This window comes from Hemitrygon akajei, unplaced genomic scaffold (genome assembly GCF_048418815.1).
Source record: "Hemitrygon akajei unplaced genomic scaffold, sHemAka1.3 Scf000048, whole genome shotgun sequence".
NCBI classification, from domain to species: Eukaryota; Metazoa; Chordata; class Chondrichthyes; order Myliobatiformes; family Dasyatidae; genus Hemitrygon; species Hemitrygon akajei.
In genome coordinates, this window is record NW_027331934.1 from 5,314,337 (window position 1) to 5,386,425 (window position 72,089).

Below are 72,089 nucleotides of genomic sequence, written 5' to 3' on the forward strand. Positions count from 1 at the left end.
TTATTTCTGGCTACAGCAGACTATGAGAGAAATGGTTAGTGTCCCATACTGATGCCACGCCACACCCAGACTGATGGAAGTACCCTTACCCCGCTGGGGAACATCCCGCAGTTGTATTCGGTAACCGAGTCACAAAGCACAGAATCATGTAGAAGTCTGGCTCTGAAACAGGCTGCTCTGCTCATCCGCCAGTGCGGAACTGATCCTCTCCCTAGTCCCGTGGACATTGCACCTGGACCATGCCGTCCATTCATGTCGGATCCAATTTCCTCTTCAATGTTGAAATCGGTCCTGCATCCGCCATTTCCGTTGGAAGCCCGTTCCACACTCTCGCTGCCTCAAGAAGATGTCCCGCCGCATATTGCCCGGATATATTTCACCTTTCACCGGTCGCTCACTACTCTCGTCAAACCTCAGTGAAATACGCCTGCTTATGTTTACGCTATCCATACACTTCATAAACTGGAACTTCTCTTCCAAAACGTTCCCTCTTCCTCCAACGCTTGAGGGAACCCGAACCTGTTCCTAAACGACTTAATCTTTAGCTCTAACTCCGGCCCTCCAGTCCCGGCATCATCCATCTAACTTCTCTATGTGCATTGATGTCGTCCATGCGAGTACGTGTCTAGAACAGACATTCAATACTCGATATAGGACATTGCCAACGCCTTATACAACTTCAACACAGCATCACAGCTCCTGTACACATTACTTTGATGTTTGAAATCAAATGTGTCAGCAGTTCTCTTTACGACCCGATCTGCCTGTGAAGTCACTTTCAGGGAATTATGAATCGGTCTTCCCAGGTCTCTCTGTTATACCACACTACTCAATGCCCTACTTTTTACTGCGTAAGACCTACCACGGTTTGTCTCTCCACCCCCCCCCCAAACTGATACACCACACATTTACCTGTATTCAAGACCATTAGCTGCTCTTGCTGTTTACTGCTCATCCAATATTTGTATCATTTTCAAATCTGCAGATTCAGTTTATCATCTCATGTGTCAGATCACTGATACATATGACACACAACAATGGACCCAGTGCAACACCTGCGGTACACCAGTAACTACAGGACCAGTTAGAGAGGCCACCATCTCCCACCACTCTCTGGATTCTGCGTCGAAGACAGGGGTTCCCATTGTTTTTATTGCATGGAGTTCTTTCACCATCGTGCCGGTCGCTCATAGATTCAGTCACCGGAGTTTCTGAGCTTTCTCAAGGCCAGATCAAGAGTCGCCAAATTCAGAGGTTAATTCCAAGTTGCTTTTTTGAATATAATATGTTGTTTTGCCAAATCATCCCTTAAGACTGACTAGAATTGCACAAAAATGCGGTAATTATTTCTACCTACAGCAGACTATGAGAGAAATGGTCAGTGGTCCCATATTGATGCCTCGCCACACCCGGCCTGACGGGAGTACCCTTACCCCACTGGGGAACATCCCGCAGTGGCATTTGGTCACAGAGTCATCGAGCAGTACGGCACTGAAACAGGCTCTTCTGCTCATCCTCCAGCGCCGAACTGATCCTCTCCCTAGTCCCGTGGACATTGCACCTGGACCATGCCGTCCATAACTCTCCCGTTCATGTCGGATTCGATTTCCTCTGAATATTGAAATCGGTCCCGCATCCGCCATTTGCTTTGGAGGCCCGTTCCACACTCTCGCTGCCGCAAGAAGATGTCCCGCCGCATATTGCCCTGATATATTTCACCGTTCACCCGTAGCTCACCACTCTAGTCAAACCTCAGTGGAAAATGCCTGCTTGTATTTACGCTATCTATACCCTTCATAAATTGGAACATCTCTTAAAAACCTTACCTCTCACTCCGACGCTTGGAGGAATACGAACCTCTTCCTGACCTACTCAAACTTTCCCTCCAACTCCCCTCCTCATGTCCCCGCATCATCCTTCTAATTTTTCTATGCACTCCGTCAAGATTATTGATATCGTTCATGTAGGTTGGTGACCAGAACACATACAATACCCGATATTAGGCATTACCAACGTCTTATACAGCTTCCGCATAGCATCACAACCCCTGAACTCGCTGCTTCGATGTCTGAAGGCCGATGTGCCTATAGTTCTCTTTACAACCCTATCTGCCTGCGACGCCACCTTCGAGGGATTGTGGATTAGTCTTCCCAGGTCTCTCTTTTATACTGCAGTACTCAATGCCCTCCCTTTTACAGTGTAAGCCGTCCTCCCAAAGTGATACACCACACACTTACCTGTATTCAAGACCATCAGCCACTCTCGCTGTCTACCACTCATCCAATTTTGCGATCATTCTCAAATCTGCAGTGTGAATTTATCAGACTGTCGGTCAGATTGTTGATCTATATAACACACAACAATGGACCCAGAGCAGCACCTGCGGTACACCAGTAACTACAGGCCTCCAGTTAGAGAGGCCACTACCTACTACCACACTCTGGATTCTGTCTCTAGGACAGGGTTTCCAATATTTTTATTGCATGGAGCCCTACGATTAACAGAGGGGTCATTGGATACAAGAAAGGGAACCCCTGTTGTAAGCCAATGTTGCATCAAATTTACTACCGCTTCCACAGTGCCAAAAGACTGAACACTCCGGACCAACCTCTCAGGCCGGAATTGACAAAGGCTTTTTCTAAAATCTAGGCGGACATACACCACCGCCATTCCTTCATCAGCTTTCCTGGTCAGCTCCGCGAAAAACCTTGTAAGATTGGTGAGGCATGACTTAACACGCAGAGACCTATTGAGACCCGGTCTAACCAAATATTTACATCTTTGATCTCGTTGAATATTTGCTAATAATGTACCCACTTCTGACGCCGCGTTCAAGGACTTAGTCCCAGAAACTTTCTTAAGTAACAGAATTCATTTGCAACCATCCAGTTCTCAGACACCTGACCCGTGACAGACCTCTGCAGACGCAAATGCGGTGGAACCAACACGCCGGCAGATTGTGAGAATGTAAGTATGTTGAAATTTGATTTTGAGTTTTACAATAATGAACCGTAAGACGAGGGAAAGCGCACCAATCATCATAGAGGGATCAGATGTAGAAAGAGTGAGCAGCTTTAAGTTCCTGGGTGCCAAGATATTTGAGGATCAAACCTGGTCCCAGCATATTGATGTAGTCATTAAAAAGGCAAGACAGCGGCTGTAGTTTATTAGGAGTTTGCAGCGATTTGGCATGACAGGCTGCATCACTGTCTGGTGTGGAGGGGCTTCTGCACAGGACCGTAAGAAGCTGCAGAAGGTTGTAAATCTAGTCAGCTCCATCTTGTGTACTAGCCTACAAAGTATCCAGGACATCTTTAGGGAGCGGTGTCTCAGAAAGGCAGCGTCCATTATTAAAGACCTCCAGCACCCAGGACATGCCCTTTTCTCACTGTTGCCTTCAGGGAGGAGATACAGAAGCCTGAAGGCGCACACTCAGCGATTCAGGAACAGCTTCTTCCCCTCTGCCATCAGATTCCTAAATGGACTTTGAAAGCTTTGGACACTACCTCACCTTTTAATATACAACATTTCTGTTCTGTTTTTTAACAAATTTTTGATGATCCTTTCACTTGTTTATTTATTATGTTTAAATTTATTTATTATTTTTATTATTATCTCTGCTAGATTATGTATTGCATTGAACTGCTGCTGTTAAGTTAACAGATTTCACGTCACATGCCGGTGATAATAAACCTAATTCTGATTTTGGTTTGCTAATCTGGGCTTGGACTGCGCTATAAATCTCCGCATTGAGTGCAGTATTGATCCGGTGGCATGGCGGCCCGGTATGGGAACACCAATGCCACAGAACGGAAACACCTGCACAAGGTAGTGGATGCGTCCCATCCCATCACAGGAAAAGCCCCACACACCCGACAGGTGAAAACACAGGAAACTAGCGATACATCTACAGCGTGTGACGTCACAAGGAAGCGGAAGGCATAATCAGGAGCGCCCACCTTCCAGGTGATTCTCTTCTACCCCGGCTTCCATCGGAAAGAGACACAAGACCAGGTTTAGGAACAGTTCGTCTCTCCGACCATCAGGCACCTGAAACAACACGGATTACTTCACTCACCGCAAAACTGAACAGATTCCACAACCAAGGACACACTTTCAATGGCTCTGAAAGTCATGTTCTCGTAATATTGATGTGATGTATTCATCTATCAAGTTATCAATTTTTCTGTCTGTCTAACTCTCTATTTACCTATCTATCTATTATCTATCTATCTATCTATCTATCTATCTATCTATCTATCTATCTATCTATCTATCTATCTATCTATCTATCTATCTATCTATCTATCTATCAATCTATCTTTTATTCATTCATTCACTCATTAATTTACTTACTTACTTACGGTTTTGCATTATTATTGACTCCCTCCGTTGGCCAGTGTGAACCATGGATGATGCGACCGGGATGTCTCCCTGATACACAAGCCGATATGCAAAGCCATTGCAACAGGACACGCAGAGCACGTTGTTGCCCCGTAGCTGTTGCTCCGAACTTTGCCTCGTAGTTTGCCACCGAAGCTTTCCCCAGGACTGGGTTTCGCCGTAGGTTCGAGAACAGAATTTTCCATCTACGTGATGAGTGCCAACCCCCGCTGACAAGCCCCATCCGTCCGAAGCCATGGTGAGCCGCCTTGGCTCCTCATCCTGTCAATAGAAATGGTTCCGCCGGGCTTAGTAGTTAATCCTCATGTGTACGTCAGGAGCTGGAATTGTTCAGACGGGGTAGACAACCCAGAGGTTGTTTGAGAAACACGCCATTGAGACAATTTTTGTGTAGATGGAGTTAATCAGCATTACCAACCCCGTCTATCACAAGCATAATGAAGCTTTTCATTCTGATTTCTATTTTAATTCTTTTTCAGCTCAAGGTGGTCAAACTTGCGGTATTTGCATCGCAGTGGGCACTTATTTTCTTAATTGCGGGGAGTTTTAGGAGTATTCTAGAATTGTTTATTATTATGGCAGTATGGAGATTTGCATAAATATTGCTGTGAAGGTCTAATTGCTTAAAAATAATGCATAGAGTCTTTAGGATGAGACCAGTGGTGAGTATTACTATTGGACAATGTATACCAGACAATGTCTGTTCGGGATGGTCTAAGCTGATCTGGCGGTGGATTGGAACCGGGGTGATCGTGCTGAGGATGAGGGAGTTGTTTCAGAAACAGAGCCAGTGTATAGTCAGACTCTGAGTGAAGAGAGGCTCACAATGGGACAAAAATGCCGTCACCAGGATGCTGCAATGTTAAAGGCGGACAAAATTGAAAAGGGTGAATGCAGAACTCAAGGTGTTGTACTTGGAAACGCACAGTATATGGAATAATGTAGATGAACTTGTAGCAGAGTTACAAATCGGCGGTTAAGAAGTTGTGGGCATCACTGAATCGTGGCGGAAAGAAGATTTTAGCTGGGAGCTTAATGTCCAAGGATCCACATTGTATTTGAGGGACCAGCAGATATACAGAGGGGTTGGTGGGTTCTGTTGGTTAAACAAAATGAAATCAAATCATAAGAAATGGGTGACATAGGATCGAAAAGTGTTGAATCGTTGTGGGTAGAAGTAACAGACTGCAAAGGTAATAAAGACCCTAATGGGAGTTATGTACAGACCTCCAAACCAGAGTAAAGATGTGGTCTGCAAATGACAACGGGAGATAGAAAATCCATGCCAAACGGGCAATGTTCCGATCATCATGAGCGATTTCAATATACAGGTAGATTGGGAAAATAAGGTTGGTGCCAGATCGAAACAGGGGGAACTTCTGGAATTCCTTCGACATCCCTTTTCGACCAGCGCTGGTTGAGCCCACTGCGGGATCAGCTGTTCTCGATTCGGTGTTGTGCAATGAACTGAAGTTGATTGTAGAACTTAAGGTAAAGGAACGCTTCGGGATAAGTGATCATAACATGATAGAATTCACCCTGCAGTTTTGTCTTATGGTCTTATATCCCGATCATTTTCAACAGCATTTCAATTTTATCTTCTAAGTCAGCACATTGCCGGTGGTTTTCATTTTGATTTATGGAAGTTGTGTGTGCCTGGAATGGCTATAAGTTGTTGTCGCTTCTTTATCTGGACGGGCATCATGTATCGGCCCTGTCTGTAATGATGGACCGGTCTTAATATAACTGTAGGACTCCGAATCTCAAACTGGATCAGGTTCTCTCTGTAGTAACGTACGCTGCAATTAATGAGTTAGCATTTTAAAGCAAGAACTTGGTGAATGACGCTTGCCACCTGATTTCACCTGTATCAGTAATCAAACTGAGTTAATCTGCTGCAGGATCCTGTGCTGCGATTGATTGTTTCTGCTTTCTCGTGACATTGTCGTCTTGAATTTGTTGTTCTTTTCTTCTGTATTTTATATTGGTTCAGAGTTCAACACCTTGTGTTGCCCCGTTCCTGGGAAAAGGACTCCAACTCTGAGCCAAACCTTCGCCGTTTCCTTGTCGACATCGACTCTGTTCAGATCGTGGGGATGTCCTCCACAGAGGGTCACGTTCTTCCATTGGTTAACGCTTTCTTCCAAAGTGATAATTTTGTTATTTTTTTCTATTTTGTACTTTCATTGAAGTTTAATGTTGCGGGCTCCATATCAGAATTCCACATGCTCGCGTTGATTGCTAAATCCTGTCTTCCTTGATGAAAAGTTATCTTTCGAAGTTTCATCTGACTGGTGTGTAAACTTATTACGTCTGTTATTCCTCTTCCGCCTCTGTCCAAGGTACCTGTTCTAAGGTGTATGTAGTGTTTTCTAAAAATTTCATTTCAATTGTTATTTTTCTTTATCAGTTTTCCAGATCTGTTTCGAAAAACAAACATAATGTATTTGCAGCAAACCTGTGTGTTGCCTTTGTAATATTTTCACTGTTGAGCTCTTTCTGGCTCATTTTCTTAAGCCCTGAAATGATTTATTTCCATTTGGCACACCATGATCTAATTTGCTTGCGGTTCGCTATCCCAGGTTTCATTTGTTTCATCTGTTTCATTTCGATCCATCGGGAGTATCGGACCTTGCTGCTCTACTCTTCTTTGTGGTGGCGTGTTGGGGAGGCAGCATTAAGAAGAGGGACGCCTCACGTCTTAATAAGCTGGTAAGGAAGACGGGCTCTGTCGTGGGCAAAGTAATGGAGAGTTTAACATCGGTAGCTGAGCGAAGGGCGCTGAGTAGGCTACGGTCAATTATGGAAAACCCTGAACATCCTCTACATAGCACCATCCAGAGACAGAGAAGCAGTTTCAGCGACAGGTTACTATCGATGCAATGCTCCTCAGACAGGATGAAGAGGTCAATACTCCCCAATGCCATTAGGCTTTACAATTCAACCGCCAGGACTTAAGAACTTTTTTTAAAGCTATTATTAATGCTTTTTGAGATAGTGATTTAGATGTATATCATATTTTTACTGAGTTAAGTATTGTATGTAATTAGTTTTGCTACAACAAGTGTATGGGACATTGGAAAAAAGGTTGAATTTCCCCATGGGATGAATAAAGTATCTATCTATCTATCTATCTATCTATCTATCTATCTATCTATCTATCTATCTATCTATCTATCTATCTATCTATCTATCTATCTATCTATCTATCTATCTACTCGCTCTATTGCACCTTTCATTGTGTCTAATGTTCTGCGGTTGTCCAGTCCAAATTACATGTGTCTCTAGTGTGGGGCAGAATTAAATGATTTTCGGTAGTCAACATAACCACTTGAAAGCTTTCATATTCATTTGGGCTTGATTTAGAATTTCAGAATCTATTATCAGTTATCTTTTCATATTTTCACACCCTCACGGCACACTTTTTGCTCTTCTGTAAGTATATTGTGATTATCTAAGTGAGTGTCGAATAGCTGTGGGATGTATGATGCTACAATTTTATATCCTGTCTTTAAACAGGTAAATTATTGTCAATGGTATTACTGCTGCTGCACGTTTTGTTTTCCTTTTGCTCTCAGCTCCGGCTGCTAAAGACAGACAGACAGTCAGACTTTATTGATCCCGAGGGAAATTGCGTTCCGTTACAGCCGCACCAACCAAGAATAGTGTAGAAATATAGCAATATTAAACCACAAATAAATAAATAATAATAAGTTAATCATGCCCAGTGGAAATAAGTTCAGGACCAGCCTATTGGCTCAGGGTGTCTGACACTCTGAGGGAGGAGTTGTAAAGTTTGTTGGCCACAGGCAGGAATGACTTCCTATGACGCTCGGTGTTGCATATCGGTGGAATGAGTCTGTCTGAATGTACTCCTGTACTCCTGTGCCTAACCAGTACATTATGGAGTGGATGGGCATCATTGTCCAAGATGGCATGCAACTTGGACAGCAACCTCTTTTCAGACACCACCATCAGAGAGTCCAGTTCAACCCCCACAACATCACTGGCCTTACGAATGAGTTTGTTGATTCTGTTGGTGTCTGCTGCCCTCAGCCTGCTGCCCCAGCACACAACCGCAAACATGATAGCACTGGTCACCACATCAGACACTCCCTCCCATCCCATTACATCCCCTCTCTTCCCATCCCATGTTCCCCTCCCTCCACGTCCCATCACTTGCCCTCCCTCCCTGTCCCATCACTCGCATTCTCTTCCTGCCGTTTCACTCCTCCTCACACCGGCTTTATCTTCTCCATGTCGGCCTCCAGTTTGTGACAGGGACTTGCGCCCCTCGCATTTTCGTCCCCTATTGAGTCAGTGACTTCGCCACGCTCACCGTCTCATCAGTCCACTCCTCGTCCCATCACTCCTCTTCCTCTCAAACCCCTCACCCCTCCTCCCCAAAACCCACATGTATATGTGTATGTGTGTATATCTGAGATAGATATATTAGTTTATTCAATGACATAATCATTAGAATTAAAACATATGTACAATACCCAAGACGATAGAAAACACAAATTAAAATACTTTTATTACAATCAATAACACTCTCGATCCCGGGATTGTATCCATGGGCACCGCATGTTCCTTCGCCATAGATTCTGTGTGTGACAGTGGCTATTGTAAGTCAGTGTCTCACTCCATCCCTGGCGGCCACATTAACCAAGGATTCGCCCATTTTAAATCAGCGCGTCCCTCCTTCTCTTGTGCTCACTTCTTCCAAAGCCGTCACTCCCTCCCCAGCGGCCATTTCCAGTGAAGCGTCGGCCGTTTGAAGTCAACGTGATCTTCACTCCTTCTCTGCCGCTCACTTTAACCAAGGTGTCGCTCCCTCGGTCCCGTTTCAACCCGGCCGAACGGGGTCTCCTTCAGTCACCACATCTCTCCCTCCTTGGTCCCGTTTCAACCCGGCCGAACGGGGTCTCCTTCAGTCACCACATCTCTCCCTCCTTGGTCCCGTTTCAACCCGGCCGAACGGGGTCTCCTTCAGTCACCACATCTCTCCCTCCTTGGTCCCGTTTCAACCCGGCCGAACGGGGTCTCCTTCAGTCACCACGTCTCTCCCTCCTTGGTCCCGTTTCAACCCGGCCGAACGGGGTCTCCTTCAGTCACCACATCTCTCCCTCCTTGGGCCCATTTCAACCCGGCCGAGCGGGGTCTCCTTCAGACACCACATCTCTCCCTCCTTGGTCCCGTTTCAACCCGGCCGAGCGGAGTCTCCTTCAGTCACCACATCTCTCCCTTTTTTTTCCAACAAAATTAAGGATGGTGACGGCCGGTTTCAATCGGAGTATCACCTCCCTAAACTGTCCCGTCAGGCATTTTAAGCGAATCAGCGGCCATTTTATGTCAGAGCAATAGGTCATTTTACATTGACCCATTACCCCCTCTCTCTTCTCAATGTGCCACTGTCTCCATTTCGGCCATTTTACGTGGTGCGTATCTCCGTCTCTGTTGGCCATTTGAAGTCTGTCCACCACTCTCCCTGTCGGCCATTGTAACAAAGGAAGCAGGGTCTATTTCAGGTCGGGCCGTCACTCTCTCTGTCACCTCCTGGCGTCCATTTTCTCTCATCCCTCCCTTCCTTCCTGGAAACCATTTTCAAAGCGCACGTCACTCCTCCTTTTTGACAATGTTATACTCGCGCGTCACTCTCTCCCTGGGATTAATTTTACGTTCTGGTTTTAATCCAGAATCCTATATTTATTCAGCACATAACTCCTTCCCCCACCTGTGATAATTTTCAGTCAGTGCACAATTCCCACCCTGCCGGTCATTTTAACTCTGCCTGTCACTCCCACTCTCTTGTCAGTGTATCACTCCCTCACTGCCGGCCATGAGAAACAAGGTAACCACGGCCATCTTAATTCCGTCCATCGCCCCCTCCCTGGCGCCCACTGTCACTCAGCCCATCACTTTCTCCCCGGAGACCATTTTCAGTCAACCTTTCACTCCCTCCCTAGTGATCATTCTAAATCCTTCTGTCGCTCCCTCCCTATTCACCATTTTCAATCAGGAGCCCCTCGCAGGACAGACACTCTCGACCACCCTCCACTCGATTGCGCAGACTGTTTATCACAAATAATAAATATATCGCAAACAATAGAGACCGATCCGACATCCTCATCTCCGGATCCTGTGCGTCATCACTCCGAGTGTCGTGGAGAGAGGAGGATACAGACACCAGGAAACGTGTGCGGTAATATTCCCGGTGTCGATACAGAGACCCGGCACCGTGCGCGGTAAAAGTCTTGGTGTGGAGACAGAGATCGGGAATCGTGCCTGGCAAAATTCCCAGTTTGGGATTTGGAGACCGGGAACCGTGCCCTGGATATCTTCCAGTGGGCTATGTGGACACCGGGAACCGGGCTCGATGAATCTCCCGTAGTGGGGACACTGAAACCATTAAACCTCCCTCACCACACTGACCCCCAACCCTACCCCCGCTATTTTCAGGAAGACGTGCCGAATGTCCTTCAGTCCGATCGTATCCATCGTCTCCGCCAGGAGATGAGCATCATCAGTGTTTCAAAGTCGTCAACATCCACACGACCCTCGACTTCCGAGTAAATAATAAATCATCGGCGTTCTGGTCAAATTCCCTAAATGAAGCCCTGAGTTCTTTCAGACACGGAATTCGGGCGTGCCCGCCAATTTCCAGGTTGACAGACCAGTTGGAAATGAACTGGAAGGAGTCCCATTGGGAGTCAGCTGGTGGTAGTAAACGGGAAGGGATGTGGGAGTGAACTGGAAGGGCTGGGGTCCATTGGCAGGTCGGACGATGAGACCGAATGGGTAGGACTGCGTCCCGTTAGGAATACAGATTGGTGCAGTGAATGGGAAGGGGTGGTGTCTATTGGGAGTGCGGACGGTGGGAGTGAATGGGAAGGGGTGGGGTCTATTGGGAGTGCGGACGGTGGGAGAGAACGGGAAGGGGTGGGGTCTATTGGGAGTGCGGACGGTGGGAGTGAACGGGAAGGGGTGGGGTCTATTGGGAGTGCGGACGGTGGGAGTGAACGGGAAGGGGTGGGGTCTATTGGGAGTGCGGACGGTGGGAGAGAATGCGAAGGGGTGGGGTCTATTGGGAGTGCGGACGGTGGGAGTGAACGGAAAGGGGTGGGGTCTATTGGGAGTGCGGACGGTGGGAGTGAATGAGAAGGGGTTGTGTCTATTGGGAGTGCGGAGGGTGGGAGTGAACGGGAAGGGGTGGGTTCTATTGGGAGTGCGGACGGTGGGAGTGAATGGGAAGGGTTTGTGTCTATTGGGAGTGCGGACGGTGGGAGTGAATGGGAAGGGGTGGGGTTTATTGGGAGTGCGGACGGTGGGAGTGAATGGGAAGTGGTGGGTTCTATTGGGAGTGCGGACGGTGGGGCGAATGGGAAGGGGTGGGGTCTATTGGGAGTGCGGGCGGTGGGAGTGAACGGGAAGGGGTGGGGTCTATTGGGAATGCGGACGGTGGGAGTGAATGGGAAGTGGTGGTGTCTATTGGGAGTGCGGACGGTGGGAGTGAACGGGAAGGGGTGGGGTCCATTGGGAGTGCGGACGGTGGGAGTGAACGGGAAGGGGTGGGGTCTATTGGGAGTGCGAACGGTGTGAGTGAACGGGAAGGGGTGGGGTCTATTAGGAGTGCGGACGGTGGGAGTGAACGGGAAGGGGTGGGGTCCATTGGGAGTGCGGACGGTGGGAGTGAATGTGAAGGGGTGGGGTCTATTGGGAGTGCGGACGGTGGGAGTGAATGTGAAGGGGTGGGGTCTATTAGGAGTGCGGACGGTGGGAGTGAACGGGTAGGAGTGGTGTCTATTGGGAGTGCGGACGGTGGGAGTGAATGTGAAGGGGTGGGGTCTATTGGGAGTGCGGACGGTGGGAGTGAATGGGAAGTGGTGGTGTCTATTGGGAGTGCGGACGGTGGGAGTGAAGGGGTAGGAGTGGTGTCTATTGGGAGTGCGGACGGTGGGAGTGAATGGAAAGGAGGGTCCTATTGGAAGTGCGGACGGTGGGAGTGAAGGGGAAGGGGTGGGGTCTATTGGGAGTGCGGACGGTGGGAGTGAATGGGAAGGGGTGGTGTCTATTGGGATTGCGGACGGTGGGAGTGAACGGAAAGGGGTGGGGTCCATTGGGAGTGCGGACGGTGGGAGTGAACGGGAAGGGGTGGGGTCTATTGGGAGTGCGAACGGTGTGAGTGAACGGGAAGGGGTGGGGTCTATTAGGAGTGCGGACTGTGGGAGTGAACGGGAAGGGGTGGTGTCTATTGGGAGTGCGGACGGTGGGAGTGAATGTGAAGGGGTGGGGTCTATTGGGAGTGCGGACGGTGGGAGTGAACGGGAAGGGGTGGGGTCTATTGGGAGTGCGGATGGTGGGAGTGAACGGGTAGGAGTGGTGTGTATTGGGAGTCCGGACGGTGGGAGTGAATGGGAAGGAGGGTTCTATTGGAAGTGCGGACGGTGGGAGTGAAGGGGAAGGGGTGGTGTCTATTGGGAGTGCGGACGGTGGGAGTGAACGGGAAGGGGTGGGGTCCATTGGGGGTGCGGACGGTCGGAGTGAACGGGAATGGGTGGGGTCTATTGGGAGTGCGAAAGGTGGGAGTGAACGGGAAGGGGTGGGGTCTATTGGGAGTGCGGACGATGGGAGTGAATGTGAAGGGGTGGGGTCTATTGGGAGTGCGGACGGTGGGAGTGAACGGGAAGGGGTGGGGTCTATTGGGAGTGCGGACGATGGGAGTGAATGTGAAGGGGTGGTGTCTATTGGGAGTGCGGACGGTGGGAGTGAACGGGAGGGGGTGGGGTCTATTGGGAGTGCGGACGGTGGGGGTGAACGGGAAAGTGTGGGGTCTATTGGGAGTGCGGACAGTGTGAGTGAATGGGAAGGGGTTGGTTCTATTGGGAGTGCGGACGGTGGGAATGAATGGGAAGGGTTGGTGTCTATGGGAGTGCGGACGGTGGGACTGAACGGGAAGTGGTGGGGTCCATTGGGAGTGCGGACGGAGAGAGTGAACGGGAAAGGGTAGGGTCTATTGGGAGTGCGGACGTTGGGAGTGAACGGGAAGGGGTGGTCTCTATTGGGAGTGCGGACAGTGGGAGTGAACGGGAAGGGGTGGTGTCTATTGGGAGTGCGGACGTTGGGAGTGATCGGGAATGGTGGGGTCTATTGGGAGTGCGGACGGTGGGGGTGAAGGGGAAGGGGTGGGGTCTATTGGGAGTGCGGACGGTGGGGGTGAACGGGAAGGGGTGGGGTCTATTGGGAGTGCGGACGGTGGGGGTGAACGGGAAGGGGTGGGGTCTATTGGGAGTGCGGACGGTGGGAGTGAACGGGAAGGGGTGGGGTCTATTGGGAGTGCGGACGGTGGGAGTGAACGGGAAGGGGTGGGGTCTATTGGGAGTGCGGACGGTGGGAGTGAATGGGAAGGGGTGGTGTCTATTTCGAGTGCGGACGGTGGGAGTGTACTGGAAGAGCTGGGGTCTATTGGGAGTGCGGACGGTGGGAGTGAATGGGAAGGGGTGGGGTCTATTTCGAGTGCGGACGGTGGGAGTGAACGGTAAGGGGTGGGGTCTATTGGGAGTGCGGACAGTGGGACTGAATGGGAAGGGGTGGTGTCCATTGGGAGTGCGGACGGTGGGATTGAATGGGAAGGGGTGTCTGACCCAGGGATTGTGTGATGGGACTGTGCGGAGGGATCTTCACTCTGTGTCTGACCGCAGGAGTGTGTTTAGGGACGATGTGGGGGGAGAATCACTCTGTCTGTTCCCGGTAGTGTTTGTTGGGAAAGTTTGCAGGAAGCTTCAATCTGTGTCTGACCCGGAGTTTGTGTGATGGGACGGTGTAGAGGGTGTGAATGCCGTACTTAAACTGGTATTTCATCCCCCATTCCTCTCGTAGTCCGGACCTCGGTGGAATCACGGCTGATAACAGTCTATTTTAACTGTTTGCGGGTGGCAGGAGGGTGTCAGTTACCCAAGAAGGGGGTTGGGTGGAGATGAGATCCTGGGCATCCGACCTCCCTCAGCCTGGAGCTGAGACGCTACTGTGTCAGTGTGATGCGAGGAGCTCCGACCCACTGTTGCAGTGCACAGGGTGCGGGGGGCAGCAGAAACCTCAAATAAAACTCGAGTCCGGCACGAAGATAGGAAGTTACAGCGGTTTATTGATTTCATCATGGCAAATGTAAATTAAACAATGTGTGAGCTGCTGACGTGCGGGAATAAATAAGCGGCTCCCGACTCACTCACAGTCACACACAATTAACTAACCGGCGACAACGAGTGACCGGTTGAATAATCAGTCCCGTTTCTCACCGTCACTCTGCATCGGGGAACCGATGATTATAAAATCACACTTCAGGGCCGTGTCCGGGATCGCTGCAGATCCAGGGTCACTGCCGAGGGATTTGTCCATTTAACATCATTATATCGGCCAGGCTGCCGAATGCACCGTCCTCAGCAAAGGAAGCAAAAAGATTCTCTCCCGGGAGAATCCCACCCCGAGACATTGGAGTCCTAGACGGAATCCTGCCCCCCGGTTCTCACGTGAAGGAGTTTCGAAATGCACATCCGCGGAAGGTGCGTCGCTGGAGAGCAGGCGGAAATACGTCACTCTGAGCGAGACTGGCGCCGTTCCATTAAAACCGTTGGCAATTAAACCAGGCGCGCGGCAATAAATGGGAGGGCGGGGAATTGACCAAAATGCCACTATCCCGGCGGGCGGGGATGTTCACACATTCAGATGTTCACACGGTCACTCTGAGTCCGGGTCTGGGTTCCTGCAGACATCTCAGTTCCTTCTCCCCGGCCTGACTGAACCGATTCCCGTCCAACCTGAAACAGATGGGAGAATAAAGTTGAAATAAACAGATTACACAACAGTGTCAGTAACAGGGGACCGGGGTTAATGTTTCAACAACACTCACAGACAAATATCACCAGAAAACCCGCGGATCCGCTGATATTTTATCACATTGAACATTAACACAAACACTCACTCGATCAGCTCCAGACTCGGGAGGGTCAGTATGAGGCGGCGGAGAGCGGGGACAGATCGGTCAGTCAGCGAGTTGAAACTCAGGTTCAGCTCCGTCAGTGATGGGTTTGTACTGAGAGCGGAGACGAGATCCTCGGCACCAGAATCTGTGAGACCGACATCCCTCAGCCTGGAGATGAGAGAGAGTGAGGGTGAAGGACACAGAGAGACAGGAGACGGTACAAATCCCCAGTGTTAATCAGGATCACAATTACTGATCACATTAATGTTCAGTGTCAGACACCCAGTGATTGTAAACACAATCTCCCACAATCTGATACTTACTGAAGTTTCTGTATTTTACACTCCAGGTTCCTCATAGCCGCAGACACCAGTTTCACTCCTGAATCTCCCAGGTTATTTTCCCCAAGTCTAAACACAAACAGACAAATTGATGAACAAAGTGATTCAAACCGTGGGTCTGGGGTAATCTCTCTCTCTCATATATTTAAGGAAACATTAAACCCTTCAGTAAATCACTGTTCGGAGTTCCCATCACTGTCAATGCCTCTCTCTGACCAGTTCCAGGGTATTCGCCGAATGTCAGTAATTTAGTCTGTCGGTGTGACCCTGTAAACTCCACATATTCTGTCTCATTCTCCGATGGTTAGAAATCTGTTTCTGATGTGAGAGAGTCGGGAGGGGCAGGGATGAAAGTCCCGAGGGATCTCACAGGAGGAAGGGGATGAGGAACAGATATCACAGGAGGAATGAAAATGGGAAAGGGAGATCCCACAGCAGGAATGGAGCTAGGAAAGAGATAACTCACAGGAGGAATGGAGATGGGGATGTGATCCTACCGGAGGAAGGGGGTGGGAACGAGAGATCCCACGTTAGGAAGGGGGAATGGGGAACGAGCGATCCCACAGGAGGAGTGGAGATGAGGAAGAGATCTCCCACAGAAGAAAGGGGGATGGGAAAAATAGGTCACATAGGCGGAAGGAGGGTGGGGAAGAGATCGTACAGTAGGAATGGGGATGGGGAAGACAGATCCCACTGGAGGAAGGTGAATGAGGAAGAGAGATCCCACAGGATGAATGAGATGGGAAACACCGATCGCACAGGAGGAGGGGGATAGGGAGGAGATCCCACAGAAGGAATAGAGCTGACTAAGAGAGATCCCACAGGAGGAAGTGGAATGGGGAAGAGAAATCCACAGGAGGAAGTGGATGTGGAAAAGACTTCCCAAAGGAGGAAGGGGAAAGGGAAGAGGTCGCACAGAAGGAAGGGGGATGGGGAAGAAAGATCCCACACCAGGAAGGGAATGGGGAAGGAAGATTCCAAACGAGGAAAGGGGATGGGGAACAGATATCCCACAGGAGGAAAGGAAATGGGAAAGAGTGATCGTACAGGAGGAAGGGACAAGGGGATAAGAGATCCCACAGGAGGAGTGCAGCTGGGGAACAGAGATCCCACAGGTGGCAAAGAAATGGGGATGAGAGATCACACCTGAGGAAAGCAGCTGGGGATAAGATAGCACACAGTAGGATGGAGATGGGGAACACAGATCACACAGGAGGAAGGCGGATGTGGAAGGGAGGTCGTACAGGTGGAAGGGGGAAGGGGAGGAGAGATCCCACTCGAGGAAGGGGATAGGGAAGAGAGACCGCACAGAAAAAATGTGAATGGCGAAGAAAGATCCCACACCAGGAAGGGGATGGGGAAGGAAGATTTCAAACGAGGAAATGAGATGGGAAACAGAGATCCCATGGGAGGAAAGGAAATGGGGAAGAGAGATCCCACAGGAGGAAGGGGGATGAGGAAGAGAGATTGTACAGGAGAAAGGGGGAAGGGAAGAATCGATCCCACAGGAGGAATGCAGCTGGGGAACGGAGATCCCATAGGTGGCAGAGAAATGGAGAAGAGAGATCACACCTGAGGAATGGAGCTGGGGATAAGATAGGATGGAGATGGGGAACACAGATCAGACAGGAGGAATATCACACAGGAGGATGTGGGAAGGGGAAGAGAGATCCCACAGGAGGGGGATGGGGAAGAGAGACCCCACAGGAGGAAGGGGGATGGGGAAGAGAGATCCCACAGGAGGGGGATGGGGAAGACAGACCCCACAAGAGGAAGGGGGATGGGGTAGAGATCCAACAGGACGAAGGGGGATGGGGAAGAGAGATCAAAGAGAAGGAAGGGGGATTGGGAAGAGAGATCCCACAGGAGGTAGGGGGATGGGGAAGAGAGATCCCACAGGAGGAAGGCGGATGTGGAAGGGAGGTCGTACAGGAGGAAGGGGGATGGAGAATAGAGATCCTACAGGAGGAAGGGGGATGGAGAATAGAGATCCTACAGAAGGATGGGGATGGAAAAGGGAGATTCCAAAGGAGGAAAGGGAATGGGGAACAGAGATCCCACAGGAGGAAGAGGAATGGGGAAGAGAGATCCCACAGGAGAAATGGATCTGGGAAGAAAGATCCCACAGCAGGAAGGGAGATGGGGCTGAGTGATCCTACCGGAGGAAGGATTGGGGCGGGAACGGGAGATCCCACATTAGGAAGGGGGATGGTGAACGAGTGATCCCACAGGAGGAATGGAGCTGGGGTACAGAGATCCCACAGGTGGAAGAGAAATGGGGAAGAGAGATCACACAGGAGAAATCGAGCTGGGGATGAGATATCCCACAATAGGAAGGAGTTGGGGAACACAGATCACATAGGAGGAAGGCGGATGTGGAAGTGAGGTCGTACAGGAGGAAGGGCGAAGAGGAGGAGAGATCCCACAGGACAAAGTGGATTTGGAAGAGATCCCTCAGGAGGAAGGGGATGTGGAAGAGACACCCCGGAGGATGATGGGGAATGGGGAAGAGAGGACCCACAGGAGGAAGGGAGATGGAGATGAGAGTTCCCATAGGAGGAATGGGGATGGTGCAGAGAGATCCCACAGGAGGAAGGGGATGGGGAACAGATCCAATAGAAGGAAGGGGAATGGGGAAGAAAGATCCCGCACCAGGAAGGGGTGGGGAAGGAAGATTCCAAAAGAGGAAACGGGATGGTCAAGAGCGATCCCACAGGGGGAAGGGTTTGGGTGAAGAGAGATCGTACAGAAGGATGGATGGGATGCTGAAGCGAGATACAACGGGATTAAGAGGGACGGGAACGAGAGTTTCCAAAGTAGGGAGGGCCGTGGGCAATTTTAATCCCACAGGAGGAAGGGGGAAAAGGAAGAGTGATCCCACAGGGGAAAGGGGGTTGGAGAAGAGTGATCACACAGAAGGAAGGATGAGATACAGAAGAGAGATCCCACACGAGGAAGGGGTATGGGGAAATAAGATTCCACACGAGGAAGAGATGCGGAAGAGTGATGCGACAGGAGGAAGGGAGAATGACGAAGAGAGATCCCATAAGGCGAATGGATCTGGGGAAGAGATATCCCACTGGAGGAAGGTGATGGGGAAACGAGGTCCCACAGAAGGATAGAGGATAGGGAAGAGAGATCACACAGGAGGCATGGAGCTGGGAATGTGATATCCCACAGGAAGAAGGAGATGTGGAATACAGATCGTACAAGAGGAAGGGGATGGGGAAGAGATATTGTACAAGAGGTATGGAGCTGGGAAAGTGATATCCCTCAGGAGGAAGTGAGATGCGGCTGAGTGATCCTACCGGAGGAAGGATTGGGGCGGGAACGGGAGATCCCACATTAGGAAGGGGGATGATGAACGAGCTATCCCACAGGAGGAATGGAGATGAGGAAGAGATATCCCAGCAGGATGGCGGATAGGGAAGAGAGATCCCACAGGATGAAGGGGATGTGGAAGACAGAACCCAACGCAGGAAGGGGAATGGTGAAGAGAGATCCCAGAAGAGGAAGGGGATTTTGAAGATTTCCGACAGGAGGAATAGAGCAGAAGAAGAGAGATCCCACTGGAGAGAGTGGAATGGGGAACAGAAATCCGACAGGAGGAAGGGGATGGGGAAGAGAGATCCCACAGCAGGAAGTGAATGGGGAAGCGAGATTCCAAAGGAGGAAAGGGGATGGAGAATAGTGATCCCACAGGGGGAAGGGAAAGGGGGGAGAGAGATCCCACATGAGGAAGGGGAATGAGGACGAGAGTTCGTACTGGAGGAAGGGAACGGGGAGGAAAGATCCCACAGGAAGAACGGAATGGGGAAGAGATTCAACAGGAGGAAGGGGAATGCGGAAGAGAGATCCCACAGGAAGAATGGATCTGGGAAAGGGATATTCCACAGCAGGAAGGGAGATGGGGCTGAGTGATCCTACCGGAGGAAGGATTGGGGCGGGAACGGGAGATCCCACATTAGGAAGGGTGATGGTGAACGAGCGATCCCACAGGTGGGAATGGGGAAGAGAGATCACACAGGAGGAATGGAGCTAGGGCTGAGATATCCCACAGGAGGAAGGAGATGGGGAACACAGATCACACAGGAGGAAGGGGGATGGGGATGAGAGTTCCCACAGGAGGTATGGGGATGAGGAAGAGAGATCCCACAGGAGGAAGGGGGTTGGGGAAGATAGATTCTGCAGCAGGAAGGCGGATGGGGAGGAGAAATCCCACAAGAGAAAGGGGATTTGGAAGAGATCCCACATAAGGAATAGACCTGTGGAAGAAATATCCCACAGGAAGAACTGGAACGGGGAAGTTAAATTCCACAGGAAGAAGGGAATGTGGAAGAGAGTTTCCCTAGGATGAAGGGAAATGGGAAAGAGAGATCCCACAGAAGAGGGATGGGGAAGAGAGATACGACAGGAGGATGGGTATTGGGGAAGAGATATCCCACAGCAGGAAGGAGATAGGGAACAGCGATCCCATAGGAGGAAGCCGATGTGGAAGAGAGATCCCACAGGAGGAAGGGGGATGTGGAAGGGAGATCCCACAGTACGAAGGTGATGGGGAGGAGAGATCCCACTGGAGGAAGGGGCTTTTAGGAAGAAAACTCCGACACGAGGGAGGGTTGTGAGCAATTTTGATCCCACAGGTGGAAAAGTGATGGGTAAGAGAGGTCCGACAGGAAGATTGGGGATGAGGAGGAGAGATCCCACAGAAGGAAGGGTATGTGGAAGAGAGATCCCACAGGAGGAAGGCAAATGGTGAATAGAGATTCAACAGGAGGAAGGAGGGTGAGGAAAATAGATCATACAGGAGGAAGCGGGAGGGGAGGAGAGATCCCACAGGAGGAAGGGGAATAGGGAACAGAGATCCAAAAGATGGAAAGTGAATGGGAAAATGAGTTCCCATAGGAGGAAAGGGGATGAGTAAGAAAGATCATATAGGAGGAAGGGAAATTTGAAGGTCAGAACCCACAGGAGGAACGTGGATGAGGAATAGAGATTCTGGAAGTGTAAGGGGGAAGGGGAGGAGACATCCCACAGGAGGTAGGGAATGGGGAAGATATCCCAAAGGAGGAAGTCGAATGGGGAAGAGAGATCACCCAGGAGGAACGGGGACTGAGAGGAGAGATCCCACGGGAGGAGAGGGGATGGAGAAGAGAGATTCCACAGGAGGAACGGGAATGGGGAAGACAGATCCCACATGAGGAAGGGGGTTGTGAAGAGAGATCGCTCAGGAGGAATGGGGATTGGGAAGAGAGATCCCACAGGAGGAAAAGTGTTACCATGTAAGGAAGAGATGTCCCACAGGAGGATCGGAGGGAAGAAGGTGATCCTGGAAGATTGATTGTACGGTATGGGTGTTATGAACCTAGGATTATAATCGAGGACATTTGCCCATGGAGTCTGGCTATCTGGTAGTGAGCACAGTCACACAGGTTGACTGATGGTGATAGTCACAAACGGTGAAGGGCAGGGGAGGATAATCTCACAATGGTATTTTTTTCCTTCTCACTGGGAAAGTCTGCTGATAGTCTCTTGTCCCTCATAGGGAAGGGGGTGTGAATCTCTGATCCACCTGCTGCAGTCAGTGTCGGTCTGGGTGTCAGTAACAGTGAGAAAGAACATTGTCAATGGACGTGTCACAGGCAGCGAGAAACACGGGCATTCCTGTGATTTACTACCATTAAACCAATGGTCGTTGTTCACCGATCTGATGAAGTCTCCAATATCCCTTCACAAGGAACCACAGAACCCTCCCGTCCTTGGGGAATTACTGACTGATCCCCTGGGCATTTGTCACAGTTCTTTACTATTTGATTTATTACAGTTTTACACAAACACTTTTACAATGAAGCAACACAATGGAACAGTTTCACAGTTCACAGTGAGAAATAAATCAAGTTACCTCAACTCCTGGCACTTGTGCAGCCCGGGTCCCAGCCTCTGGATTCCTTCACACTGAATATAGCAGAGCTGCATTTGAAGGGATTTTATTGTGTCACAGAGTCCGATGACACGAGACAGGACGGCGCAGTCAATCGGGGTCAACGCAATCCCATTGAACGAAAGTGTTTCCACAGATTCCAGTGCGGCCTGAGCCAGTCCACGATTCTGAGACTCAAACAGGTAGTGCAATGTGTTCAGGTGTCTCCTTTTACTAGCTTCACTCCCCGTGTTTCCACTCTGGCGTTCAACCTCCTCCTTCACCCAGTCAATCACCCGGCAGGTTGTTTCATGAGGAAATGGACCCAGAAACTCCTCCAGGCTCCGAGCTGTCATTGGGGAGGAGAGACCAGCAACAAAACGGAGAACCACCTCAAATCGCCCATCAGTCGTGTTGTGGGTTTCAGTGAGAAATTTCAGGATATCCCCGGGATGTGGATTTAGGAATTGTGCGACTGCAGCTACAAACTCTTGGATGGTGAGGTGTGGGAATGTGTACACCACGCTCCGGGCAGAATCCTCTCTCTCCAAAAGTTCCATCAGGAACCCGGACAGGAACTGGGAAGGCTGCAGATTGTACTTGATCAAATCTCCATCTGTAAACACAATCTTCTTCTCAGACACTCCTCTGAAGGCCATCTGACCAACCCTGAGTAACACATCACGGGGGTTCTCAATCTCACGGCCGTGGTTTTTCAGGATGTCGTAAATATAGTAAGAGTACAGTTGGGTGATGGTCTTGGGAACTCGCTGCGGGTCCCTGACTCTTTGTGTGAAGAAGGGGCCCAGTGCCAGAGCGAGGATCCAGCAGTAGGAGGGGTTGTAGCTCATGGTGTACAGGATCTCGTTCTCCTTCACGTGCTTGAAGAGAGCTGCCGCCACCGTCTGATCTTCAAAATGTCTGATGAAATATTCCTTCCGTTCCTCACCAACAAATCCCAGGATTTCAGCCCAGATACTGATCTCTGCCTTTTCCAATAAATGTAACGCAGTGGGGCGGGTGGTCACCAGCACTGAACTCCCTGGGAGCAGCTTGTGCTGGATTAAACTGTACACAATGTCAGACACCTTGCACTTGAATTCAGGATCTGTGCATGTGGACCGAGGTTCTGTGTCTCTCCGACTGTCATCAAAATCAATTATGTCGTTGAATTCATCCAAGCCATCAAATATAAACAGCAATCCCTCTGGGTTCTTCCAGACCTCTCTCAGGATATTCCTGAAGTAAGGATATTGATCCAGAATCAGTTCCCTCAGGTTTATTGTGCAGTTAATGGAGTTTAACTCCCGGAATTTGAAACTGAAGACAAACTGGAATTGTTGGTATATTTCCCCCTTGGCCCAGTCATAAACGATCTTTTGTACCATTGTTGTTTTCCCGATCCCCGGGACTCCGGCCACTGCTGCCGAACTCCCAGATTTGGATTTACTTCGGGAAAAGCTGCTCTGGAACAGCTGATCCATCCGGAGTTTTTCCAGGTGTCCACGGAGAAGTTTTTCTCTCCACTCCTCGTGGTCTCTGCCTCTTGCCAGCAGCTCATGTTCCACCAGTCTCCGATCTCGAACAGTAGAAATGACCGTGAGCTCAGCGTATCGATCAACTAGCTGGAAAACCTTCACCTTCTCCCTCATCAGGATCGTGTTCGCTCTCAGTGTTTCAGTTTGTGTCCGCAGAGACTCCTTGTGTTTCTGTTGAACATCTTCCATGTGTACAGACAGTGGACAAACTGTTAGATGCCTCAACTCAGAACTCAGTATTTAAGCACACAAGAGTCATCTCAAAGCTGTGCATTGATTGGATTTGTCAATGGATGTTCGCACAGTAAAGTAAATTCGATTAACAGACCCCTGACTGGACAGAGAGGCCTGGTCCAGATAAACACCAGATCATCACATTCCCACATTAACTGTGCTGTGAAGGTGAGTATTTCCCTGGTACATTACTGACCCCCGACTGTCCCGTACTGGACATCCTCGCACAACTCTCACACCCTGGATGGGTGTGTGGTGTCCCACAGTGTGCCAGCACCCTGTCAGATGTGAGGTCTCACAGGCTGTCAGGACCCTGTCTGAGGTGTGTGGCGTCTCACAGTGTGTCAGGACCCTGTCAAGCGTGTGTGGTGTCTCGCAGTGTGTCTGGACCCTGCCAAGTGTGTCTGAGGTCTCAGAGTGTGTCGGGACCCTGTCAGGGGTGTGTGGGGTATCATAGTATGTCAGAACGCTGTCAAGTGTTTGTGCAGTCTCACAGTGTCTCAGGAACCTGTCAGGGGTCTGTGGGATCTCACAGTGCGTCTCGACCCTGCCAGGTGTGTCTGGGGTCTCACAGTATGTCAGGATCCTGCCAAGAGTGTGCGTCAACTCACACTGTGTCAGGAACTGTCTCACAGTGCATCAGGATACTGTGAGGTGTGTTCGGTGTCTCACAGTTTTTCAATACCTAGTAAGAGGTGTGTGATGTCTCACGGTGTGTCAGGACCCTGCCAGAAGTGTCTGGCTCACACAGTGTGTCAGGATCCTGTTAGGCGTGTGTCGGGTCTCAAAGTGTGACAGGACCTTAACAGGCATGTGTGGGCTCTCACAGTGCGGCAGGACCGTGTCAGGGGTGTGTGGGGTCTCACAGTGTGTCAGGACCCTGTCAGGTTTGTGTGGGTTCTCAGACTGTGTGAGGACACTAACAGGCGTGAGTGTGTCTCACAGTGTGTCAGCAACCTTTCAGGGTTGTATGGGGTCTCGCAGTGTGTCAGAACCCGGTGGGAGTTGTGTGGGGTTACAAGGTGTTTTAGGACACTGTCAGGGTTGTGCGGTGTCCCACAGTGTGTCAGGACACTGTTAGGTATGTTTGTGGCCTCACAGTGTGACAGGACCCTATCGGGGGTGTGTGGGGTCTCACACTGTGTCGGAACCCTCTCTGGGTTATGTGCGGTTCACAGTGTGTCAGGACCTAAGAGGGGTGTGTGGGGTCTCACAGTGTGTCGGAACCGTGTTAGGGGTGTGTGGGGTGTCACAGTGTTTCGGTACCCTGTAAGGGGTGTATTGGGTCTCTCAGTGGGTCCGGACCCTGTCAGGGGTGTGTGCGGTCTCACAGTGTGTCAGGAACCTGCCAGGGGTGTCTGGGATCACACAGTGTGTCAGGATCTTGTCAGTGGTGTATGGGGTCTCGCAGTGGGTCAGAACCCAGTCCAGGTTGTGTGGGGTCTCACAGTGTGTCAGGACACTGTCAAGGGTATATGGGGACACACAGTGTGTCAGAACCCTGTCAAGAGTGTGTGGGGACTCACAGTGTGTCAGGACCCTGTCAAGAGTGTGTGGGGTATCACAGTGTGTCAGTACCCTGTCAGGTACTTGTGGGGTCTCACAGTGTGTCAGGACCCTGCCAGGAGTGTGTGTGGTCTCGCAGTCTGTCTAGATCCTGTCAGAGAGGTGTCAGATCTCACATCGTGTCAGGACCCTCTCAGGGGTGTGTGGGGTCTCTCAGTGGGTTCAGACCCTGTCTGGGGTGTGTCTGCGGTCTCACAGTGTGTCAGGATCCTCTCAGGTATGTGTCGGGTCTCACAGAGTGACAGGACCCTAACAGGCATGAGTAGGTTCTCACGGTGTTTCAGGACCTTGTCTGGTTTGTGTGAGGTCTCACACTGTGTCGGGACCCTAATAGGCGTGAGTATATCTCAAAGTGTGTCAGGACCCTATCAGGGGTATGTAGCGTCTCACTGTGTGTCAGGACCCTGTCAGAGGTGTGTGGGGTCTCACACTGTGTCAGGACCCCGTCCGTGGTGTGTGTTTTCTCACAGTGTGTCGGGAACCACTCAGTGGTGTGTGGGGTCTCACAGTGTGTCAGAACCCTAGCAGGGGTGTGTGGGGTCTCACAATGCGTATGGACCCTGCCAGGGGTGTGTCAGGTCTCACATCCTGTCTGGATCTTCTTAGGGGTGTGTGGAGTATCACAGTATGTCAGCACCCTAACTGGGGTGGGTAGGATCTCACAATATGTCAGGACCTTGTCAGGGGTGTGTGTGTGGTCTCACACTGTGTCAACGCCCTGCCAGGTGTGCGTGGGGTCTCAGGACCCTGTCAGGGAGTGTGCGGGCATTCCAATCAAGTATTCGGGAGTAACAGACACAGTAAGAAAACTTAGATTTTTGAAATGTTTAGAGAATGTGACAGTGGTAGAAATAATGTTCTTCAATAATCAGGGAGAGAATCTGTTTCATATTCAGAAATGGGTGTGGGAATTTCACTGCCGTGACTGTTCCCTCGGCAAACAGCATGAAGAACATTGAAGAACAAGTTTGCAGGCAAATTGTCGAGAATTACCAAATCCTTAGTGTAGGAAAATGGAGGGGTTTTATTGTCTGAATGTGGACTGGAAAAGCATTAACACAGGTGACAGAAACGAGAGCAATTTGAAAACTTTATCTGATACCATTTCAAAACTAACATCTTTTGGACTTTGTTCTTGGAAATGAGACAGGCTGAATGAGGGTGTTGGCCAAGATTCCTTATATTACTGTTCAAGGGCTTCGAGTTATCAGTTAAAACATGGACTAATGTAAGATTAATACTTTTTACAATACCTTCTTTGCTTCGCTCTCTCCTCTAATAAATGTGCAGTTGAGTGATCCAACTCAGTCTGCGATGATGAAACCTTACACTCACTTGAGCCCATGTACTGCCCCGGGCTCCATTTTCACCGACACAATGTGCTTACGGATGTAGTGAGTTTCTTATCCAGACGATCACAATTTAATTAATTACAATATTATTTATAGATATTTTCAGTCCTTTCCACCTCTTTGCCGCAAGCTTACAACCCTCGGTTTCTCTGCCCTAACTTCCATCTCTCACACTTCCACAGTATCCACCACACATCACATATATTTCAGCTTCTATGGACAGAGCTGAGGATTTTTTCCCCATCACACCCTCAGTAACACTGTCTCCTGATGGAATTCCCAGGATTATTAAGTGGGAAATTGAACGGGATAACTTTAGCAGTGTTTGCACTAAGACGTTGCAGATGTGAACAGAGTGGGGTTCATCTGCTGTTATGGGATTAAACAGAATAGTTGTCGTGTTAACACGAGGAAATCTGCAGAAGCTGGAAATTCAAACAACAACACACACACAATGCTGGTGGAACACAGCAGGCCAGGCAGCATCGATAGGGAGAAGCGCTGTCGACGTTTCGAGCCGAGACCCTTTGTCGGGACTAGTTGCAGTGTTACCTGCTTTTCTCATTAAATGGATGCTGTCATTGTTATTCTGCGACGGGAACTTCAATGGATTCCCAATTCTAAAAAAAAATGATAACCTGTAGGAGCTGAGGGAGTTTAGAAAAGTGATTTAGGATGAGGGCTATTCCGGGGGTTGGGTGGTTGTAGGGATATAATTTCACCTTTCGGAGTAAGAAATTTCCCATAGTTTCGCTCCTCAGATTGCCCTCTTCTCAATTCCGACCCCGGTGGAGGGATCTGTAGTTGCAGGACCCAGAGAGGAATCATCCCTTTCAGCAAAGCCTCCAACTCTCTGCGTTTTTCCTCATGCTGTCCTGTGAAAACTCTCCCTCCAGCAAACATTTTTCCATGTGTCTCACTGTGCGCTGTGTCACGGTGGAACATTTACCCGATCAAATCCCCGTGACTCAACAACGACATGGCCCTACACAACATCAAACTTACCTTTCAGTTCCCTGGGAATCTCTGGTACGGGTCGACGGACCAGAACACAACCTGTTCAGATTTAAACAATTTGAGGAATTGAAATGCGTCAAGTTATTAAGTATGTAATTCTTGATTCCAAAATTAAATTAATCTCTGATACTCTCTCACCATGTTCCTGTATTTCTTTCAGTATTTTGTCCAACTTTGGGACACCAATCCGCATTTTCACAAAGGTTTCCCACATCACCCTCCGGGCGCGGGAGCCTTTCTCCATCACTAGGCTCAGGAGGAGTTTAGAACTGTCCGCCCGCTCTCTCTTATCAGCGAGATCAGAGATTTTCTGTGAAGAGTAACAGTGAACATATTGGGGACTGACAGATTCACACAGAAAATGAGAAGTAAATGATGTGCTCTGTAACGGGATCACACTGAGCAGTCACCCGGATGGGTGCTGATCCTGTCTGGACATGGACTGTACATTCTGAGTGCAGAGCATACGGAGGGACATTCACCGTGAACCTGGTCCACCAGTCAATGAGATCCTGGCTGGCCTGTGACCGTTTCATTGACGTGGCTCCAAATACATAAATAATTCCTCACCGGATTTGACGGTGTAAAACAGAAATTTGAAAATAACCATCACAGATGAAGAAAGAAGTCAGGAGGGTTTTTGTAATAGAGTGAGCAGTCACAGGGAAGCTGTAGAAAAGATGATGTGATTCCTCTCCTCAGTCCGCCTGTGTCCAATATGACAGCGGATTACCGGCTGACTCCTGATGCCTTTCCTTTGCCTTTTCCAGTGGAGGTTTATTCAGTGATTACACATTAAAACATGGCAGTATTCTCCGATCCACACTGTCTGCAGTTACAGATTGTGAAACAATCATCTCCACCCAGAACAGAACACATTCGAGCTCCTGTGGCGATCACAGATAATACCCTAGTTCTCAGTGACATCCTGCTGTCACGCTGCACGGACTTCCGAAAGCGAAACAACCTGGCATATTTCCACTTAATCTCCTTTATTCTAAGTCCATACAGCTGCTGCTCACTCTTAACATTCAGCAGCTACCCACCAGTCTGCCGCGTATTTTCACCTCTTTCTATCACTGGTTCAGATTCACATTTTGTTTTGTAATTGTATGTATAGTATTTATTTTCCAACTGTTCGTTTATTTAATTTAATATCCGATGAGTCAGAAATCGGACACCCATCAGTCCTGTGAAGAGTGAAAATTCAAACCCATTCTCTCTCCCACTCACCCGATGTTCCTCTCCGCTGAACTGATACTCGGCCGTTAACGCCAGGCTCACTCCGTGCACCCCTCCTTCCATCGCCTGCTCCAGCCTGTCCCGGTAGAAGTCCGTCAACTGCAGCAGCTGGAAATCATCCCAGCTTGCCAGGAGCTCGGTGATCACTGAGCTCGGACCTGTGAAGGAAAATGAGGAGCATTATTGGGCAGGAACTTTCTCTCTGGAACCTAAAGATGATGCACTAAGTGACCAAGCAGCCCGAAATATATATATATATAGGAGGGGAGTTGGGGGTGGTGAAATGGGCGCGGACCTGGGAAGAGCAGAGGAAAATTTCTGCCGGCCGGGGCTGAAGAGGCATAATTCCATCCATTGAAGGCTGTGTCCCTGGGAATATACCTCTCTATTTGAAAAGGCTTTGCTTCTTCCTGGGAATATAGTAACCCATCACCATGACTCTCCTGGTTCTGCCCATCACCACCGCTTTGCTCTGGGTTACTGTCTGCCTGCCTGGTCAACCCCTTTCTCAGCAAATCTCTGGATTTCTCACAAAGTGCTCAGGCTACTCAGCATATCAGGCAGCATCTATGGAGAAGAATAAACAATCGACGATTCAGGCCAAGACCCTTAATCGGGACTGGAAATGAAGGGGACAGAAATTCTAGATATTGCCACATTTCTACTCCATGTTGTCTCGATCCGAAACGTCAGCTGTTTATTTCTCTCTATGGAAGCTGCCTGACCTGGTGAATTCCGACAATATTTTGTGTGCCTTTGTGTTGCTCAAAACTTTCAACATCTATAGAATGTCTTGTGTTCTGGAATACTCACTGTTTTAATATGCATCACAATCTGCGAGAGGAGCTGGAAGAAAACAGTAATTGTACCCTGTCCACGTGTGACTGTGCTTCCCCCAGAAATGTTAACAGTCTCTGCTCAGTCCCCTCACAAATAATTTGGGAATTGACGATATTGAATTAAACCCAGACACAGAGTCAAGGCAATATTTATAAATTAAAATAATTCGCCGACATACCCGTGACCTTTTCTGATGTCGACCACACTGGAACTCTTCCGATGCCCGCTCCTTGAGCCATTTTGAGGGCAGCTGTGATCGGATTTTGATGCTCTGTTCAAACAAAATTAACAGGAGGTTCAGACATTAACTGTGGTGTAAAGGAGAACATTGTTTTGCTTTTATACTGAGGAAAACACTTCCAAATATCTTGGGCCTGTCCACTGAAGCCTTGACATGACCTGCTCCACCTGTGCCCATCCACCCACAGTCAGACAATGTCCATTTCCGATCTCTCCATGGATTGTACACTGCACCAGGATTCTCTGGGGTATCTACTCTGCCTGTTATATTGCAGACAATTCCCTTTTAGGAGCGAATCTGGTGTCTTGGACTGGGAATGATGTGTCAATGGAATGCGAGGCAGGTTGAGCAAACAGCCCCCACTGTGTTGGTCCTCCTACCACTAGTGGTGCTATGGTGAGTAATGGACAACTGTTACACCAGGGTGGGTTGAAGCTTTTCTGCTGACCAATGTGACATCTTTTCCTCTCATCAATGGATTACACAGATTTCTCTGTAATACCTGTTCTCACCGTCTCCTTTCAGTTTAACATCGCCTGGCAATGATGCTTCAGACAATATGTGGTTTGATTCTATGTAGAAAGACTGTGACATCCTGAACAATGCAATCGGCCCTCCTCCCCCCCCCCCCCCCCCCGCACCAAACACACACACACAGCATCGCAACATCTTCTCCTGAGCCACTACATTTTCTCCTGTACGACTTTAAGAAAATCATTAGCACTTAAACTCTGGTCAAGCTTTCATGTCACCTGGCTATTATCAGATAGTTAAATGGCACCTTGCTAAACACAATGTCGACCCCCGTACATCCAAAACAACCATAAATAAAACTGGAATTATTCAACAAGACAGACGGTATGTTAACATTTCAGGTAGAAGACGCTGTATTAGAGCTGAACCAGTGTGTAGGAACCATGCATCTGTTCTCTACCTGCATTGTATTCTATGTTGTTTTTTTATGATGCTTTTTATGGCAACTAGTCACATCAGTCGGGGTGTGGTAAACACAAAGGGAATCAGTTACATATTTGTGCTTTGCTCCGTGCGGTACACAGCTGGGAACTGACCGATGTCATATATTTTATTATTATCCATTCAAATACGCTGAACTGACACTTGGAGACACTTCAGTTTCCTCGCTTCAAGATCGTATGTTTGCTGATTGCTAATAAAGTATCGAATACTTATCAGCGACTTTGGTAACAATCATCGTTGGAGCTGACGGGACGCCAGGAAAGTAGAACAAATCCGTGGGGGGTCGCCAGCAATGTCAACTTGGTTTGGTTAGAATTCACCGCTACGTTATCAACAGACATTTCTCAATCTGCCGATCATTTAAAATATTCTGAGGTACTTCAAGAATACTTTGCTTCAGTATTCACAGGTGAAAAGGACCTTCACAATTGTGGGGATGACTTGTAGCGGACGGAAATGCTTGAGTGCATAGACATTAAGAAAGAGGATGTGCTGGAGTTTTTAAAAGGCATTAATTAGATAAGCTGTCGGGCCCGGTTGAGATATGCTCCCCGGCTACTGTGGGAAGATTGCTGAGCCTCTGGCGATGATCTTTCCATTGTCAATCGTGTGTTGAGAAGGACCAGAGGTTTAGAAGGTTGCAAATATCGTTTCCTTGTTCAAGAAAGCGAGTAGAGATAGCCCACTAAATTATAGACCAGTCAGCAAGTTGAGTGAGTGTGTTGTTGTGGAAGATTCATAGAGACATGATTTATGAGTATTTGGAGAGACATAAACTGATTAGGGACAGTCAGCATGGCTTTGTCAAGGGCATGTCATGCCTTATGAACCTGAGTGAATTCCTTAGGGATGTAACAAAACATGTTGATGAAGGTGGAGCAGTGGATACAGTGTATATGGATTTCAGTAAGCCGTTTGATAAGGTTTCCATTGCAAGGCTCGTTCAGAAATTAATGAGGCATGGGATCAAAGGGGGCATTGCTTTGTGGATACAGAATTAGCTTTCCCACAGAAGTTGTAGATGCTGGAATACTGCATGGAAGATGGTAACCCTTGGTGTTATGCAAGGTTCTGTTGTGGGACCCCTCCTCCTTCTGATTTTTATAAATGACCTGGATGAGGAAGTAGAAGGGTAGGTTAGTACGTTTGCTGATGACACAAAATTTGGGGATGTTGTGGATAATCTGGAGGGTTGTCAGAGGTTACAGCAGGACAACGATAGGATGCAGAACTGGGTTAAAAAGTGGCATATGGAGTTCAAACCCAGATAAGTGTGAAGTGGTTCATTTCGGAAGGTCAAATTTGAAGACAGAAATTAATATTAATGGTAAGACCCTTGACAGTGTGCAGGGTCAGAGAGATCTTGGAGTTTGAGTCCATAAGACACTCAAAGCTTCTGTGCAGATTAACAGTGTTGTTAAGAAAACATATGGTGTGATAGCCTTGATCACCTGTGGGATTGAGTTCAAGACCAGTGAAACAAAGTCCAAGCTATATATGACCTCAGTTAGACCGCACTTGGAGTACTGTGTTCATTTCTGGTCACCTCACTAGAGGAAGGATGTGGATACTGTAGAGAGAGTGCAGGGGAGATTTACAAGGATTTTGACTGCATTGGAGAGCATGTCTTATGCGAACAGGTTGAGTGAACTTGGTCCTCTCCTTTTTCAGCCACGGAGGATGAGGTGACCTGATAGAGGTTCATAAAATGATGAGAGGCATTGATCGTGCTGAAATGGCTAACACGAGGGGTCATAGTTTTAGGTGCTTGAAGTAGGAGGTACGGGGGATGTCACAGATACTGGTGGGACCATGGATTGCACTGCCAGCAACGGTGGTAGAGGCGGACACAATACGGTCCTTTGAGGAACTCATAGATAGGTACATGGAGCTTAGAAAAATAGCGGGCTATGCTGTAGGGCAACTCTAGGCAATTTCTAGAGAAGGTTACATTGTCAACACAACATTGTGGGCCGAAGGACCTGTAATACGCTGTAGATTTCTGTATTCTATGTTTTCATGTTTTATTGTTTTACAACATTCAATCACATTGGCATTAATGTGGCTTTTTTGACGCTGATGAACATAAAAGTGTCAGAACCACGGATTCAGCAGCGCAGTAGATACGGCATGCGCTTGTGAATATGCACATGACAGCTAATTATGATTTCATTTTGATAGTATTTAACTCAATACTTGTCATCATAGTGTTTGCCGAGTGTTGAACACAACAATTCTTCGCTGCGTGCTTGCATTCGACCTGAGAAATTGAACTGTCGAGTCAAATGAGTCTGAAGACTAGCGGTATTAGTTTTATATTTAGTTGCTTTTTTCAGCCGCAGTGCAGGCTTCGTTTTCCATTTGAAAGTCTTAGTCATCCGCCCTGTTTGGCCTAGTGTTTATTGTCTTCTTTTCCCTGTAATATTGTTCGCATTAAATTCTGTGAACTATCGACCTGCGTCAGTGTCTCTCACTCCGTACTTGGGCGATATCCGAACCGAGTGACAAAAAAGACGTTTCAAAGTGGAAGAATCTCTGTAAAGTGATCAAAATTAATTCTGAATATAAAACACAAAATGACTGATTGCGTAAGCATTCCTCCTCCTTTAATATGACACAGCAAGTCAGTACTGGTGCAGCCAATTGGTTTTAGAAGTCACATTATTATTTAATTTGAGATCTGTTTTTGGACACCTGTGTGCAGTCAAGATGTCTGAATTGATTGTGGTAAGACTACAAATGTACCTGGAAGTTTCAACTGTTGGCGAGTCAAACCACACCCTGAAGACAGAAGAACACTACAAGGAACTCCGTTAAAGAGTTATTGAAAAGTACATGTCAGGAGATTGACACAAGAAATTTCCATGTCACTGAATAGCCCTTGGAGTACAACTAAGTCAATCATCAACAAATGGAAAGAAAATGGCACAGCCCTAGATCTGCCTGGAGGAGCTGTCCTCAAAAACTGAGTGAACTTACAAGAAGAGGACTGGTGAAGGAGGCCACCAAGAGACCTATGACAACTGTGGTGGAGTTGCAAGCATCAGTAACAACAATTGTTACCTGGGTGCTTCACCAGTCGCAGATTTATGGGAGAGTGGCAAAGCGAAGGACACTGTTGAAAAAAAAACAAAAGAAGAACACATGAAATCTCGGGCAGAGTTTGCCAGAAGACATGTGGGAGACCCTGGATGTTCTAAGGTCGATGAAGCCAAAACTGAGCGCTGCCCATCAGACTAAATGCAATATTTGATATAAGCCTAACACTACACATCATCAAAATCACACTGTCCTTACCGTGAAGCATCATGCTTTGGGGATGTTGCACTACAGCAGGCCCTGGAAGTCATGTGAAGGTAGAGGGTAAAATGTATGCAGCAAAATACAGGGAAATCCTGGAAGAAAACCTGATTTAGTCTGCAGGAGAACTGAGACTTCGGAAAATATTTGATTTGCAGCAAGACAATGACCCTAAGTGAAAAGCCAAAGCTATACAGGAGGAGGTTAAAAACAACCAAAGTACTGTCCTGGAGTGGAGTATTTGTATAAGCTTTCCAGATCAGTTTCAGACCGTGGTGTTATGCCAAAGGAATACGTTAATATAGGCAGAGCCAACGTGTTTATTGCTTTTGTTATATTGTTACTATTCAGCTCTGTTTGGCAGACTTTTTTTAGCCCTGAAGTAAATTCTGTTGAATGATTTCTCTTTTTCACGCTGTGATCTATCTCCTTTGCTTGTTGATATCCTAACTATACTTATTTAGGATATCATATCCTAAATCCATAGGATTCATATTCATGTATCTGCTATATTGAATCCTGATGATCTGCCATATACTACTAGCTCCACTGCGCCTTTCGTAATGTTTATGTTCTATGCTTCTCTCGTCTAAAGCTAATGTTTATATCTTTGGAAATTAGTTCCGTTATTTGAATTAGTTGCTTTACAGATGCAACAGTGAATATTTTCAAATCATTCTCTATAGCAGATGCGTCAAGCTATAATAGATAGATAGATAGATAGATAGATAGATAGATACTTTATTCATCCCCATGGGGAAATTCAACCTTTTTTCCAATGTCCAATACACTTGTTGTAGCAAAAAACTAATTACATATAATACTTAACTCAGTAAGAATATGCTATGCATCTAAATCACTAACTCAAAAAGCATTAATAATAGCTTAAAAAAAAGTTCTTAAGTCCTGGCAGTTGAATTGTAAAGCCTAATGGCATTGGGGAGTATTGACCTCTTCATCCTGTCTGAGGAGCATTGCATCGACAGTAACCTGTCGCTGAAACTGCTTCTCTGTCTCTGGATGGTGCTATGTAGAGGATGTTCAGGGTTTTCCATAATTGACCGTAGCCTACTCAGCGCCCTTCGCTCAGCCACCGATGTTAAACTCTCCAGTACTTTGCCCACGACAGAGCCCGCCTTCCTTACCAACTTATTAAGACGTGAGGCGTCCCTCTTCTTAATGCTTCCTCCCCAACACGCCACCACAAAGAAGAGGGCGCTCTCCACAACTGACCTATAGAACATCTTCAGCATCTTACTGCAGACATTGAATGACGCCAACCTTCTAAGGAAGTACAGTCGACTCTGTGCCTTCCTGCACAAGGCATCTGTGTATGCATGTTTTCCTGTTTTTCTCCGATTAGGTAAATTAGAGAGCGGGTTTAAAGCCAGACAAAACCATAGCAGGCTTAGCGTTTCGCTCAAGAAAATGCGTACATTTATTTTGATAACAGTTTTTGTTCCTTTGCAGTTGTTAGTAGGTGATTATTGTACGTCAATGCTTCGTCAGATGTTGTAGATGTTTCACAAGTATTCGGTGTATATTTTAGGAAGTTTTGTTAACCACGAATGAGGGGCAGAGTCAAATGTTCAATTTTTTTTTCATAGTCAATATAAAAGCATAAAAGACTTCTGATTTTCCTCCAGACTTGATATAGAATTACATAATCTATTATCAGTTGATCCTTAAATCCCTTCATAACCTAACAGTATCCATTCTGCCTTTCTGTAAGTATATTCTGGATACGTCAGTGACTGGTTATTAGTTGCGAAATGCACGGTTATAATTTTATGTATAAAATTGTCTTATTATTATTAAGAGCCAATGATAACATCGTAGATGACCATTCAATAGTCTTATAAATACAGAACTAAAGCTGTCATTAAGGCTGGTGGTACATACCTTCAGCCTTTTCTATCTTCTGTCCCATGCGAGTATGAAAGAGAGAATGTTTGAGGTGGGTTAGGGATCAGCAGCAAAGCTTTGGGCGGGGGAAATAGCATCTTGCTAACTTGATTCACTTCTTCCAGCGGGTGACAAAAGTGATGGATGAAGTTACACGTGGATATTGCCTACTTGGATATTAGTCGGGTGTTTGACAAGGTTCCACATGGGAGTCTCATAGAGAAAATTAACATGCTTGGGAACTAAACTTCTGGATTCATAGTTATCTTCCCCATAGCAGACAGAGGCTTAACCTGGCTGGCGATCTTTGACCAGTGACGTTCCACGTGTACACATATGTCCCTTTCCCTAAGACTGGCCTCAAAACCTACCCAACAGTGCTCTGGGAATTGCTGTGCCAGAAACGAACCAATCCCACCCCACCCACTCACGATTTTTAATTTAGGAAGGGAATAATTACTGGTGCTTTCAATGAGACTCGCTTCCCAGTGATCCTCTGTCCATCCTGGCGAATGCACTTCCCTCAATTCATATCCCAGAAATGCTCTCCTCATCTGGACAGCTGCATTTCCCCCGATACACATCCTAGAAATCCTTGAAACAGGTAGTACATTTCCTGTAGGGGGGACACGGGTGCCCTACTGCCTCATGTACCACACCCACACATTTTCCCTCTCCTCTGACCAATATCTATGTTTCTCAACCTCCAACAAAGCCTCACATTTACCCTCCTCTGTACCACATTCTGAGAACACATCACCCTTACATTTCACTCACCCACTCCTTGTTGGAGATTTGGCAATTCCGTGTTTGATGAGCTTCCGAGTTGACAGACAGTCGCCTCACTTGTGCTGGTTCCAGGGTCCGGATCGGTGTCTCCGACATCACTGTCTCTGGGCTGACTTTGCTCCTCCTCCTCTGCGGCCGGACCGCATTCAACTGGGACATTGCTCTCAATCTGACCCTGCTTTGGTGCATTGTTTCCGGTGTCCCGATTATCTTCAGTCGATGAGCTGCCTAGTGACAACCTCTTGAGTAATTTCTGTACTCGATTTAATTTCCCACCTGAAATAAATGACGAAATACAATTTAAACTAGAGTGATTTAGAACTCAGCAAAACAAGGATTCACGCTAGGTGAATCACAATAATATCATAAGACATAGGGACAGAATTAGGCCAATTGGCCCATCGAATCTGCTCCACCATTCAATCATGGCTGATCCTTTTTTTCCCTCCTCCACCCAATTTCTCGGCCTTTTCCCGTAACCTTTGATGCCGTGTCCAATCAATAACCTACAAGTCTCTGCCTTAAATACACCCAATGACCCGGCCTCCACAGCTGCCTGTGGTAACAAATTCCACAAATTCACCACCCTCTGGCGAAATAAATTTCTGTTTAAATGTTTATCCTGAGGCTGTGCCATCTTATCCTGGACTTCCCCAGCACAGGAAACATCGATCCACATCTACTCTGTCTAGGCCTTTCAACATTTGAAAGGGTTAAATGAGATAACCCACCCCTCACCTTTCTAAATTCCAGCGAGAACAGACACAGTGCCATCAGTCAATGGAGCCGAGACTCCGGCTGACCAGATTTGGAGTGGAACTGTGTTGGTGAATGTGAACCGCACTTCCTGCCAGGTGACTATCCCAATAAGCCGGTGACCAGACACATCCACTCCCAGATACAGAACAGGATAGACACAATAATACTGATCACTAGCTCTCCAGTAGTTGAACACACTGATAACCAGGGCATCTTAATGGAACGGTGTCCGGTGATACCGTGAAATAACACTGGGATTATTTTCCACAAGCAAATTCTCCCTAGGTCACAAACTGTTCAGTCATCTGTGTCACACACAAACCAACCACTGAATTGCACACTGTAAGATCCCCTAGATCACATACATTCCGTCTGCTGTGTCAAAGTGTCCGGTTCCTTGGTTCACAGACTGACCATTACCTCGAGACGCACACCGTCTTGTCCCCTGGGTCACAAACTAACCATTGCCTTGAGTCACAAACGGTCCTGTCCCCAGGGTCACAGACTGACCATTACCTAGATACGCACACTGTCCCTTTCACAGGGTCACAAACAAATCAGCCACCGGATTACAGGAGATGTTGTGTGGAGTCGACATTTAGCAGGTTTGCCATCATTAGCTCCAGAGCAGAATACAGGCGCAGAGATATCTTGTAACAGTGTTATAAACTGTTGGTTGGGCCAGTTGAAATGGCGTGTGCAGTTCTGGTACCAATACTACAGGAAGAATGCATTAGTGCCTGAGAGTCTGCGGATTGAATATTCTATTCACAAAAGATTGAATCGGATAAGAACATTTTCTGACTCAGAGAAAATAGTTCCCCTCCATAAATGCTGCCTGACCTGCTGAGCTCCTCCATCATTTTATGTGTTCTCCACCCTAGTTCCCCTCCAGAAATGCCGTGGAATTCACCTTAATCCTATTCACCGATGACATTACTTTGTCCCAGTCACCTTCTTTGATTATGTTTGACTCCTGCTGTTTTTATATTTCCTGTGCTATATCAGCATATCAGCATTGAAGCTCATTAAACGTCTTTTGTGAAAATAACGTTCACCATTTGTCCACAGCCTAGACATTCATTCGGGTATTATAACACGGAAACAGACCACAAATTTACCTACAAGGAGCTGTCTCCTGATCCTCAGCAATTCTAAACTTTGGCAATGTTCTCGGCTGGGCTACAGAAAACAGATTTCGGAAACTCACTTCATCTCCTTTGCGCAGCAGTCAAGATAATCAAGGGGGGAGTTGCCAGTTACCCGACCAAAACCTGAACTGTTGTGTTATCACACAATCTCTGAAATTCCGGAAGTGCTCTTATCACCTGTCTCTGAATTTTATAAATGAAAGTTGGAGATGTCTTTCACCTCTAAACAGGCCCTGATGTGCAACAAGCCCTGAGCCTGGACTTTTACGGAACAAACAACACTGATATCACATTCCTGTTAGTGTTTCACTCCCAACTTGCTGATTCAGGGTCTCCTGCTCCTTTCACTCAGGTGAAGCTTTGCCTGGTGAGTGGAGTCATTCCACCATTATCGGTGTCAGGTCCCTGCGCTGGAACTGTTGGACTGATCGATTACTCAAGACCTCTTTACCAAGGTATTCAATGGTCCTGTTGCTGTACCCGTTAGCATCTGTGTAAGATACTTCATCGGAACGATTGTGCACAGATGCGACAGAGGTTTAATCATAAAGATCCCAGTGAACATACCTGCAGCCATTCTGAATCCGACTGACGATTCCTGGTTGTTGATTTTTTGTTTAAACTTTGGTCCTGGTGCAGAAATGCTCCACCTGCCGGTGATTATCTGAATTACACAGAAGCAGACAGTGAGTCGGAGATATGATTACTTTGTAAATATGACAGAACCTACATCCCCTGTATCAGAGCAAGAGTTGGCTTAGGGACCAACTGCTCCCTGTCTGTCGGCATGTCTGTCCAGTGATATCTGGCGCATCCTACTGATAGAGTAACCGAGCAACAGAGCACAAATGCAGACCCTTCAGCCCGATGAGAAAATGCTAACCACTGTGCCCACAGATTTGATCCTCTTTTTCTGTTTTAGGCCCATTTCCTCCTGGCATCCTCAATCCATCTGCTTCTGGAATTATACAATTGGGTCTGCCTCATCCACTTCCTCTGGCAGGTCCCCCCACATCATCACCGACCTCTGCGTGAAACCGTTGCCGCTCCTGTTTGCTTTACAATCCATTTACCACTCCTTTGCGCATTTAGATCCCCTATAAGCTATGATAATATTCATCATGAACACCATCTACTAATTTGTGTCATCAGTGAACGTACTAGTCAAGCCTTGTACATTCGCATTCAAATCATTGCTATCAAATAACGAATATCAAATGTCCCAACTAGCAGTCTTGTGGCCTCTTTTCAAAGAAAAACCTTCAACCGGCACTCTTTGCTTGCTACCTTCCAGGCAATTTTGAATCCATCTAACTTTCTCACCCTGGACCGCATGTGACCTTATCTTCCAGACCGAGCTTTCATTTGGCACCTTGTCAAAGGCTTTACTGAAGCTCAATGTACAACATCCTTTCCGCTGCCCTCGATGACACTCATCTTCAAAAACTATAACAAGTCTTGTTGAACACAAACTCCCATGCACAATGCCACGATGTCTCCTGATCAGACTCTGTCGATCCAAATATCGGTGCATGACTGTCACATATTGTGGAAAATTATCTCTGGCACCTCCCCTACACTTTTCTCCACTCACCATCTAAACGCCGATTTTATATCTATATAATCAACATCAGGAAAGTTGAGGTCAACAATGACAGCAACCCTGTTGCATTTTCACTTTTCGAAAAACTGCCAAGTTATCTGCTCCTCATTATCCCAGTGGCTTTTGGGTAGGTATGAAGATTACTCCCTTCCCGTTTCTGACTTTCATTCACGCTGTGTGAACATGATCCCTCCATGATGTCCTCCGTTTCTGTTGCTATGATACCATCCCTGATAAGCAGTCACAATTGTCCCCATTTCACCCCCTCCTTATGCATTCTGAAACAACTAAACCCTGAAACATCAAACAGCCAATCCTGCCCTTGTAACAGTCAAGTCTCTGTAACGGTGACAACATGCACCTTTCGTGTACTGAACCATGTTTAATTTACTCTTCTTATTAATACTTTTTGTGTTGAAGTAAACACATTTCAACCCATCTAACTGACTACCTGACTCCCTGTCCACAACCGATCCTTCCACAGTCTCTCTGAACATTGCATCTGCCTTAATCCCAACTGCTCCATCATTTGCCCTAACACTTTGTTTGCCGTCCCGCAACGACTGAGTTTGAACTGACCCCGGCAGCTGCAGGAGATTCGTTCATCTCAAGTACAGATATAACCCGTCCCTTTGGTACGGGGTCAAATTGGAACATAACTTCTTTGCAAAACCTTTTTCTGCTTAATCACAGGGTCATGGGTTCTGATAATTTATTAGTAGAAATATTTGATGAAGTCAGGGTATGTAAATGTAAATTATCGATTGGCTTTTGCTTTTTGTGACTGAATGAAATGTGGTGCTGGGACTTTTGGCATCAGATGGGTTGGTTCTCAGCAGAGGCTTGCACAACCATAGACTCGAAGAAAGTATATCATTATAGCTTGCAACAGCCAGAGGAATCAATTACATGTCACTGTAGTTCATGGCAGTTCTACATTTCTGAAATCACTACAGAACGAAGCAATTGGGCGTCTCAGAAAGGGAGGGAATTGTCAAAGCATTTTGAGATGATTGTGACCTAATACAGCCAGGCAAGGTAAAATCAAAAGTGATCTAAATCTATTTCAGAAGATGCAAGAGCTTGAGATGATCAGACACTGAGGGAATGTGAGTGAATTTAAAGAACAGGGATTACTGACAGCACATTACCAGACCTGGAGTGATTGCAACTGGGTCTAATAGAGGCATAACTGGTACTTGTGGGCACATTCAGTCTCACTCCAACTATTTCCTACCTTCGTTTGTACAGATATGTAATGTCTAAAGGGCCAGTGTTTGAGTAAATGAGACTCACCAAACTTTCTCCTGACTGAATGAAAGGAAACTCTGAGTCAGAAGGGCTCTCTCCAGCTGGTGTCCTCAGTTTTCGTCTCGTTCAAATGTTGCTGCTCCCTCGTCTTCAGTTGTTCTTTGCTTCCAGTCGTGGGCTTTTCTTCCAACAAATCTCTCAGCGCAGATCTAACTTAAATCGGAGAGATAATGAAGCACATTTTCAATATAAGGAAGAACAAAACATATCTGTTGAATATTCTTGAAAACAAAATTCATTGGAATTTATATCTTGAACGCAGATATAATGATCTGAGTGATGAAATCTGTAACGGTCCCGCACAGTTTACAAAACCGGACAGGGAATATAAAAGAACACACAGAAAAAGCTGGAGGAACTCAGCAGGCCAGGCAGCTTGTATGGAAATGACAGTCGACGTTCCGTTTCTAATGCAGCCAGCATCTTCAGCAATCTGCTCTGCACCCTCTCCAGCTGGAATGTATACATGACAAGATTTTCACTGACCCTCCGTACATGAGAATAATAAATGAGTCCCCACTTATTGTGAGGTAATATTAGAGAGACTGAGCTTCTGCTCTGGAACTTCTGGCGAGAGAATTCACTGAAGTGTACAAATGTTTGAGAAGCCCGAAAGAATGGAAAGGCTTCCTTTTTGCATTAATAGGGTTATATACCTGGAAACGTTTTCTGCACTTCGGCAATCTGTAACAGTGACATGGAGTCAAGGAACAAAAAAAATGCCCACCCACAATGAGAAGACGTGACATATACGGATGTCACTCCCTGATCTGAACGGAAGAAAGATTAAACTGCACATTCATGCGAAACAAACCCCCAGACGCACGTGACGTCAGATGGGCCAAATGGCCTAATACTGCTCCAGTATTTGATGGTTTTATGTGGAGGCGCCAGAGTGACATCACGTGTGGGTGACAGCTTGCATTCAAAAGTTGTTGAGTGGAGGTTTTAATGATTTCAGGGGGAGAACGAAGGAAACTTAACGGGTTTCATCACTGAATCCGATGTTGTATGATGTAAAGTCCTTTGCCAGCTGCCCTGCTCTGCCATGTTGTCCTTAGAGTGGGCGGTGTGGTGCTTGTCTCGAGTTGGGTCACAAAACCCAGAATGTTTCCGGGAAAGAGTTTCCAGGGTGATCTGATTTGAGGTGGTTCGGTCAGTGCAGTGTCTCGTTGTTTAGTATTTTCATAAACAACAGTTTTACTACTGTAAACAGGAATTACCAGCAGGGGAAACACAGATTCGTATCAGTTAACAGAAAACCTCTCGTCCCTGCTGTCCTTGTCTCCCGGTAATCTAAACCACCCCGACAGTGAGCGAATTATTCAGACAGCTGATCGCTGACAGGGATTTATTTCTTGCTCGTTGAAGTTCGCCCAGAGTCGGTTGGATGGAGTTAATGTGAAGTTTGGAGGGTGTCACAGTGAATGAACCGACACCGAACGGTCTGTGTTGTCCGTCCGACACCCTGCCACAGTTGGCGCTGTGTGGACCTCCTGCAGGTCAGGGCACAATGCCGAACCCAGCTGAATCCAGCGGTTCTCCTGATCGGGCGGCGATGAGGAAGGGGCTTATCTCGGGTTTGTGTAAATCGAAAGTCGGTTGCAGTGGGTAAGGGCCGGAACTGAACCAGTCATCTGGGGTGTCCGGGGTCGCCAGTGCTGCAGGCCTGGTTTCAGTTTTGCGCCCGAGCCTGGAATGTATGATCAGTTAGTTATGATACCCAAGTTCAGAGTGTGGATGTGGGTGAAGGAAATCTGTCCACGGGTTCGATTGTGGGGTGAACGATGGGAAGGGTGTGGGGCTATTGGCGGGGTGAGGGGAGGTTGGGGGCTTACGGAGTATCGGACGCAGCGTACCGGAAGGATGGGTCTCGAGGTAAATCAAGTTGTAAACAACGGAGGATCTTTCTCTTTGGATCAGACATGATACGCGTCCTTTCAGGAAGCAGCAAGTTCCTCTTTATATTTGTTACTGTCTAATCTTGCTGTTAACATTGAGTTTGTTACAGGGCCCCAGAGTCTGCAAACAGATGATTGTTAGGAAGCAGAAGCCGACGGTGAGAAGCTGCTTCTTGGATTTGAGTTCCGTGCTTAGTGATGTTCCCGGGGTTACACCCATTCGTACTTGTCGTGTATATCGATAATTTGGTTGAGAATGTATAGGATATGGTTAATAAGTCGGCACAAATTAAATTCAAGCAATTACATTTCTGAAAGGCAGTAAGTATAAACAAACCCCTCTTATTCCCGCTCCCCACTCAGAATTGACCAAAAGCTATTTCAAAACACGCAAAAGCTTGAAATAAGCAAACACTGAGGGAATGTGAGTGGCTTTAAAGAGCTGGGCTGCTGACAACACATTACCAGACTTGGAGTGATTGCAGCTGGGTCTGACAGAGGCATAACTGGCACATTCAGACTCATTCCAACTGTTTCCTACCTTCCTTTGTATAGATATGTAATGTCTAAAGGACCAGTGTTTGAGTAAATGAGACTCACCAGACTTTCTCCTGACTGAATCAATGGAAACCCTGAGTCAGAAAGGTTCTCTCCAGTCGGTGCTCTCAGTCTTCGGGCTGGTTCACTTGTTGCTGTTCCCTCGTCTTCAGTCGTGGTTTGCTTCCATTTGGGGTTTTTCTTCCAATAAATCTCTCACCGAAGGTCCAACTTTAACTAGAGAGATAATAAAGCACATTAACAATACAAATGAGAAAAAATATTTCTGTTTATCGAAGTTTAAATGTTGAAGACAAATATAACGATTTCAAAGAACAAATCTGAAATTTCCCCTCGCACTTCCCAATGCCTGATATGGGATACGAAGGAGTCATCGTTCAGTTATGGTCAGACACAGGATGTAGGAGGAGAATCAGATGATTCTGTCCATCGAGTCTGCTCCACCATTCTAACATGATTTTTATTCTAACACTATATTCCTGCCTTCATCCTGCAACCCTGAAGCTACTGAGCAATCAGGAACATGTTTAAATCTGCCATAAATATACGCAAAGGGCAGCCTCCACCACCCTCTGCGGCAATAGTTTCCACACAGCAGCCATTCTTTGGCTGAAGAGATTTTTCTCAAGCAAGGCTGCAGGCCCGGATGGTGTCAGCCCCAGGGTGCTCAAAGCCTGTGCCCCCCAGCTATGTGGAGTACTTCACCATGTCTTCAACCTGAGCCTGAGTCTCCAGAGGGTTCCTGGGCTGTGGAAGACGTCCTGCCTCGTCCCTGTGCCGAAGATGCCGCGCCCCAGTGGCTCCAATGACTACAGACCGGTGGCATTGACTTCCCACATCATGAAGACCCTGGAGAGACTTGTTCTAAAGCAGCTCCGGCCTTTGGTTAGGCCACACTTAGACCTCCTCCAGTTCGCCTACCAGCCCCGACTAGGAGTTGAGGATGACATTGTCTACCTGCTGAACCGTGTCTACGCCCACCTGGACAAGCCGACAAGCACTGTGAGGGTCATGTTTCTTGACTTCTCCAGTGCGTTCAACACCATCCGCCCTGCTCTGCTGGGTGAGAAGCTGACAGTGATGCAGGTGGATGCTTCCCTGGTGTCATGGATTATTGATTACCTGACTGGCAGACCACAGTACGTGTGCTTGCAACACTGTGTGTCAGACAGAGTGGTCAGCAGCATTGGGGCTATAGAGGTCCTTTCTCCCTTATTTTCACCATCTACACCTCGGACTTCAACTACTGCACAGAGTCTTGCCATCTTCAGAAGTTTTCTGATCACTCTGCCATAGTTGGATTCGTCAGCAAGGGAGATGAGGCTAAGCACAAGGCTACGGTGGGAGCTTTGTCACATGGTGTAAGCAGAATCATCTACAGCTTAATGTGAAAAAAATTAAGGAGCTGGTGGTGGACCTGAGAATGGCCAAAACACTGGTGACCCCTGTTTCCATCCAAAGGGTCAGTGTGGACATGGTGGAGGATTACACGTACCTGGGGATACGAATTGACAATAAACTGGACTGGTCAAAGAACACTGAGGCTGTCTACAAGAAGGGTCAGAGCCGTCTCTATTTCCTGAGGAGACAGGTCTTTTAACATCTGCCAGACGATGCTGAGGATGTTCTACGAGTCTGTGGTGGCCAGTGCTATCATGTTTGCTGTTGTGTGCTGGGGCAGCAGGTTGAGGGCAGCAGACACCAACAGAATCAACAAACTCATTTGTAAGGCCAGTGATGTTGTGGGGGTGGAAATGGACTGTCTGACGGTAGTGTCTGAAAAGAGGATGCTGTCCAAGTTGCATGCCATCTTGGAAAATGTCTCCCATCCACTCCATAATGTACTGGTTAGGCACAGGAGTACATTCAGCCAGAGACTCATTCCACCGAGATGCAACACTGAGCGTCATAGGAAGTCATTCCTGCCTGTGGCCATCAAACTTTTCAAATCTTCCCTCAGAGTGTCAGACACCCTGAGCCAATAGGCTGGTCATGGACTTATTTCCACTTGGCATAATTTACTTATTATTATTTAATTATTTCTGATTTTATTTTGCTATATTTCAACTCTATTCTTGGTTGGTGTGGCTGTAACGAAACCCAGTTTCCCTCGGGTTGAATAAAGTATGTCTGTCTGTCTGTCATCACAATTTTAAAAGTAGGCGTCTTTATTCTGAGACGGTGCTCTCAGAGCTCAAACTCTCTGTTTACTGGAAACATCCTCTCCATGTCCACTGTATCCAGGCTTTTCAGCATTCGGTAGGTTTACTTAACCATACATCTCCCCACCACCCCCACCGTCCCTCTGAACTCCATTGAGCACAGGTCCAGAACCATCAAATGCTCCTCATCCATAATGCCGATCATTCCTGAGATTATTCATGTGAACCTTGTTAGAAACAACTGCACTGAACAGATTCCCAGGAACAACAGGCAAATTGATACCAGGACAATTTAATGCGAAAAGTTGTGCTTTCTTTACTGTTCTACTATCACATTAGGCTTTACAATTCAACCGCCAGGACTTAAGAACTTTTTTTTTAAAGCTATTATTAATGCTTTTTGAGATAGTGATTTAGATGCATATCATATTTTTACTGAGTTAAGTATTGTATGTAATTAGTTTTGCTACAACAAGTGTATGGGACATTGGAAAAAAGGTTGAATTTCCCCATGGGGATGAATAAAGTATCTATCTATCTATCTATCTATCTATCTATCTATTTCCATTTCCAGGTTAAATCAGGTCCATTTCAGGAAATATAAACCAGTTCAGGGTGAATGTAATAAAAGGAAACTGGAATTACCAGGAACACTCAGCAGGTAAGGAACAGCTGTGGGGAGGAGAACAAATTTGACGATTCAGGTTTACACCTTTCGTCACAATTACTTCAAACATTTTCAGTTTTTACTGCAGATCTCCAGCATCTTGAGTTTCTGCTAGATTTCCACTGCCTGGCAGATGTGTGACAGTGAGGGGGAATTTACAAACACGGTTTGAACAATGAACACACAGACCAGAAATACTCGCTCAACACCTCATAAACCTGGGCAGGTTGATCCCCGGGTCCTTTTTACTTGAAGCTAAAACTATGATATCCCATGACCCAACCCCACAGGGTCACACAGCTGAACCTGTCCCTTACCAACGCCAGAAGCCTCACACATCATCCCCACATCTCACAGCAAGCGGTGTATTCAGGGATATACCCACAACCAATGTCCAGATGCCCGAGACTTCTGATTCATTTGGAAGGAGGAGCATCATGTCCCATCTGTATAGGTACTAAGGATTACAACCCAAACTGCAACTCTAGGACTCCTTGTTACCGGTATAATGATGCAGTGTTTCGGCCAATCAGAGTTCAGAAACTAACACTCCATCAACCTATGGCCGAACGGGAACCTGATGGTCATCTGAATGGACCAATGATCGGGCTGGATAACCTGGGCGAGAGTCACAAGACACTGGGGATACGTTTCGCATTGTGTCCTGCAGCTAAACTGAACTCAATTTATCATTTTCTTATTGTTAAATGAGGTCTTGCCCAGCACAATTGGTCATCACGTTTCCTCTAGGCTAACAGGGATAAAATGTTTTAGTATAAAATTGAAATAATAGTGCTGGAAACTCTTTTCACCAGATTAACTTTGAGGAAAGAGAAACTGTGGAAGACCCAATATCTGAACTGTGACTGTCTAAAATGCTGCCCGATCTGCTGAACGTGTCCAATATTCTCTCTTTTTTCTTTAAATTATGCACAGCTATTGACTGATTACAAGACGTTTCTGACGGCCTGAACAAAGTTGTACAAATGTAATGCCCATATTCATTAGTTTTGTCTTCATTCCAACACAGGGATAAATCCGTCGATAAAGTCAATGCTCATAACATCCTCCCCACCCCACTATCAGTCTGTTACATCTGCTCCCGAGGCCGCTGTCTCTCACTGAGTGACCGCGACCAGAGCGAGATAAAAATGAGCACCACTCCCTGCAAGTCACATGGGCTGTTACTCTGGCAACAGAGAAAGCGGCTCTCCAAAAATGACAAAAAAAATAAAGTAACTGACTCAAATTTAAACGCTGTCAAGATTAACATTTCGCCATTTTGCAACGTTGCAACTAAGATTGTAATTATTGATTACAGACTGGTCAGAAATTGATGAGAATTTTGAGATATATCATTGAGGTGGTGAAATACAGAATGGACAGGGGTTGAACAAGGTGGTTGATACATATCATTGAGCTGGTGGGATACAGGCTGGACAGAGTTTAAACAAGTTGCACAGGGAATGAGCAGATGGAACCAGATGGGACAAGGGATCATCATTAGTTTTCCCTGCATTCCAACACAGGAATTATTCAGTACACACAGTCAATGCTCACAAATCCTCCCCACCACTTCTTTAGTCCGTTACATCTGGTCCTGGGCCACTAACTCTCACTGAGCAACGGTGAACAGAGAGCGATATAAATGTTTACCACTCCCTACTGGTCACATGCGCTGTTATTCTGGCATGCAGAAAGAGGCTCTCCAAAAATGACCGAAAAAGTAAGAAACGGGTTCAATTTTAAATGCTCTGAGTCTCGTTATGACAAGATTAACATGATTCAATTTTACACGTACTTGTTCAAAATAAGTCTGTGAACCTTGGTTTTCAATAATTGGTGCGACCACCCCCCACCCCCACAGCCTGTACAGCAATAACTTCAACCAAATGCTTCTGGTAACTGTTGATCTTGAAGCACATCGGCTTGGAGGAATTTTAGGCCATTCCGCGTTACAAAACTGCTTCAACTCTGGGATGTTAGTGGGATTCCTTGCCTGGACTGCTGCTTCAGGCCATACCACAACATCCCTATGGGATTAACGATAGGATTTTGACTTGGACATTCCAAAAACGAAATTTTCTTTTGAAATCACTCTCCTATCGATTTACTCTTGTCTTTCGGATCATTGTCCTGTTGCATTGTCCAACTTGAATTAAACCAGTTGACAGACTGCTACCCTGACAGACTCTTGTAAATTGTCTTAATATAAAATTAAAACAACGGCTATTTTATAACGTTGAAACTAAAATTGTAATGTTTGTCTTTACCTTACCTTATCCTGCATTAAACAAACCCTCTGCTATTTCTAGGTAACAAACACCGATCGTGAGGCAAAATACTTGAGAATGAGGACACGATAGCAGTTTCCAAAGATTACAGCCTAAACAGCAACTCTCCCAGGACTCCTTGCTCCGGTAATATGATGCGATGTTTCGGCCAATCAGAGTTCAAAAACTAACACTCCATCAACCCATGGAAGAACAGGAGCCTCATGATCATCTGACTGGACCAATGATCGGGCTGTAAAACCAGGGCATGAGTCAGCAGATAACGGGGATACGTTTTACATCGTCTCCAGCAGCTAAACTGAACTCAATTTATCATTATCTTATTGTTAAATGAGGTCTTGCCCAGCACAATTGGCTATCACATTTCCTGTAGGTTAACAGGAATAAAACGCTTTTAATATAAAATTGAAATAATAGTGCTGGACTCTTGTTTCATCAGATTAGATTTGTGGAAAGAGACCCGGTATCAGAACTGGGACTGTCCAAGTTGCTCCCCGATCTGATGAACACAACATCCTTCCTGCCCCACTATCAGTCAGTTACATCTGCTCCCAAGGCCACTAACTCTCAGTGAGGGGCAGTGACCAGAGAGAGAATAATGCGCACCACTCCCTGCAGATCCTGTGGGCTGTTCCTGGCAACAGGGAAAGTGGCTCTCCAAACATGACCAAAACAGGAAATAACAGACTCAACTTTAAAAGCTGAGAGTCTCCGTCTGATAAAGATTAACTCAGCGGCCATTTGGTAAGCTTGAAACTAAAATTGTAGTGGCTGTCTTTACCCTAGCTCATGCTCTATTCAATAAATCCTCTTGTACTTCCAGGTAACAAACACCGATTTCAGAAATAACTCAGTGAGACAAAATACCTCACAATGAAGACTGGACAGAGGTTGAACAAGATGGGCAGGGGATGAGGAGATGGAACCAGATAGGAGAAGGAATCAAGGACGGTCGCTGATGGTACTCCAGCAATACACAGTTGCTGAATTAATAGTAGATACTACTGTATGAAAGATTCTAAAAAGACCAAGATAGAACGACTGGATACTTGACATCTACCCTCCTCCCTGAACCAAATATTATCAACGCACCATGGAAAGGATCCCATCCAGACTTGACACTTTTGTCTGGCCACTGCCCTGCCCATGTCTACATGAAACAGCAGAGAACCGTGGACACAGCTGAGCACAACATAGAAAAAGGCCTCTCCTCCATGGACTGGGTCTATATTTCCCACTGCCCTGCCCATGTCTACATGAAACAGCAGAGAACCGTGGACACGGCTGAGCACAACATAGAAACAGGCCTCTCCTCCAAGGACTGGGTCTATATTTCCCACTGCCCTGCCCATGTCTACATGAAACAGCAGAGAACCGTGGACACAGCTGACACAACATACAAACAGGCCTCTCCTCCATGGACTGTGTCTATATTTCCCACTGCCCTGCCCATGTCTACATGAAACAGCAGAGAGCTGTGGACACAGCTGAGCACATTATAGAAATTAACCTCCCCTCCATGGACTCTGTCTACACTTCCCACTGCCTCAGTAAAGCAGACCTTGTACTTCAAAGATCCCCACAACCTGGGACATTCTCACTTCTCACCCATTCCCCATCGGGGAGAAGCTACAAAAAACTGAATCCATGTACCACCAGGCTCAAGGACGGTCTCCATTCTGCTGTTCTAAGCAAACTGAATGTCCCCAGTGCGATACCATGGACAGCTGACCACACTGTTACTTGAAGTGACCTTACACTTTCTGCATGGCACTTTCTCTGGAACCATAATGATTTGTAATACTTATTGTTTTACCTTGTATCACCTCAATGTACTGTTTAATGAATAGACGTGTGTAGTTGGAACGCAAGACAAGATTTCCACTGAACCTCTATACGTGACAATAATAAACAGATTTCCCATTTTCATGGAGTGGAAATTATTAGACAGCTTAGGTTGCCGGGTTGGATCTTCTGCAGGGAGAGTTAACTGAAGTGTAGAAATTATTTTCGGAGCCCGGACACATGGAAGCAATTATCGAACCCAGGTATCGATCCAGGTGAAGTTTGGATCTGCTACAGGTTCAGATGATGGGGATAAAGTTCCCGGGATACATCACAATGGATGGGTTCAGTCCCGGCCTCAGCACCTTAACCCACCCCTAGAACCACAGCACCAAGAGCTGAGTGGCAGCTCACCTTGGGAGCTTCGGTGTGAAGGTCCCACAACCCGGACCCACCCAGCAGGTTCTGCCCGGGAAGCGGTGGAAGCCGGCTGTTCAGGGAAATAACGGGAATCACTGCCCAATGTCGCTTGGGTCCGCTCAATTCTCACCTACGGGATCTCGTTGGTCTCGCCCCACAGGGAATGATCTTTCCCCCGGCTTCCCGCCCCAGGAGGCGAGGTCACTCTCCTGATCGCAACCCCACAAATGATCCGCCGCATCCATCCACAAGAAATCACTGCCCATCCCGGGACTGAGCGTGTTGCAATGTGATCGTGCGTCATAGCGCGGGGGCAGGGCCTCAGGAACAAACCTGCAGATGCTGCCGATCAGCAGTGAAAAGGGAGCTGGAACAGGATCGTGTGATGGGTGCAGGGTCTCTCATTTAAAACAGTGTCTCTGCTTCTAGCTCCTCACACGCTGCCTGATCCACCTGCCACATTTTCCACTGAACATCTATACATGACAATAATAAACAGATTTCCCATTTTCATGGGGTGGATATTATCAGACAACCTGCGATGCCGGGTTGGATCTTCTCCAGGGAGAGTTAAGTGAATTGTAGAATATTTTTTTCTAGGAGCCCAGATACATGGAAACAATTATCCAACCGAGGCATCAACCCAGGTGATGTTTGGATCCACTACTGGGCCAGGTGATGGAGATAAAGTTCCCAGGATACATCTCAGTGGATGGGTTCAGTCCCGGCCTCACCACCTCATCCCGCTCCTAGGACCACAACGCCAGGGTCTGAGCGGCGGCTGAACTCAGGAGGTTCGGTGTGAAAGTCCCACAACCCGGACCCACCCAGCAGGTTTTGTCCGGGAAGCGATGGGAAGCCGGCTGTTCAGGGAAATAACAGGAATCACTGCCGAATGTCGCTCGGGACCGGCCTCAATTCTCACCTGCGGGATCTCGTTGGTCTCGCCCCACAGAGAATGATCGTTCCCCCGGCTCCCCGCCTCAGGGGGCGAGGTCAGTCTCCTGATCCCAACTCCACACGACCCCCCACATCCATCCAAAAAAAAATCACTGCCCGTCCCGTGGCTGAGCATGCGCAATGTGATCGTATCTCATAGCGCGGGGGGCAGGGCCTCAGAAAAAAAAACCTGCAGATGCTGCCGATCTGCGGTAAAAAGGGAGCGGGAAACAGGATCGTGTGATCGACCCATGGTCTCTCATTTAAACCCGTGACTCTGCTTCTCGCTCCTCACACGCTGCCTGATCCACCTGCCACATTTTCCACTTATCAAATTAACATCAGCTACGTTTTTAATTTTTCTCTCTGTATCATTCCCATCCCATCCCTGTACCCCCTAGGTCACAGAAATACGGATTTGATTCCCATTACTGTCTAACAGATGATTCAGACCCAAAAAGGAATTGTGCAGTTTTTATTCAAATCACTTCTATGTTTACAAACACTAATTTCTATTCACATCCTCTGGGCTCACTGGACAAGTGAGAAACAGCAAGAGAAGGCCATTCAGCCCCTTTAACCAATGACAATATGATAGCAGCTCTCCCATCTCAGCCACATTTCTTCCCAATCCTCATTGACTCGATCCCTTCAGTCTCCACCCATCTCCCAGCCTCTTTATTCAGTGAGGGTGATCATTGAGTCTTCACCGCCTCTGTGGTGGGGATTTACAAACATTCACTAACCCTGGAGTGGAGACATTTCCCCTCATCTCAGTCCGGGAGAGTCCACCCCCTTTTTCAGAGACTGGGATCCCTGGTTCAACCGGTAATGATGTTGTGCATTTCAATGTGTTCACCTCTCAGTCCTCGATTCTCTAAATGAATCACTGTCTATAACAAATACTCTCTGACGTCTTTGTTAATCCTCTGTGGAATTAAGTTCCATTGACTACAGTCCGAATCACTCACCTCCCACTCCTATCCACCTTCCCACCTCCCCCTTCACCTGGATCCACCTCTCACTCCCCAGCTCTTGCCCCATCCCCACCCCTCACCTCTTTTCACTGACTATTTCCCGTCTACTCTCAGTCCAGAGGGAGGGTCTCGGCCCGAAATGTTGACGGTCCATTTCCCTCCACAGATGCTGCCCGACCCATTGAGTTCCTCCGGCAGTTTGTTCTTTGGTCTGTATAACCCCTGTTAGTATGGGGAGCGGGATTTTACACCATATTCCAGGTACAATCTCAACAAAGCACAAATAATTGTTAAAGTCATTTTCATTCTTATACCCAGTAACTCTTGCAATAAATACAATGCACCTTTGTCCTCTCTCCCTACCAACTGCACATCAGTCCATCCCCATTGAATCACACTCAGGATTGCGGTTTGTCCTACAGAAGTGTGTGATTTCACATTTCCCACATTGGGCTCCAGCTGACCTGTTTTCCCACTCACTTATTTTGCCTCCATAACCCCGAAACCTTTCGACATGGGACACAGAACATAGAACAGTACAGCACAGGAACACGCCCTGCGGCCCACAATGTTGTATTCAAACTATTCAGTTAATCAAATTGCCAACTAAACTAATCCCTTCTACCTACACAATTTCCCCTCACATTCATGTGTCTATCTAAGCATCTCTTAAAAGTCCCTGATATACCTGCCGCTATCATCACACCAGGCAGCACATTTCACCAAACCACCACTCTGTGTAAAAAAAAACACTTTCCCCTCACATCTCCTTTCAAACTACCCCCCTCACCTTAAATGCATGCATCTTGATCTTGACATTTCTACCCCGGGTAAATAGTTATTCTCTCTCTACTCTATCTATGTGTCTTGTAACCTTATTAACCTCCATCCTCTTACCCTAGCCTGCGTGGGTCCAGAGAAAACTGTCGAAAAAATCTCATAATCTTATACACCTCCATCGTCTTATTCCTGCGCCACTCTGGAGAAAACAACACAAGTTTGTCCAACCTCTCGTTATAGTTCATGCCCTCTAATCCAGGCAGTGTCCTGGTAAACCTCATCTGCGCCTGCTCCAAATCCCCGACATCCTTCCGAGAATGGGGGCGACCAGAACTGTATGAAACACTTCAGATGTGGCCTAACTCACGTTTTATGAAGCTGCAACATAGCTTCCTGAATTTTGAATGCAATACCTTCACTAATAGAGGCAAGCATGCCATTTGCCTTCTTAACCACCGTGTCAATCGGTGTAGCCACTTTGAGGGAACGATGAACTTGGGACTCCAAGATCCCTCTGCTCATTGACACTGTTAAGGGTCTTGTACTTAACAGTATATTAACTCTTTATAATTGACCTACCGAGATGCCAAGATGATCTTCACTATTCAAATCTCAGAGTTTTCGCAGGGACTGTTGAAGTTATTGACAAGTGTGCATGTACAGGAAGATGCAGGTACAGAATAGCACATACTGGCAGCAACATCACAGGCAAGTACATTCAGATAACACATGGAACATAATTTATACAATTCTATGTCATTATCAATATAGTAATACAAGTTTTATATCATTAACAATATACAAATATAAATATGTTGTGTCAATAATCATAAATATATATTCTCTGTCATTAACAATGTACAAATATACATTTTTTTCAAGAACAGACTTGGAAATGTTGAATTTGGTCCCTCAGCCAAATTTTTGACACAGTTTGGGAAAAACTAGGCTCCAAGCAGCGGTCCCTACTACACCCACTGGGACATCCTGCAGACCTAAGAAGAGTCTGGTTATTCCTTCTCATTAAATACACAGACAACAAGAATAGGAGCAGGCCACTCTGCCCATCCAGTCCATCCTGTCATTCAATAGGACCCAAGAACGGTCCTTCCTTGCCCCCAACACCACTCCAATCCACTTTGCCCAGACCATTAGACCCACTTGCAGCTCAGTCTGCCAGTGCTTGCCCTTCCCCCCCCCCCCCCCCGAAGTGGCGAACATCTCTGCTCGCCACCACCGTGGACTCAGACATTTCCACAGACGAGCCCCTCCTGTCCCTTCCCCACTGTTAATGGGCTCCTTCCCCCATCCTGCTCCTGGATCCAGCTCTGGAATAAACATCCTCTCGGACTCCACCCTGTCCACCCCCTCACACACCTTCTTTATCCACTCAGCAAAATCCCTCACACTCGCCCTTCTGCCGAGAACCCTCACTATGGGGCCAGCATCAAGCCGATGAACGGAGCGGTATCCTCCTACCTCTCAGCAATACATCAGACTCCGGCCGCAGAAGTCGCTTCACAAACGCCACCAACTTCCCTCGGAGTGAAGTGGAAATAAATCAAAAAGCAGGACATTTACTTGAGGTTTGTTCCGCTTTGACGGGGAGTTCGATGCGAGAGCGGGAGATGAAAGCAGCGGAGGTAACGCCCTCTCAGCTGCTCTGTCTCTGCTATTGGGTGTAACCAGTGATAAACATGGCTTCACACCTATGTGAAGAGTGTAACTCCTCTGTTGATTGCAGGGTGGGTGGGGTGGGTGGGTCAGGTAATTGTTACCTTAGCCGGTAAAGTTCGACCGTCTCAACGCCAGTGTGACGTAAGGAACTGCACACGTGACGTCAGATCCCGGTGTGGGGAAGCCACACATGACATCAAGCATGTGGCGGGGTTATTAAACTTGAACATAAAGTGGTCAATGATTATATCATAAACAGAATACATGATAAATATAGATGTTTTCAGTCAATATCAGACTTGTAAATATTGCATTTTGTCCCTCAGATAAATTGCTAATGCAGACAAGGATCATCCATGCTCCAGGTGTCTGTCCCCACAGCACCTAGTGGGACAGCCTGCTGGCCTAAGGTGGGTCTGTTTACTCCGTTGTTTAAACCCAGACACGTTAAACAAAAGACAGCCACTGGGTCCCTCCAGCCCATTGTTTCATATAGTATGATCGTGACTTGCTCTCAAAATCACCCCCACAGCGCACTTGCAGGGCAACACTTTACCAGTGTCCGCTACAAATATACTGAAGCCTTCTTCATCCTCGCCACTTCAGAGGAGATAACCCCCCTGCACTCCCACTTCAATGCGTCACCCTTGCAGCTCCGCCAACTCCTTGGCGAGGAAAAGTGACATTAAAAAAATGACTTATTGTATCTTTCCCGGGAGTCGGGTTAGGAATGCCCATATCCCCATTGGTTGGTATACTAAATTGGCATTTGCTATCACCAATGAGAGACAAGTAAATTTCACGTCACTTCACGAGACATACTGGGCACACTCAGCATGCTTGAATCGTATCAACGTCAGCCCGGGAGAGCGAGGGAGACGAAGCTCTGCAAGAGGGCGCGCGTGGGGCAGTGGGCGGGGCGGTGAGCTGGAGCGCGCGGTAGATGGGGAGACTGTAGAGTCAGTAACAGGGAACGGGAAGCGCGTCCCTCGGTCCCGTACCGCGCTGGCCAGCTCACCGAATGAGTTATGGTCGATCTGCAACCGGCTGGGGTACAACATTAACACACAAATCTCGATGTATATACTTAATCAAGGTAATATTTCTTTTCAGTTCCACAATATAATTGATATGCAGAAGTTGTATTGGCTTGCACTTATTAAACTGCCAGAGCTTTTCTAATCAACACAACAAATGGATAAATGGACCACTCGGCCCTCAGAAACTACTACTGATCTGATTTAAACTTTCTTTACGCATTCCCCCATGTTCATCTCGATAAACTTCAACCCCACTCTTTACAAAGAAACTGGGCTTTGAATGGAATCACAGGCTTTACTTACCCTGGTCAGTGAGTATAAAGAGATCACAACTCCCACAATTAAAAGCGGCAAAAAATAGGAGGGTGAGAATGGGAGTGAGGGAGGAAGGGGAAACTGTTGCTACATTTCACTACATGATGCCCTGTCCACAGCCAATCCTTCTAAAGTGTCTCTTAACATTATATCTACCTTAACATCAACTCCTCCATCACCTGACCGAACACGCTGCTTCCCATCCCGAAATCACAGAGTTTAAACCGACCCCGGCAGCTCCAGCAGTCCTGGCTGCAAGGACGTTCGTTCATCTCAAGTACAGATATAACCCGTGCCTTTGATCCATGGTCAGATGGGAACATTGCAAAACCTATTGCTGCTTAATCACATATTCATAGGTTCTGACAATTTATTTGTAGAAAAATACTTGATGACTAGAGGGTATGTAAATCAAAATTATTCGTTGACATTTGCTAGTTAGGACTGAATGAAATGTGGTGCCGGGACATTTGGTTTCAAGAGGGTTTGCTCTTAGCAGAGGCTTGCACGACGATATACTCGAGGACAAGTATATCATTGCAGCTTGCAATAGACAGAGGAGTCAATGACATGTTGCTGTAGTTCATGGTAATTCCACACTTCTACAATCACTCGAGCTGGAAACAACTGTGGCATCTCATAAAGGGAGGAAATTGTCAACGCATTTTGAGATTATTATGACCTAACACAGACAAGCAAGGAAACATCAGGAGTGACACGTTTGAAATGAGCAAACAATATGAGGGAATGTGCGTTGCTTCACGGAGCTGAGATGCTGACAGCACATTAGCAGATCTAGAAGGATTGCAACTGGCATAACTGTCAGTTCTACATTTTTTCAGTCCCGATCCAGCTATTTCCTATTTTCCTTGGTACAGAAATGTAATGTCTAAAGGACCAGTGTTAGAGTAAATTAGACTCACTAAACTTTCTCCTGACTGAATCACTGGAATCTCCGAGTCAGAAGGGTTCTCTCCAGTTGGTGCTCTCAGTCCTCGGGTTGGTTCATTGTTGCTGTTCACTCGTCTTCAGTTGTGGTTTGCTTCCAGTCGTGGAGTTTTCTTCCAATAAACCTCTCACTGCAGATCTAACTTTAACCAGACAGATAATGAAATATGTTACTAATACAAACGAGAACAAAGCATGAAGCTGACATTTAAATCTTGAACGCATATATCATGATGCGAGTGAAGAAATCTGGAACTATCCCTCACACTTTACAAAGCCTGACATGGAACACAAAGGAACACACACGAAATGCTGGAGGAATTCATCAGGCCAGGCAGCATCTCTATGTCGACACTACTCTCTTCCATAGATTCTGCCTTGCCTGCTGAGTTCCTCCAGCATTTTGTATGTACTGCTTGGATTTCCAGCATCTGAAGATTTTCTATTGTTTGTGATGGGATACAAAGAAGTCATCACTTAGTCATGGTATAAGATACAAGTCATAATATATAGGAGTAGAATTAGGTGATTCGGTCATTCTAGTCTGCTCCATAATCAATCACGATGGATTATTTTCCAACACTGTATTCTGGCTTCCCTGCTATAATTCCCAGCCTATTTAGAACATTAATATACCCAGCGATCGTCTCCATCACCCATTGTGATAACAAATTCCACAGATCAACCAACCTTTAGCTGAAGTAATATCACTCATCTGACTTTTAAAGTGAAGCTTCTTTATTCTGCGGCAATACTGTCAGATCCCAGACTCTCCGTCTAATGAAGGCATCCTCTACATTCCCACTGCATCCAGACTTGTTGTTATTCAGTTGGTGTAAATAATCATCCCCGCCCTAACTCCACACCCACCACCACCAACCGCCAACCACCATCCCTCTGAACTCCACTGAACACAAGCCCAGAGCCATCAAGTGTTCCTCATGCATAATGCTTTTCATTCCTCAGATTATTTTGTGAACCTTGTTAGCAAAAACTGTACTGAATACATTTCCGGGAAAAACATGACAATTGGGACCAGGATAATGTACTGGGAAAAGCTTTGGTTTCTTTACTCTTCAATCATGTCAAACGAGCGCTGGTGCACTGGTCGATTCGTAGGAGATTTAAAATGCTCCAGGTGAATGTAATAAAGAGAAACTGGAATCACTGGAAACGCTCAGCAGGTAAGGAACAGCTGTTGGGAGAGGGAAAATGTTAGCCATTCGGTTTCCTGACCTTTCGTCAGAATGGATTCAAACATCATCCAGGTTTTAGTGGAAAATCTTGGGTTGTTCTCCATCGAGCGGTGTGGACTGAGGGAAGATCTGATAGAGGTTTATAAGATTATGAAAGACATAGATAGAGTAGACGGGGAGTATCTTTTCCCTGTTTTGAAATGTCTAATACCAGAGGGCATGCAATGAAGGTGTGAGAGAGTAGATGCAAAGGAAATGTGAGGGTAAGTTGTTTTATTCAGAGAGGTGTGGATGCCTGGAATGCGCTGTCTGTTATGGTGGTGGAAGCAAATACATTGGAGGCATTTAAGACACGTTTAGATAGGCACAGATTGTGAGGAATATTGAGAAGATATGGACATTGTGCAGGTAGGAGTCATTAGTTTTTTTGCGGGGGAGCGTTGATTTACTTTTCAACTGGTTTAGCACACCATTGTGGCCGATGGGCCTGTTCCTGTGATGTACTGTTCCATGTTCTGTTCTATCTTCAGCATCTTGAGTTTCTCTTTGACTCCCACTGGCAGATAGACAGGTGACAGTGAGGGGGAATTTCCAAACATGCATGTGGAGTGAATTGAATTCTGAAGCCCCGGTTTATTTCTACTGGTGCAAACACAAAACAGCGTATTTAATCACAGCCTCTCCCTGTGAGGGATGGAATGGAAACTCATTCTCTGCTTTGCTTCTAAGGAGACTTCAGAGCCAAACAGGTGAACACAGAACAGAAATACTCGCTCAACATCTCATAAACCCGGACAACTTGATCCCCTGATTCATTTTATCTGGGTCAAAACAAGTGTGGTATCCCAGGATCCAACCTCAGAGGGTCACAGCCCACACCGAGAGCCTCGCACATCTTTTCCACATCTCACACTGAGAGACTCACGCTACCAATATCCAACCCCCGGAGACGTCTGCTTCATTGCGGAAGGAGGAACATCCAGCCGCTTCTGTAAAAGCACCGACGTAGACCGAAGCCCAAACACTGACAGTCCCATATTCCTGGAGCTCCCATCCCAGGATTGCATATCAAGCACCAGCTCTCCCAGGGCTCTTTGCTGCCGGTAATATGCGGCAGCGTCTCAGCTAATCCCAATTCAAAAATTTACACTCCCACACCAACCCGTGACAGAACTGGAGCCTGATGATCCTTTGTCTGGACGGGGATCAGCTGGGAAACATGAATACTGGGTCGCAAAGAGGGTGCTGATACATTTCAACTTGCCTCCACAGTTACATTGAACACAGTGGTTCATTATTTTATTGTTGAGTGCGGTGTAGCCCAGGTCAATTAGCAGCCACTTTCCCCGTTGTGTAATATAGCATTGGAAACTCACTACAGGAGATTTCATTTTGTTCTTTTGATGCAGAAACGATTGACTGACTGCAAGATGTTTGACACTCAGAACAGAATTGCATAGATGCAATTCTTACAATCTTCTTCATTCCATCCCGGACAGTAAATGCTCAAGGCATCCTCGTATCTGAGGCCACTCTCTCTCCGCAGCATTTTGTAATGGTGATACTAAAATTCCAGTGGCTGTATTTACCCTTTCGATGTGCATTCAGTAAATCTCCTGGTAGTTCCAGCTCTACAGAACTTTCAGCAATGTGGACACTGGTCCAAAATAAAAACACATTGTCGGATACGACCTGTCTGCAACAAATGTCGATTATGTGTAGAAGTTTCAATGGTGATTCACAGAGCCCTTAGAGCACAGACACAGGACTGTTAGGCCATCAAGTCCGTGCCATGTTCGGTGTGGTCCCATCCTCCTGCACCCAGACCACAGCCCTCTATACCTCCCTCATTCATGTACCTACCCAAACATCTCTCAAATACTACAATCGAACTTTCATCTCACACTTCTGCTGGGTGCTGGTTCCGGATTCGTACCACCCTCTGAGTGAAGTAGTTCCCCCTCAGATTGTCCGTAAATGTGTCACTTTTTGCCCTAAATCCATGATCTTACCCAACCTTAGCGGAAAATGTCCACCTACATTCACCTTATTTATACCATCATAGATTTCTATATCTCTAGGGGGTTTTCCAACCTGGGGTCTATGGACCCTTTCTTTAATTGTAGGGGCAAATGGCATAGAAAAGTTCAATGAAGTAAACGGTGAACTAGAGCACAGAACTGTGACTGTTAAAGCTGCTACCGTATTGCTGGGCGTTTCCAATATTTTCTCCTTCTAAATTTAAATTTCCAGCAACTGTAGTATTTTCTCCCTCTTCATTTTAATGCACAGATAGTAACTGATTACCACCCTAAACTGTAAATGCCACCCCCACCCCAACCAATTTGTTAGTTCTGAGTTCATTCTGACCCTGGTGTAACACATCCCGCACAGTCAATGCTCACAGCACCTTTTCCTCCCACTATCATTCTGTTACATTTGCTCCCGAGGCCACTGTCTCTACGCTGAGAGGCGGTGACCACAGAGCGATAAAAAGTGCAACACTTGCTGCAGCTCTGACGGGCCGTTTCCCTGGAAACAGAGAAAAAGGAAATAACAAACTCTACATCAGATGCTATGGGTTCCATTATGGCAAAGGCTAACACTGTAGCCATTTTGTAACGGTGAAACTAAAATTGAAATGGCTGCTTTTTACCCTGCCACGTGCTGTGTTCAATTAAACCTCTGGTAGTCCTAACTGTCAAAAAACAATTCTGGAAAAGATGCAAAGCAAAACTTCACAATGAAGACGAAGTTTGAAAGAGAGATTGCTGAAATATATCATTGCAGCAATGGGAACAGCCTGGGCAGAGGTTGAACAAATTGGTTGGTATATATCATTGAGGTGATGGGATACAGAATGGACCGAGGATTAACAAGATGGTTGATATATACTGATGGGATACAGGTTGGACAGAGTTTGAACAAGATGGTTGATATATATCATTGAGGTGGTGGGATACAGGCTGGACAGAGGTTGAACAAGATGGTTGATATATATCATTGAGGTGGTGGGATACAGGCTGGACAGAGGTTGAACAAGATGGTTGATATATATCACTGAGGTGGTGGGGTACAGGCTGGACAGACGTTGAACAAGGTGGTTGATATATATCATTGAGGTGATGGGATACAGGCTGGACAGAGATTGAACAAGATGGTTGATATATATCATTCAGATGGTGGGATACAGGCTGGACAGAGGTTGAACAAGGTGGTTGATATATATAATTCAGGTGGTGGGATACAGGCTGGACAGAGATTGAACAAGATGGTTGATATATATCATTGAGATGGTGGGATACAGGCTGGACAGAGATTGAACAAGATGGTTGATATATATCATTCAGGTGGTGGGATACAGGCTGGACAGAGGTTGAACAAGATGGTTGATATATATCATTCAGGGAGTGGGATACAGACTGGGCAGAGGTTGAACAAGATGGTTGATTAATATCACTGAGTTGGTGGGACAGAGGCTGGACAGAGGTTGAACCAGATCGGCAGGGGATGAGCAGATGGAGCCATGTGGGAGAATGGGATCAAGATAGATAGATAGATAGATAGATACTTTATTCATCCCCATGGGGAAATTCAACTTTTTTCCAATGTCCCATACACTTGTTGTAGCAAAACTAATTACATACAATACTTAACTCAGTAAAAAATATGATATGCATCTAAATCACTATCTCAAAAAGCATTAATATTAGTTTTTAAAAAGTTCTTAAGTCCTGGCGGTAGAATTGTAAAGCCTAATGGCATTGGGGAGTATTGACCTCTTCATCCTGTCTGAGGAGCATTGCATCGATAGCAACCTGTCGCTGAAACTGCTTCTCTGTCTCTGGATGGTGCTATGTAGAGGATGTTCAGAGTTATCCATAATTGACCGTAGCCTACTCAGCGCCCTTCGCTCAGCTACCGATGTTAAACCCTCCAGTACTTTGCCCACGACAGAGCCCGCTTTCCTTACCAGCTTATTAAGACGTGAGGCGTCCCTCTTCTTAATACTTCCTCCCATCTCACTACAGACATTGAATGACGCCAACCTTCTTAGGAAGTACAGTCGACTCTGTGCCTTCCTGCACAAGGCATCTGTGTTGGCAGTCCAGTCTAGCTTCTCGTCTAACTGTACTCCCAGATACTTGTAGGTCTTAACCTGCTCCACACATTCTCCATTAATGATCATTGGCTCCATATGAGGCCTAGATCTCCTAAAGTCCACCACCATCTCCTTGGTCTTGGTGATATTGAGACGCAGGTAGTTTGAGTTGCACCGTATCACAAAGTCCTGTATCAGTTTCCTATACTCCTCCTCCTGTCCATTCCTGACACACCCCACTATGGCCGTGTCATCAGCGAACTTCTGCACATGGCAGGACTCCGAGTTATATTGGAAGTCTGATGTGTACAGGGTGAACAGGACCGGGGAGAGTACGGTTCCCTGCGGCGCCCCTGTGCTGCTGACCACCGTGTCAGACCTACAGTCTCCCAACCGCACATACTGAGGTCTATCGGTCAAGTAGTCCACTATCCAATCCACCATATGAGAGTCTACTCCCATCTCCGTTAGTTTGTGCCTTAAGATCTTGGGCTGGATGGTGTTAAAGGCACTAGAGAAGTCAAGGAATGTAATCCTCACAGCACAACTGACCCCCTCTAGGTGAGAGAGTGATCTCTGATGTTCTTCCTGCAATACATAGATCCTGAAATAATAGTACGCACTAGTAGGTAACAGATTCCAATATAACAAAACCAGAACAATCAATAAGAATTTTGGTATATGTCATTTTCTACTCGACACACTTTATCAATTCACCGCAGAAAGTATCCCATCCGAAACTTCACATCTTCATATGGCTACTGCTCTTCCTTTAATTGAATGAAATAGTGGAGAACTGTGATAGAGCTGAGTACGTAATAGAAACCAACCTCCCCTCCATGGACTCTGTCTATTCTTCCCACTGCCTCAGTAAAACAGCCAACATATTGAAAGATCCCCACAACCCTGAATGTTCTCACTTCTAATGCTCCATCGGGGCGAAGTTAAAATAGAACACAAACATGCCACCGGGCTCAAGGACGGTGTCCAGTCTGCTGTTAGAAGAGAACGGCGTGATGAGTGGACTCCTGACCTCACAGTCTAAATCGCTGTGACCTTGCACCACATATCTACCTGCACTTCACTTTCTCTGTAACCAGAATGATATGTTTTACCTCAATGTACTGCTGCAATGTATTGATTTGTATGGATGATACCAAAGCCATGATTTTTACTTTACCTCTGTACATGGAAAACATTCCCCATTTCAATCGTGTGGAAATATTAGACAGCCTGGGTTGCTCCTTTGGAAATTCCGGAAGGAGTGTACACATTTCAGAGAAACCCAGATAAATGAACAAGACTTAATTCTCGCATTAATAGGGCCAGATATCGGGAAACACTGTCAGCATTTCGGCAAGTTGTGGTAATAGAAAGAAGATGGAAATAAACTTCCCAGTCCCCCGAGAGGACATGAGAGATCTGGATCTCACTGTCCTGTCTGAACTGGGAAAGATGGAACTACTCATACACGTTGGAGGAGTGTCCCGAGGGTGCGATTACTCTGTTTAACCCTCTCTCTCTGCAAGAACACATCAGGCCGAACGGCCGCTTCCAGTGTGCTGGAGATATGTAAAATAATCATCGACCCCAGGCATCGATCCAGTTGAAGTTTGGATCCGATACCGGGCCGGGTGATGGAGGTAAAGTTCACCAGGTACATCTTAATGGATGCGTTCAGTCTCGGCATCACCACCTCCTCCCGCTCCTGGGACCAGAACACCGGGGGCTGAGCGGCGTCTCATCTCAGGCGGTTCGGTGTGAAGGTCCCATAACCCGGACCGACCACGACAGGTTGTATCCAGGAAGCGGTGCGAGACCAGCGGTTCGAGGATGTTAACGGGACTCCCTGCCCCCCTTCCCCCGGGATCGGCTTCAGTACTCACCGATGGGAAAATGTCGGTCGCGTTTACCCCTAGTGACCGGTTATCAATACTCACCGATGAGAACTTGATCAATTGTTCCCGCAGACAGCGATCGGTCCTCCGGATCCCAACCGACGACCCGCTTCTTCAGAGAACGGAAAGAAAACCCCGCCCATCCGGAGACTGTGAGAGCGGGGGCGGGGCCTCGGAAGCAAGAACCTCAGATGCTGCAGATCTGCGCTTGAAATGGGAGTGAAAACATGGATCAGGTGACGGGTGGAGGGTTTTCCACCTGAACCGGTGACTCTGCTCCTCGCCCCTCACACACTGCCCGACCTACGAACAGCATTTTACATATTATTTCATATTTAGCCTAGCTACATTTTTAATCTCTCCTTCTGCATCTTCCCCGTCCCCATTGCTCCACCACCCGGTTCTCAGAGTTACTGGATCAATTCTCATCCCGATCCGACATTGAATTTCCACCCGAAGAAGAATTGTGCAGGTTTCATTGAAATCACTTCTACGTTTATAAACACTAATTTCTATTCACATTCCTCCGGAGCCTCGCTGGACAGGAACACTGAAACATCACGTGAGAAACAGGAGGAGGTGGCCATTCAGCCCCGCTAACCATCAACAAAATGGCGGCTGCTCTCCCATCTCAGCCACATGTTTCTGCCTTATCCTCATTTCCTCGATCCCTTCGGTCTCCACACATCTGCCGGCCTCTGATTTATGTGAAGACCATCCCTGAGACTTCATCGTCCTTCAGGAATCAGTCTGGTCAATCTCTAAAACAAACTCTCTCTTACTTGTCAGATAATCCTCCATAGAATTGAATGCCATTTCTGCAGCCCCGTGTTGTCCCAATCACTCACCTCCCACCCCGTCGCAATTTAAACCTCCCCCCTCACCTGGATCCACTTCTCACTCCCCAGCTCTTGCCCCATCCCCACCCCTCACCTCTTTTCTCTGATTATTTTCCCGTCCACTCTCAGGCCAGAGGGACGGTCTCGGCCTGAAATGTTTACGGTCCATTTCCCTCCACAGACGCTGCCCGAACCATTGAGTTCCTTGGGCAGTTTGTTCTTTGGTCTATATAACCCATGTTAGTATGGGGAGCGGGATTTTACACCATATTCCAGGTACAATCTTACCAAAGCCCAAATAATTCTTACGGTAAACAGGAGAAAGCTTGCAAACGCTGGAAATCCAGAGCAACACACACAGAATTCTGGAGGAATTCAGCACAACAGGCAGTGGCTATGGAAAAGAGTAAACTGTCCACATTTTGGACCACGAGCCTTTTTCATTCCTGAGGAGGAGCGGGAAGTGATCTGAATACAAAGGTCGGGGGTGGGGATAAAGAGGGGGAACTGGAAGGTGATAGGTGAAGTCAAGTGATGGTCTGTTCAAGGGCTGGAGAGGAAAGAATCAGAGGGTTGTCAATAGGAGAAAGGGAATGAGGGGACCCAGGGAGAAATGAAAGTTCAGAATGGGGGGGAGGGGTGGGATTTGTTTACTGGAAGGAGAATTCAATATTCATACAATCAGGTTGGAGGGTAGTCAGATGGAATATAAGATGTTGTTCCGCCACCCTGAGGGCGGTCTCATCTTGGCACAAGAGGAGGCCATTGATCGCGACGTCGGAATGGGAATCAGAATTAAAATGTTTGGCCGCTGCAAAGTCTCCCTGGTGGCAGATGATAGAGAGATGCTCGACAAAATGGTCTCCTAATTTATGGCGGGTCTCACCATGTAAATGAGGCCGCATGGGGAGCTCACGACAAAATAGATGACACCAGCAGGTTCGCAGGTGAAGTGTCGCCTCATCTGGAAGGACTGTTTTGCGTCTGAATGGAGATGAGGGAGGAGGTGTACGGGTAGGTGTAGTACTTGGGCCACTTGCAGGGATAAGTGGCTGGAGGGAGATTAGTGAGGAGGGATGAATGAACAAGGCCATTGTGGAGGGAGTGATCCCTGTTGAAAGAAGAGGGTGGGATGGACGAGGAAGGTTAAAATATGTTTAGTTGTAAGATCTCTTTGGAGATGGTGGAAGTTGCAGAGGCTGAAGGGGTGGTAGGTAAGGACAGGAGGAACTCCATCACTATTACGGTGGGAGGAAGATGGGGTGAGCACTGAGTACGGTAAATGTGAGTGAGGACAGCATCAATAACGGAGGGAGGACAGCCTCGGGGAACAGATGCAGGGGGAGCAATGAAACTGAGAAAAGGGTAGAGCATTTTACAGGTGATAGGCTGGGAAGAGGTATGGTCGAGATTATCATGGAAATCAGTAAGTTTATAAAAGATGTTGGTTGACAACCTGTCTGCAGAGATGGAGAGATCAGGAAAGGGCACGGATGTGTCAGAGATGGAACAGCTTACACTAAATAGCTCTTGGCAGGCTAGTGTAGAGACGGCAGGAGCCCTGGCAGAAACGGATGTTGCTGGTATTTAAAGAACTGAGTAACAGGGGACGATTGATCAAGTTAGAAATTGATTCCGTGAAGCACAAGAGATTGTGATGCTAGCAGAGGTTCCCAAACTTTTTTTATGCCACGGACCCCTACCATTAACCGTGGTGTCCGTGGCCCCCAGAATGCGAAACCCTGCCAGAGGTTTACAAAGGATACCCCTGCTAGAGGTATACAAACAATGATGGTATAAATAGGGTGAATTCATGTAAGGTTTTGCCACTCAGTTTGGGTGAGGTCATGTGTTTAGGGCAAAAAGTGAAATATTTAAGGGGCATCTGAGGAGGAACTGCTTCACTCAGAGGCTGGTACGAATGCAGATTCAGGTTCAATTGCAAAATTTAAGAGAATTTTCTACGGGTTCACGGATAAAGGAGGTAGTGAGGGCTGTGGTCTGGGTGCACGTGGATGGGACTGAGCAGAGAATGGCACAGACTAGATTGGCTGAAAGCCCTGTTTCTGTAAGAGAATGAATTACATTGTGTGTCCTGCACAATTCCATTTCCCAGGAGACTTAAACCATTCCAAAGCAATGTTCTAAAAAACCGTAAATACGAGAAACACTCAACAGATAAAGAATATCTACGGAGAGAGAAACAAAGTTAATGCTTCAGCTCCGGCAACCTGTGTTGGAATGGCTTCAAACATTTTCTGATTTGAATTCATGTCTCCAACAATTTGAGTGTTTCTTTAATTTCCAGTTGTCATAGACAGCTGAACACGAGGAAATCTGCAGATGCTGGAAATTCAAGGAACACACACAAAATGCTGCTGGAACACAGCAGGCCAGGCAGCATCTATAGGGAGGCGCGCTGTCAAAGTTTCGGGCCGAGTATATTTGACTGGGCATCAACGGCTTTGCAGACTACGTTACGAAAAATAGCTCTGACTGCGTCAGTCACGTTCCTCTCCCTGGCGCGCTAATCAATGCTTCGAGGCCCGCAACTCGAGCAAGTCACGAAAGCTACCCTCTCTGATGAGAACAGCCACACAATGTAACAACAGCAGATGAAAGGACTCTGCAGAGATTCAACCCCTGTGAGGCTGCCGGGCCAGAAAACATCCCAGGCCGAATATTCGAGCAGTGTGGACACCAGCTCACTGATGACTTCACGGCCATCGGCAATAATTCACTCATGCAGGCATCAAATCCATTCTTTCAGTAGCAAATGACTACGGACTAGCCTCTTCTTCAATGTCAACGAGACAAAAGGCTGGTTATCAACTTCGGGAGAACTTGCATCACTTACACACATCTTTACATCAGCAGCATAGCTGTCGAAGCTGGAAGCAGTTTCAAACTCCATCTCACACAACCTGTCATGGTCCCAGAGCACATTCCACACAATCAGGAAAGCTCACCAACATCTCGACTTTCCGAGGAGGCGGAAAGCAGATGGACCATGTATTGCACACATGTACGGTAGAGTGAATCTTAACATGCTGCATCACTGCATGGTACGGGAACGGCACTGTGGCGGCCAGGAAGGCTGGACAATGGGTAGTGAAATTTCCCAACACATCACCGGCACCAGCCGAACCCCCATCAAGGATATATATATATATATATATATATCTAACCCACCCTATGCAACCTCCATCACCACTAGTTTAACAGTTCCTTTCAGTCACTGCATGGCTTTAAAGTAAGTGGAGGGATGTTCAAGGGGAATATTAGAGGAAGGTTTTTCACTCAGAGAGTGGTTGGTGCGTGGAGTGCACTGCCAGAGTCAGAGGTGGAGGCAGATACAATAGTGAAGTTTAAGAGACTACTAGACAGGTATATGGAGGAATTTAAGGTGGGGGGGGATTATATGGGAGGCAGGGTGTGAGGGTCAGCACAACTTTGTGTGCCGAAGGGCCTGTAATGTGCTGTACTATTCTACGTTCTATGGTCTATGTTCTATGTCCAGACACTTCTCTGCCTAGCGTCATTTCGTGGACATACAGTCAATGTATTAAGCTATCATATGTTGTGTGTGTGTGTGTGTGTGTGTGTGTGTGTGTGTGTGTGTGTGTGTGTGTGTGTGTGTGTGTGTGTGTGTGTGTGTTTAATTATTATTGTGGACGAAATCACTGTCCTACTTCATCTATCTCCACAGTGACCTCTTCAAAAGTCTCCAGAATACTTGACAGGTGTGTTGATCCACTGGGTGGAGCAGATGGCGATTTCTCCATAACCCATGTCTAACCACCCGAGACTTCAGCCTCACTACAGACAGAATAAATTCCAGTCCCAACTGTAAAATTAACAACCTGGATTGAAGCGCGTACACTGCTAGTTCTGTATTCTGAGAGACTCCATCTATATTATAAGTGACACACAGAAAATTTGTTTGCGGAGATTTACCATTTTCGATTCACAAACTAAGGTGGGACGGGAAACTAAGAATCTTCTGCCTGCACTGTTGCTCAGACTGGTTTATCGGGCTGTCGATTGTGAGAGCATACGGATACACCAGCTTCTCTTCAGTATCTGTCTTTGATCACTGACTTCTTGCTGTGTGGGGTCATGCCCAGCATAGTTGGCTGCGATATTTCCCTCAGGGTATCAGAAACACAATGTAATATTATAAAATAGAAAATGCTGAGAACTCAGTACATCAGAATACATCTGTGAAAGGAGAAATGGTGGGAGACCCAGTTCCAGAACTGGGACTGTCCGAGATGCTGCAGATCTGCTGAATGTTTCCAGCATTCGCTCTTTTCTACTTTAAATTTCCTGCAAGAGCGGTTTCTGTTTATTTTTAATGCGCAGATATTAACTGACTGGAGGGTTGAGGATATTTTTCTCTTATTCATGAAAGTGGGTAGAGATAGTCCAGGAAATTATACACCAATGGGACTTACTTCAGAGGTTGGGAAGCTGATCGAGAAGATCCTGAGAAGCAGGAGTTATGAACATCTGGAGAGGCAAGATATGATTAGGAATAGTCAGCATGGCTTTGTCAAAGGCAGGTCGTGCCTTATGAGCCTGAATGATTTTATTGGGGATGTGACTGAGCACATTGATGAAAGTAGAGCAGAAGATGTCGTGTATATGGATTTCAGCAAGACATTTGATAAGGTACCCCGATGCAAGGCTTATTGAGCAAGTAAGGAGGCATTGGACCCAATGAGACCTTGCTTTCTGGATCCAGAATTGGCTTGTCCACAGAAGGCAAAGTGGATGTCTGTCACCAGTGGAGTGCCTCAGGGATCTGTTATTGCAACAATTCTCCTCGCAATTTTCAGAAATGACCTGGATGACGAAGTGGAGGGAGAGGTTAGTAAATTTGCTAGGATGGGGGTATTGTGGATAGTGTGGAGGACTGTCGAGTTTACTGCGGAACATCGACTGGCTGAAAAACTGGGCTGAGAAGTGGCAGATGGAGTTCAACCCAGATGAGTCTGAGGTGGTTCATTTTGCTAGGTGATCTATGATAGTAGAATATACTATTAATTGTCAGACTCTTGGCAGTGTGGAGGATATGTGTGATCTTGGGGCCCGAGTCTATAGGACACTCAAAGCTGCTGCGTATGCTAAGTGTGGTTTAGGAGGCATGCGGTGCATTGGCCTTCATTAACCGCGAGACTGAGTTCAAGAGACGAGAGGTAATGTTACAGCTATATAGGAACCTGGCCAGACCCCACTTGGAGTACTGTGCTCATTTTTGGTTACCTCACTATTCGAAGGATGTGGAAGCCATAGAAAGTGTGCAGAAGAGATTTACAAGGATGTTTCCTGGAGTGGGGAGCATGCCTTCTGAGAACAGGTTGAGTTAACTTGGCCGTTTCTCCTTGGAGCGATAGAGGATAAGAGGTGACCTGATAGAGGTGTATAAGATGATGAGAGGCAATGATCCTGTGGATAGGCAGGGACTGTTCTCAGGGCTGAAATGGCTAATACGAGAGATCACAGTTTTAAGGTGCTTGGAAGTAGGTACAGAGGCGATGTCAAGGGTGAGGTTTTCCTTTACGCAGACAGTGGAGTGTACGTTCCATGGGCTGCCGGCAACGGTGGTGGAGATGGATAGAGTAGGGTCTATTAAGAGAAACTTGGATACGTAAGAGGGGTAATTGATATGTTCGTGGCCTAAAGTAGAAGTCATTTTTAGAAAACCTAGCAAATTTACTTTTCAACATAGTCCCATCCTACATGTAAACACTTAGTCCAGCGGTCGTGGAGCATACGGTTCCTTTCATTGTAGAAGTCAGCGTCTTGGACTTCCAGAGTGGTCGCCAGTACGAGTGATTGATAAGTTTGTGGCCTAACTTAGAAGGAACATATCAATCACCTACATGTAGCTTAGAAAAATAGAGGGCTACGAGTAACCCTAGGAAATTAATAAAGTAAGTAAATGGTTGGGACAGCACTTTTGGCCGAATTGCCTGTGTATCATGCTGCAGGTTTTCTATATTCCCAGCTCATTCCATACAGCCAATGCTCTCAGCACCCTTTCCTCCCACTATCATTCTTTTCCATTTGCTCCCGAGGTTACTGTCTCTACGCTGAGAGGAAGTGAACACAGCGCG

General features: G+C 46.9%; 1 protein-coding gene and 1 long non-coding RNA gene across 2 annotated transcripts; both read right to left on the reverse strand.

Moving 5' to 3' along the window:
* Positions 1 to 14,576: 14,576 nt before the first annotated feature.
* LOC140720904 (NACHT, LRR and PYD domains-containing protein 3-like) lies at positions 14,577 to 29,692 on the reverse strand. Its single transcript, XM_073035748.1, has 8 exons — positions 29,611 to 29,692; positions 28,584 to 28,750; positions 27,489 to 27,660; positions 27,339 to 27,389; positions 21,626 to 23,363; positions 15,706 to 15,792; positions 15,383 to 15,550; positions 14,577 to 15,218 (listed from the first exon to the last, which is right to left on the reverse strand). The coding sequence occupies exons 1-8, from the start codon at positions 29,669 to 29,671 to the stop codon at positions 15,131 to 15,133; spliced, it is 2,532 nt and encodes an 843-aa protein (XP_072891849.1). The 5' UTR covers positions 29,672 to 29,692; the 3' UTR covers positions 14,577 to 15,130.
* Positions 29,693 to 36,639: 6,947 nt separating this feature from the next.
* On the reverse strand, positions 36,640 to 44,139 carry LOC140720944 (uncharacterized). The gene is made up of 4 exons (XR_012097287.1): positions 43,971 to 44,139; positions 41,455 to 41,622; positions 39,123 to 39,219; positions 36,640 to 36,921 (listed from the first exon to the last, which is right to left on the reverse strand). It is a non-coding gene; the product is annotated as an uncharacterized lncRNA (long non-coding RNA).
* Positions 44,140 to 72,089: the final 27,950 nt, after the last annotated feature.

Bases quoted from the DNA above. Each gene is read 5' to 3' on its own strand.
- LOC140720904 (XM_073035748.1), bottom strand. From the start codon at position 29,671: ATGGCTCAAGGAGCGGGCATCGGAAGAGTTCCAGTGTGGTCGACATCA. The intron at 27,390-27,488 runs GTGAGAGAGTAT...AAATCTGAACAG, and splicing joins GAAAGAAATACAGGAACATG to GTTGTGTTCTGGTCCGTCGA. The intron at 23,364-27,338 runs GTAAGTTTGATG...TACACATGGAAG, and splicing joins GATTCCCAGGGAACTGAAAG to ATGTTCAACAGAAACACAAG.